This window comes from Homo sapiens, chromosome 10 (assembly GCF_000001405.40).
Source record: "Homo sapiens chromosome 10, GRCh38.p14 Primary Assembly".
NCBI classification, from domain to species: domain Eukaryota; kingdom Metazoa; phylum Chordata; class Mammalia; order Primates; family Hominidae; genus Homo; species Homo sapiens.
This window is the reverse complement of record NC_000010.11, coordinates 85184973-85257061: the sequence shown is the minus strand read 5'-3', so window position 1 is coordinate 85257061 and position 72089 is coordinate 85184973. Positions and strand designations below refer to the sequence as shown.

Sequence of the window (72089 nt, the reverse complement as noted above, 5' to 3'; positions counted from 1 at the left end):
AGGAATGAATCAGATGACAGGTATGAAAAGCACTTTGGAAATTGTAAAACATTTTTCAAATGTGAGGTGCTATTTTTATTACCTTCGGTTTCCCTGTATAGAATGTGACCCAATAACTGAATGACAGCATCTGGCTGCTCCGGAGGGACTGGCAAAGGAGGAGATGGAAGGCCCCGGAGATGCACCTGCCTGGGGCTCTGCAGAAGGCCTGAGTGAGCCTCCCAGGTGACCACCCTTTCCAACAATGCCCTTAATGTGTCTCTCATTTAGGATTATTTGCTAGGCAAAGCTGTGTACATCATCAGAGAAAAGGCAGACAGCCTCGGATGATTCAGTGGGAATAATCCCCATCCATTCTAATGGGAGCAAAGATGATGATGACATCATTACCATATATTCTACCATCATCCAGCCGCACAAGGCAGCTGTCTCCTGGTGCACACAGGCGCTCCCAGCAGGAGCGTTCCCTGTACAGAGCATTAACAAGAACTTAAGATAAATTCCTCTTCACTGGGCTTTGGAAATAGAAGCCTATTTAGGGCTAGGCTGGGCACCCTGCACCGTGGCAGTCATTTTACTTATAGCTGATTAACTCCTTCTTTCCTTACCTCATTTTAGGCCTCCCTCCCATTTCAGTTTCCCCTCCTCCTCTTATGCCTCAGGTTTTCCCATCTCTTACTGTGTAATCTGAAAGAAATTCCTCAGGCATGTACCCTGATACATTTGGGGCCCATCAATTTACCAGTGGGCGCCTTCCGAGGGAGAGTCACCCTAGAGTGGTTTTCTGCAGTGGGTGCTGTGACTGAGAGTGGTGGGAAGCCTGCAGTCACACTCCTACCTGCTTCTTCCCCTTGGAGTAGGATTGTGCAGGTTGATGGGTGGCTCCTCTTGCCCTTGGAAGAAAGGTGCATTTGTATGTGTGTGCATGTGTGTGCATGTGTGTGCACTGTGGCCCTGCAAGGTCTGCTGAGCTTTCACCCCAGCTAAGCTTCTGTAGAACTTGTTCCAGCTCCAACAACTCACTGTACTGTGAGTCCCCTGAGGTTCCTGAGGAGTCTGCAAACACTGGGAAACTCATTTGCCATGAAGAAATTTATATCAAGACTCCTACAAGGGCCACAGCAAAATAGCTCAATCTCAAATTGCATAAACCATGATGGGTGTGTGAAGTGTCTTCCTTTCATCCCCCCTACTGACGAGGCTGTCCTTGCCCAGCCCCTTGGAGCTCAGCTCTCACCTTCTCTTAGACTGAATCCTTGAACCCTTGAGGAAGTTCCAGATCTCCGGACGTCTACCCAGGACTGGCTCCTCTATTCTCAGAACTGCTTTGCCCTTCTCTCAGTCCTCGGTTAGTTTAGGTTATTGCCTTTCTCCTTGGTTCATGCCCTTTCCTGACTAAGAGGGTGTTCATTCTAGGCTGGCCTGTTTCCTGCAGTAGGGGCCACTGTCCTTGATTTAGCCTCCGTATACAGCTGACATCTGCATTCATTCAATGAATGTTTACTGATTACTGATTACTGGGTGTACAAATGAAGATAAGACACAGTTCCTGCCCATAAGAAACCCACAATCTAATGGAGAGAGAGATATGCAAACAAATAAGTATGGTAGATTGTTTTAATCATCCTTTAAACTTTGGGGATGTTTGTATTTACTGATATCCACTCATCTCTGGAGAAGCCAGTGTGGAACAGACAATCTGATACTTAATTCCTGGGATCTCATATTCTTACTGATAGTGGCAGTAATATCACAACCCTTACCACTATCTCACAATGTCTATAGGCACAAGCTCAGTTTTACAGCTGAGGAAACTGAGGCAGAAAGCCTTTAAGTGACTTGCCCAAGGCTAGATATTTAGAGAGTGTCAGAGCTATACATCACATTTTTGTCTATTTGGCTCTAAAAGTTTCATTCTTTACCTTGCCCCAGCCTGCCTGTCTCTGATACCCTCCCCTTTTGGATTGGGACTTGCCTCCTACATGCAAAAGGGTGGAGAACAGCCCTTTTTTAGGTCATCAACATGCAAAACTATTTCACCTTCTGACATCAGGCCAGCATCAGACATGTGACAATGCCAAGGGAACATGTCCCCATTCAGAAGGTCATTAAAGGAAATGAAAGCCAACAGATCATTGTTAAGCATGAGGAAATGACATAAACGGGAAAATCTATGAACGTCGCCTTCATAAGGCTCTGGGAAATTTGAAGCAGAAACAAATGGACCAGACCAGAGTGTGAGAAGGTAATGCATCAACAATGGGAACCTGGGAACCATGGGGCCAAACTCAGAGGAAAAATGACCCATTAGGTTTAGCATGATTTGAAGTCTCTGGTGAAATAGTAAAAGGCAGCTTAACCACCTCCTCCTCAACTATAAGATCTATGGATCTGGGTTTTAACTTCTGGAAGATGAAGGAATCCTTAAGTCTATTCCTCTGGGCATACAAACAAAGGCTTGGTGGAATCTTCTGCAGGTGGATGAAATGGCAATGTCCCCACCAACTCGGTAGTGCTTGGAAAGCAGAACTTCTTCCACACTCCAAGGGTCTTGCTAAAGGTGGGAACTGGGAAACAAGGGCACCCTGAGAACCTCAGACACGGCATCCTCCATGATGCCTCTTAGAGCAAGGACTGTTGGAGAAGTCCCCGCACTTTCTGACAAAAAGACAGTTCCTAGTAGACCAAGGAATGATTTGATCACTGGGGTATATTTCACCATCATGCCAGTGATTTCATTCTGTGCTTACTTGGACATATTCTGAATTTATCCCAAACCCCAGCTTTCTTGGAAACTTGCTCTGCTTCTCCTCAGAAAAGCATCTCTCTCACACATATTTGACTAATCCCTTAGTGGCAATACAACCACCTCTCCATTATGCATCCACTGGGAAGTGTGAATTGTATACAAAACCAGTCAAATCTGGTTTTCTGCATCCAGCATCCACCTTCACTTTGTACAATAGCACTGTGATGTTCTGAGAGAAAGCTTCAGAAGAGATGTTTGTCCTCTTCATAGAATTCCATAAATTTTGGAAGAGAGGCTCTGGGCAGCTTCCATGAAATAGTATGATGCCATTCCTTTTTTTTTTTTTAAAAAGATGATAATAAGTGAGAGAAATTTTATTGGATGTGTAAGTGCACATACTGTGGGAAGTACTTTTTGTATATTATCTCGTATAATCCTCATAAATAAATCTATGAAGGAATCACAATTATACACATTTTATATATGCAGAGGCTGAGAGTCAAGAGGAGAGTTAGTGCAGAACCAGATAGTTGCATCCAGATGTCTCTGACTTCGAAGTCTACATTCTTGGACACTTTGCTCCTTGCTGCTTCATAGCCACTTTTGTTTGAGACTTACAAGGCAAATTAAGGAACAAAAGGCACAGAGCAGTACTCAGAAACCTATTTAATGTTGTTTAACCCTTTATTAAGCTCTGTCGTGTATTATTACCACAATCAGAAGGTTTATCTCTTCCTGACCCACTTGCTCAGAATGGAATAATTATATGCAGTGGAATTAGTAGCATTGATGTTGGTGTTGATGGTGGTGATGAAAATGATGCCGATTATGAAACGATTATTTGCTAGCTGCTTTCCATGCATTATCTCATTTGATCCTTACAATTATCCTGAAGAGTGAGCTTTGTCTTTATCCCTATTGAGTAGATAGGGACACTGGGCATTGAGAACTATCCTGCCTAAGGTCACACCACTAGAAAATGATAGACCAAGGATTTGAACCCAATCTGGCCTGGATTTTCAGCCCTCTGGATGGGGTCTGCATTTCTCCTAAACATTTGCAGGTTGTCTTCCCTCTGGGGGTGGCTATCTTCCAACCTAACAAAGCCACACCTGCCCTAGTAGCTCATTTCTAAAAGAGCCTGATGATTTTCTTTCAACATCTTAAACATACGAGAAAGAGCAGATCCCCTAGCCTGTCCTTCTGTCTTTTAGAATATGGAACATTGGAGCTTGTTGGAGCCTCGACTGTCAGCCAGAGAGCTCTCCCGTAGAAGCCTGGCAAGGAGAAGGCTGCCCCACAAGCCTCATCGTAGCAGCATGGGCATTGCTGTGTGTGGAACCCTGTAGACCAGCAGTAGATTAAGGCTCCAAGATACACGGATTTCAAAATTGAAGCAATAAAGCACATTTTTTCCTCAGCTTGCAATTGCCCCTTAATTGGACCATGAATAGCAATTACACTATAAAGCCTAACAGGAATTTGTGAGTAATTAGAGTATGTCTTGGGCGGTGGGTTTTAATGGAGGAATCCAGCTAATCATTGAGTGACTTTCATCGTCCACCAAGTGATAAAATCATCATGAAATGCCTATCAATCACTAGGAGAAATTGCAAGTGTGATTTTAATTCCTGCTAGAGTAGGACTGAGAAGGCTGGGAAACCTCACCCTGTCCAGAAGTTTCTGTCTGTGTCCTTGAAGAAGGGGGAGAAGCAGAAGCACAGTTGCTCCTGTGGTCTGAGAACTCAGTGTCCTGTCTGTAGCTGCTTTAGGTACATTGCTTATTTTGATCCTCAGAACGGCCCATGTGGAGCATATCTTTATGCCAATAGCACAGGCAAAAACACTAAAACTGAGTAATTTACCCACATCTATAAAGCTAGGAAGTTACAGATCCAGAATTTAAATCCAGGTGTTTCAACCTCCAAAGTGCATGACCTTTCAACTCTACTATAATCATTCAACATTTGTTGAACAGCTACTATTGGACAAAAGCTTTTCATATATCATGCTATTTCACGCTTTCCTTTTTTTAAAAAAATTTCCTTTTAGAGACAGGGTCTCATTCCATTGCCCAAGCTGGAGTGCAGTGGCATGATCATGGCTCACTACAGCCTCAAACTCTGGGCTCAAGAAATGCTCCTTCCTCAGCCTTCCAAGCAGCTGGAACTATAGATGTGCCCCACCATGCCTAGCTAATTTTTAAATTTTTTGTAGACATACAGTCTCGCTATGTCTCCCAAGCTGATCTCAAACTCCTGGGCTCAAACAATCCTCCTGCCTTGGCCTCCCAAATTACTGGGATTACAGGTGTGAGTCACCATGCACAGTCCTACTCAATACTTTCAATGGCTATGTAAGGTAGGTACTTTTTTTAAATCACATTTATGAGTGAAAACACAGAACTAGGATAGAAGTGATAGTTCTCATGTTAGACTATCATCTTCTTTCACCTTTCTTATCATGCACGTGTACACGCACGTATGCACACACTTCTTCCATCCCTGAATACATTTTCCAGTAGTGGAGGCCACATGTCTTTGTGCTCTCTCAAGATCAGGCCATTAGATAAAGATAAGAGAGATGGTCTGAAAAGCACCACCACGTGAATGGAGAAATGACACAAGGAAGGATGTCAGTCAACAAAGGATGAGTTAGCAAACCAGCTACTAATATCAGAGTCAGGGGACTGGGGCCTCAGGAAAACTAAAAAAAATAGGAACCCTCATCAGCATTACCTCACAGAAGGACAACAGTGTGGGTATTCATCTACCAACTTCATCAGTCATAACTGAGGAGTCCTGGAGGTGGGCAAGTCAATTCTCCTGTGCTTGTGACAATGAGTTCCAGAGCAAGCAAAGGCCCTCAGCTAAAGAATTTAGGCACTGAGAAGTGGTAAGGATGGGGTGGAGTACCAGTCCACATGCAAAGAAACAAACTGACCTTCTACAAGTCAAGACGTAAAGAGGAGTCAACAGGAAGCACAGCTTTGGAATAAGACAGATCTGGCTAGACATGCTTGCTGGGCCATTTGCTGGCTCTGATGGACTTGGGCTAACTTGCTAACCTTCTTTAAGTGTAGGTGAACTCACCGGTGAGCCAGGGAAACTGACATCACATATCACAGGGGGATGTCAGGGGGACATCACACATCACAGGGGAATTAGAAGACTCTAGGGGATAACATCTGTCAGATCTCAACACTGCACTTACCTGTCATGCAGTTGCTGCTCAGGATATACTAATTCACCTGCCCCTCGAAAACTGCCTTAAAACCAATGATAAGAGGTGGTTTCTGTTCTAGTCAAAGCCTCAAGTAATTCTTCGTTTGTAGACCCTAAATCAGTAAATATAATTTGGGGATTCATGGATTCCTTTGAAAATCAATTGAAATCTACTAGCTCCCATTCCAGAAATACACACATAAGGCATTTCTTGCAGAAACAGAAGAGGTACTTCCACGATTATCTGGGGGAATCAATGTGTAATGTGTAATTAGAAGTATGTTTAGTGAATTTGCTCTATCTTGCCTGCTGTGAGAATTCTCCAAAGTTGTAATGCTGGCAGTGATGTAAGCCTGTGTGGACCTTGGAAAAGAACCATTCTGAATGGCAAATGAGAGTGGCTGAGGGCCAGTTAGGACCCTTTTCCTGTATCATGGTTCCCAGGAGCATGCGGACCACATGCTTCAACGGGACAAAAGTATTTGTAAATCATCTGCTCAGTTCAGCTTTGGGCCATTGGTTTCCCTTCATGACAGCATCCTTCCAGAAAATGATTTAGGTCACGCTCAAGGATAAATGCTGACTAGTTTATTTTCAGCTCTCTGGTATAAGAAAAGAAGTGATGGAAAATAGAAGCCAAGATTGGAATTTCTTAATACTATGGTCTGACTGTTTGTATACCCCTCAAATTTAGACGTTGAGATCTTCAGCTCCAAGGTGATGGTATTAGGAAGTGTGGCCCTTGGGTGGCGCTATGATTTGAATGTGTCCTTTCCAAAACTCATGTGTTGAAACTTAATCCTCATCGTGGTGGTATTAAGAGGTGGGGTCTATAAGAGGTGATTAGGCCATGAGGGCTATGCCCTCATGAATGGATAATTGTCTTATAAAAAGGGTTCAAGGGGGCAAGTTTGCTACTGCTGCTCTTCCACCATGTGAGGACGCTGTGTTCACTCCTTTTTGCCCTTCTGCTTTTTGCCATATGAGGCTTCTACCAAGAGAAGGACCTTACCAGACATCAAATCTTCCCACACCTTGATATTGGACTTCTTGGTCTCCAGAATTATGAGAAATAAATTTCTGTTCTTTATAAATTACCCAGTCTCTTTATAACTTAAACAGACTCACAGTGATTAGGTGATGGGGAAGAACCTTCAAGAATGGGATGAGTGCCCTTATAAAAGATTCCTGAGAAAGACTTCTCACCCCTTCCACTGTGTGAGGACACAGCAAGAAGGCACTTTCTGTAAGCCAAAAAGTGGACCATCTCCAGACACCAAATCTGCCTTGATCTCAGACTCCCCAGGCTGTAGAACTTTGAGGAATGAATGTCTATTGTTTATAAGATACCAGTCTGTTGTATTTTGTTATAGCAGCCCAAATGGGCTAGGACACTTAACCTAGCTAAGAGGTGTCAGTCTTCCATGACTAAGACACTTAACCTGGCTAAGAAATGTCCAATCATTCCAGCAATGAATGTCTGTTGTTTATAAGATACCAGTCTATTGTATTTTGTCACAGCAGCCCAAATGCACTAAGACACTTAACTTGGCTAAGAGGTGTCCGTCTTCCATGAAAAAGAAACTAATCTGCTAACATCTTGAATCTAAGTCTTGGCTTGTTCCTTTGTGGAAAATAAACCTCCACATAGGGGTGATATAATATGCACTACCTTTTTACAATTGAAGTCCTATATATTGCTTGCAGGGTTATATCTACACCAAGCAGCATAGGTTATAACTACACAGCACTGGGACTCATAACTTACTTTACATTGCCTTGTGTCCTCATTTTTCTTCTCCCTTTATTCCCTCCTACAATATTCCAAGACACAGAGACCTCCTCTGCACCTTCAGAAGAGTAGCCTTCTTATTTTTACTTTGTGCCATGTAACAATAGACTTTGTTCTGCTAGGACTCTGAGTGATCAAAGAGGGACCACTTAGCCATAAGTTTACCTCAGAGCAATCCCCCTGCTCGGCTCCCTTTCCATGGAAGAAGAACCTGCTGCCATCTGTATGGTGACAAGAGAAAGTGGCTAAGGGACTGTTTAAGTCACTATATAAGAACTTATTCTGCCTTCAGAGATTAAAAAAGAGCCACATTTCATGTCTTTTCTACATCTTCCCAGTTTCTCTCTTACTTTTCTTTGTCCTCAGTAAAGTATACAGTTATCAACAAGCTTCGCAAATGTCATGCAACAAGGGAACACACAAAAGGCACAAGAGTGACAGAAAAATAGCAAGAACTTCATGCCCCCCTTACAGCCCCCACTGTCCCCATCTGCTCCCTGGAGGTCAGCATGTTGTGGAGCTATAAGAACATAGTCTTGGGAACCAGAGAGATTTGGGTCAGAGAGCTGAGCCTCAACTTAAGTGCTGCGGAACCTGGACAAACCCTTTTCTAAGTGTATGTTTCTTCATTAGCAAAGTGACTACACTCACATCTGTCCAGATTGTTGTGAAAATTGCGTGAAATAATATATGTGAAATTTGGGATGTATTATTGGTGCCCAAGAGATGTGAGGTCTCTTGCCCTACCTCACAGCGTTCTGGGAAGTCTATATTATCTTTTTCATACCACATTCCTATGAATCCCCTAGAAGCAGAAAAACACATTTTGTTAAAGGATGTAGGACTATAGGAAACACACCTGGTCTCCTTACACCTTGGTGTGACCTTATGATAGGGTTGTCAGGTAAAACACAGGACATCCAGTTTAATATGTTTTTAGTTAAGTGTTTCCAAATATTGAATAGAATGGACTTGCATTATTAAAAGCTGTGTTGTTCATCTGAACTTCAAATTTAACTAAATGGTCTGTATTTTTATTTACTAAGTCAGGCAACCTATGTGTTCGTGTATCTCAGTGCTCCAAGTTTCTTTGCCAGGTTGAGGAATAGAAGAGCTCAAGGGCACCATCCAAATTAGGTTGACCTAATTTGGATCCCAAGGCCTGATGACTGTCCTGAGTAATCTTAATCATGTTTTAGGCAACTTTGGAAACATATTAACAAGCTTCAGGCAAGCAGGCACAAATATCCTTTTATGATATGTAGATTTGCCAAAAGCAATGCAATAGTAAAATAAAAACAGTGCAGCTAGAACCACATAAATAAACTATGCTAACTCTTCATTCAGAGACACCAATCTATAAAGGAAATTTATAGATTGTTATAAGAGTACAGAGATATACTTTTATGTCATGTAGATTAGCCAGCAGCAATATAAAAGCAAAATGAATACAGAGTGGCTAGAACCTATAGAAGGCTTCTTACTTCTATATACGAGAGCGTTAATCTCTGAAGGAAATTTTAATTTTTTTGTTTGTTTTAAGAGTCTTTGTCTCTGTTAACATAAGGGAGTGGAGAAGAAAACTTCCCAAAGGACAGATAAGAGCTGTCCAAATAGACAATCAAATGTGTCCCAAATGTTTGATTTGTGGCTGCTCTCCTTTTGGAGGAAGGTGGTTCTTTAGAGAGAGATAAAAACAAATAGACATTTAGAAGGATATCTAATGGGAAAATCTGAGAACATAGACCGGACACCACACTCTAGATTATTTTAAAGCATCTCCAAGTTTGCTCTTCCCTTGTTTCAGATCTACTGTGGTGTGACAACCCTCCCTCTGTGCCTCCCCGAATGGCTTAAAAACAATAATCACCATTTATTATCTCTCACAATTCTAAAGCACGCTTGGGTTTAACGTGGGGGGTGCTTCTGCTCCTCATTTTGGTTGGCTGTGACTGCAATCATCTGCAGGCTAGAATCACTCAAATGGCTGATTTTGGTAGCATTGTTTGCTGGGAGCTCAGCTGGGCTGTCAACTAGGGAGCATGGTTGTCATTGACCTGAACTCTCCATATTGCTTGAGTTTCTCTCTGTGTAGCAACTGGGCTCTGAGAGAGTGTTTTTAGTGCACAAAAACTGCATATTCCTGAAGGTCTAGATTTATAAGTTATGCAGGGTCTCTTCCACCATATTCTTTTAGTCAAAGTAGATCAAAAGGCCACCCCACATTCAAAAGGAGGGGAATATGGCTCACCTTTAGATGAGAAGAGTGGAGAAAACAAAGAAGTTAAGACCATCTTTAATTATTCACAGTTCCCCCTTTGGCCACAAATTACTTATGCTTCTTCCAAAGGAAAACATACTCCCCCACACCCTAAAAAAACACAAAAATTGTTTCCAATTATGACATCAGATTTAGGCTTGAAGGCCAGGATCTTTTCATTCATTCAGGTCCAAGAGCTTATGAGAAACTGACCCTGAGGTGTCTTTCCATGGGAGTAGATCCTTTAGTATGTTTTTTCTTTATCTGTTGGCCTTTGAATTAAAGAGACATAACCGAACATACAATGATGGGGCAAGTATATGACAACTGCGACAGCAACTCATGTTCAAAGGGAGGCACATAAACACCACTGCTCCACGGCCATTCTAGACTGCGGCTGCAACTGGGCATTTGTCTTTCCCTTCCTTCCCTCCCTCCGTCTCTGTTTCTTTCTTTCTTTCTTTCTTTCTTTCTTTCTTTCTTTCTTTCTTTCTTTCTTTCTTTCTTTCTTTCTTTCTTTCAGACAGGGCCTCCCTCTGTCGACCAGGCTGGAGTGCAGTAGTGCAATCTCAGCTCACCACAACCTCCACCTCCTGGGCTCAGGTGATCCTCTCACTTCAGCCACCCGAGTAGCTGGAACTACAGTCATGCACCACCATTCCCAGCTAATTTGTATATATTTTGTAGAGAGAGGGTTTCACCATGTTGCCCAGGCTGGTCTTGAACTCCTGAGGTCAAGTGATCCACCTGCCTTGGCCTCCAAAAATGCTGAGATTACAGGTGTGAGCCACTGTGCCCAGCCACTGGGCATGTGTCTTAAGTCCCCCTACTCTGGGGACGGGAGATGTGTAGTGATTAGAATTCAGTCTTGCTCCCTGGTGATGGTTCTCCTTAGATCTTAGCTTTGTTGACTTGGCCCTCCATTTCTCTGAATCATCTCTTCTGTATTGACTATGTTTTATTATTTACTGTATTCTTGAAAGTCTGGCATCTGGGGATTCAGTCCTGGAGAAACTGCTCCTCCCACAGCAAGGTAATTTCTAGCGACTGCAAATAACTTCCCTGGGAACATGCCTTTGATATACGAACCAACCAGCCATCTTTTTTATCAAACTCTCACACACCAGGCCAACATTCCCCCTGCCACAAATCATCCCAGAACTACATCACAGACAACAAGGAACCACCCATGCAGCCCAGAGTCTGCCTGAATTTATTCAAGCTATCAAATCTTGAGCTTATTTAATGTAACTACCCTGTCTCCTCTGTTCCTTCCTGCAAAAACCCCCCAAAAAGGTTATGGGCCATGTTCCCCATCCTGTCCTTCTCTAACCTCCTGACTGTCCCTGATGCTTCTCTACGTGGCCCTGCATGACATGCCATGCCTCCTGTCTCTAGGAATCTGTGAGTATAAACCTCTTCCTTCATGACGATCATTCCTGTGTCTGCTGTCTTACCATACCCGAGTAAAACAAATTCTGGGAACATTTGAATACATTTCCTTTTACCTAAGAAATAGTTCATGTTGGCCAGGCACAGTGGCTCACGCCTGTAATCCCAGCACTTTGGGGGGCCAAGGCAGGTGGATCACAAGGTCAGGAGTTCAAGGCCAGCCTGGCCAAGATGTTGAAACCCCATCTCTACTAAAAATACAAAAATTAGCTGGGCACGGTGGCAGGAGCCTGTAATCCCAGCTACTCAGGAGGCTGAGGCAGGAGAATCGCTTGAACCCGGGCAGCAGAGGTTGCAGTGAGTTGAGATCGCACCACTGCACCACAGCCTGTGTGACAGAGTGAGACTCCATCTCAAAAAAAAAAAAAGAAAAAGAAAAAGAAAAAGAAATATTTCATGTTTACAGTAGAAATAGCTTTCTCAGGCTGCTTCCTGTCTATAAAAGTTCGGGCATATAGAGGCCTCCTCATTTCCTACTAGTCAGGGTTCAATCAGGGAAGGAAATTCATAATGAGTACTGTGGAATAAAGGATTTATTATAGGATTTAGACTTGCCACAGCTGTAGGAGGTCTGGATGGTAAGTGAAGGTCTAGAAGAGGAAGCTGGTTGATCAGAGGAGAGTCACAAACTGGGTTTCCTGGAGAAATGAAGCAGGTGGACAGGATGGAGCTTGCTGAGAAAGCAACAAAGTAGACTGTGCAGAGAACCTGCGGGGGATGTCTATTTAAAGTTGTTGAATTTGTGTGGCTTCTGTCTTTTGAGGAACTGCAGGCAAGTGCCTGATGGGTGGCTGGGACCACTCTTGGTTAGCAGAGCTAGCACCTGGAAGAAGACCTGGACACAGAGCAGAGGGGCAGTTGTAAGTAAGTCACCAGGCACCTCTGCGATAGACTTTCACCAAATCTTTGGCCCATTTGCCTTTACTTTAAACATTCATATTTCCTCTCCTTTGCTGCAGACTGGGGGTTCCCATGCCTGTGACATGAGACTTTATTTCTTCTTTCCTTGCCTCTTTGTGGACAGAATTGATTCAAAGCCTCTCACTCTTACTCTCTTAGCTTTATCCTCCTGCACTTTTGCCCTGTGGTCCCAGAGATAAAATTTAGTTAATAGAACTGAATATAATTTAAAATCTGAGCTCTCTTGAATTCATTCATCCCTTTCCTTTCCCTCATCTCTCCCTTTCTTCTTGTCTTTCTGCCTTCTGTCCTTTCTTTATCCAATGCCTACGCATTGACTACATATGGTGTACCTAACCCTGTGCTAGGTACTGGAGAAGATCACAATATGACTAACAGTTGTGTCTTCACTTATGTGTGTCTGCCTACCTTGATCACCCGTCTAAAATTTTGAGGTATTTCTTGTGGGACTTTATGCTGGTGCTGAGGAGGCTCCCAGTTCATTTTCTTGAAAAGTACATAAGACAACAACACTTACTAACAAGCAAAGTAGATATTTCAAAGGCCATTTAAAAGGAACTGTAGTTGAAAGGATACATTAAATCCAGATGAAAGGAGTCCTTTAATGCTGTCTAAAGTCTTGGGCCTTTTGGGGGGCCTAATTTAAAGTCTTTAAAGATTTTTGAGCTGGGGAAGGCTAAGGTAAGAGTTGAAATTTAGGAAAATTTACCAGGCAACAGGAAATGGACATGACTGGAGTTAGGCTTATCGGTTACTAGCTGGGGGCTGAGGAAGGGAGAGCCATCATTGAATCATGTGTTAAATAAACCTTAGAGCTCTGGTGTGCATGACCCAGGGCTGCCCGCAGATATCTCTGAGCTTCCACAGCTGTGGGCATGAGAGGTCCTGGGGATTGTCATGCCATCTTGTTGATGTTAGGGCTTCAAGACTCTAGAGCCAGGGGTTTAAGGCCTGTTGAAAGGCAGTGGCTATGCAAGACTTAGGAGACAATGTCACACAAGACAAATGTACTTGGTCACACAAAGGCAGTAAACTGTTCTCTTGGCTGTGTTCCCTCTGACAAATGAACCATTTCTTGCCACCAGATCAATAGTCACTGAGTTAAAGAACTGTTGGAGATAATTTTTAACTCAGTGGAGCCTATTTTCTATTAATCATATTTATTTTTACATCCATTTATTCACAAGTATTGGACAAAATGTGTGCTGTGAACCCAGGATATGCAGCACATGGATGGTGGTGAAGGTCAGGGTGAGCTGAGAAAGAAGCCAGTGTCCATGCTGGGAAATCCTTCAGGGAGTAGGTCCTGGTAGTGCAGAGGGCCTACATATCAGGCTGAGTCTCCATGTGTCCATGGTAAAATAATAAAAATTAGGACCATTTTGTGAGCTTTTCAGAGAACAAAATATATGAGTCATGTAAAGACTTTTTTTATTTTAAGATGATATCTTTCCTGTTGTTGGTTAGTTTTTCTTTTATCCAATAAAATGATAGTGACTGTAGATGGTAGTCTTTTCTTTACTTTTCTTTCTTTCTTTCCTTCTTTCTTTCTTTTTTTTTCTTTCTCCCTCTCTCCCTCCCTCCTCTCCTCCTCCTCCCTCCCTCCTTCCCTCCCTCCCTTCCTTCCTTCCTTCTTTCCTTCTTCCTTTCCTTCTTTTTTCTTTATCTTTTTCTTTCTTTTAAAATAAAAAATTCCCTTACTTAACAAAATAAAATACTGATGACTTTATGCTAATGCCCTGCCTCCCTCCCTGGCCCATGGCACTAAGGTAGAAATCACTGCTTTGGAAAAGAAAAGGCTGTAAATGGTTTTATCATGTTCAGATGTTTACTGTAGACTTGTAAAAGCAATATCAGTATTCCCATCAAGTTTCTGCATGACAGGAATAAGGAAGGATGTCTAGTATGTTGTTATCAAACATGCTGAATTAGGATCCCAAATCTTCTGAAAAACATTGCCAGTGCCATCAAGAAATGGATTATGAAAATGGCTGACAACACAGAGGAAGGTGGTGGTTCAGGTCTAGGCAGTATGGTTCATATTATGGCTAGACACTAGGTCTAGACCAGGCCAATGTACTTCAGGAACAACACTGACAGATAGATAGAGTCCAGGGAAGAATGTCCAGGATGCTGGAGGCATCATTTTAGAACAGAAAACAGTGAAACACTCTGCTGTTTCACAAGGAATGAGGTGGCATGGGGCAACAAGGAGAGAGTAGCCTAAGGGTGCTCATAAACAATGGTATCCCATTGTACAATGAATACTTTTGAACTTTTTGTGGGACCCACCAGGGGGCAGAACTAAGGATAGTGGATGGAGACTAAAAAATTCCAGTTAGGTTTTATTAGAAAAAAAAATCATGCAGATATTATCATTTTCCCCAAGTGGAATATATTGCTGCTTTGTCCAACTCCTTATTTAATTTCTAGCTCCTCAATGACCAGACCTCATCTTGTCTGCATCTAGCACTGTGCCTGGCTCCTAGTGAGGGACGAGTAAGTGAGTTCACTGCTTTGCTGTTGGTTTGTGTCCAGCATGGCAGTTTCTCCTAAAATTCTTTTTGAGCTCACTCAGTATCATTGATCCACAGGTAAACACTGTCCAGCACTCCCAAATCTTAACCTGTATTTCCTGATGTACATACTTTCTAAAGCTAAAACAGCCCTGTGCCTCAGTTTCTCCATGTTTACCCAAATAAATCCCCATGATTTCATGAGCCTAAAAAAGGTGAGTATGTGGGCATGTAAAAAGGACAGGATGTTTTGTGGCACTGCCCTTTTTGCCACTTGTTGGCATTGACTGGTAAAGATCGAGGGTCAATGGAGTCGAGCAGAAACAGCAGAGAGGCCATAAGGCAGCCCATGAGGGGTCAGAAAAGATTCAGCAGAGGAGCTGTTATTTGTACTGAATTTGCTAAGTGGGTAGAGGGTTGGGGTGGGAGGTGAGAGTGAATAGCATTGGCAGAGCTTGCCTGAAGTGTTAGGAACAAGATGGTTTGTGGAAGCTGAAGAAAGAAGTCAATTTTGAGCACAGATTTTGAAGGAAAGAGGTTAAAGTGATGGAGTCAAGGCTATAGAAATAAACGAGGGATTGGGATGGTCTTCCAGGGCAGAATAAGGGGTGAGTGGCATCCTGGGGGGAACTGCGCTTCTTCTCAGGGTGGTCTCTTCTGTGGACCATGTAGACTTCTAATGCATAATTTTCACATCTTTAAAACCCACATCTACTTAGGTAATCTTAGATAATCCAAGTATGATGTATCCGAGGGGCTACCATACAACTGGTGTGCTGTCTGCCATCTAAGAGATGGAGCATGGCAAATCATGTCAGAAAAAGACCTTTATTTTTCTTTTTGAAACAAATGTTTTCCCTCTTCTCTTTTCTGCCTGTTTCTCTCATTTTCTTGGCAATAGAATCACAAATTTGACAAATGAGCAGGTGAACTGCCTTCAGCCTAACAACAAAGGCAGTTAAAAAAATGTTATTACAGAAGTGAGCTTAGCTTTAGCAAATCCTCCTGCTTTCTAAATCTGTGATATTTCAGGCGAGCTTCCATTGTGGACTGTAAACACTGCAAACCACTGTCTCTTCACCTTGCAAGCCTCTTAAAACTGAGAATCTGTCAGAATCATGTTTTGGTAATTTTTTTAAAGCAAGATTCTCCTCACATCACATGCTCATCAGCAGGTATTATAACTTTACTAGAAATTGACTTCAGAAATTGGGAAAAGGGTGTCCTAGGGCCATCAATGTAAAAGGCTTAAGGACTCCCAAATGGTTTTAATGACTAAATTAGAAGCTGCAGCCTAAGTCCAGTAATAGATTTCTCTCCTTGTCTTTTTCAGTAGAAAGAAACAGAAAAATAATTATTTTTAAAGTCATCAGAGCAAGAAAGGATTGTCCAGAAAGGATGGCAGTGTGGGGATAATGCCAAGCAGAAAATTTGCAGTTCATCTGCGTGATGAACACACCCAGGTAGCCTGGCCCTACCACATGTGCTGCAGTGGAGGACTGCCTGCTCAGACAGGGATGGCGTGGAATCATGAGAAAGCAGACATGAAGATGAGGTCCCTCATCTGTGCCACCCCCACCCATGCCTGAGCCGTGCCCCACACGGGGCTTGTAACACTTTTCATAAGAAAATGACCTCACAAATAAGATGACTCTTCCACTCCTTTACCCATCATGACCATCTAGGTGCTCTGGAGCTCACCCAAGGGGCTCTTCAGCCTTCTCTGAAGGTGATCCTCATGTACTAACACAGTTCCACCAGCTTCCTCAAGTTTTACTCACCAGCTTCCCTATTTTTTGCCTCCTGTCATTTTCTTTCCTTTTCATGTTTTCCCTCCAATAGTGACTCTAAATAATTCCAAATAAATATGACCCTGTAGAGCAAACTGCTCAAGGCAGTGACATGTCCATGGGCACAAGTATTAGTTATTCAACAAGTACTCCTGCTAGGAATTTATCCAATACACGACCAGTATGGCACCAAACGCATTAAAACAGTGCTTTGTTTTATTCTTATAAGAAACCTGGGAGGAAACAAGTTATCATCAATTCGTAGTTGAGGGAATGGAAAGGCTAGATAACATGCCCAAGGTTGCAGCACTGGTGAGTGGCACAGCCAGGTTTGGGAGCCGGTGTGCCTAAGCCATCTCAGTACATCGTCAGCCTTGAATCCTGACAGTGGGCAGGTTGTGATCCACCCCTTGCAGGGATCACAGGCCCAAGTGAGCAAGATGCCCAAGATGCCTCTCTGGTATCCTTTGACGTCAGTCATTCTGACAAGTCTGATTTTCTGGATTTAATTTTGGTGACTCTTGGTGAAAAGAATGAGAGAGTTGCCACCAGAGCTTGCCAGAACTAGAACTAGAGGGGCTTTTTCTAGGGCTCATGCTGCAGTGAACACAGGCTTCAGGTGCACCCAGGGCTGCACCTGCCTCCCAGAAAAGCCACTCATCGTCTGGGTAAACACTCTGAGCTTCAGTTTCCTCAGGGAAATAATGTCTTCCTAAAGCGGTGAGGATTAAATAAAATCATGTATATAAAAAGACTGAGCACAAAACTTGTCACAAACAGTGTATCCAGAAAATATGTCTCTCCCTCATTCCTTTTTCTCAGTAACCTGCAGGCCCCTATAGGGTGCGAAATGCTTTCCTGTGGCATGGCAGGGGAGCTCATGGCCCTCAGAGATGCTTGGCCAGTCATGGCTCACAGGGCAGTTTCCTTCCTGCCAGAGTCTGGCTCTGCGTAGTCATTGCTGGGCATTCACTCTCCCTCTGCCATCATGGAGAGAAACTTGGGGTTTCACTTTCACAAAGGAAAGTGTCCCTGTCATTAATTGGGGGAAGAAGGTGCAACCACAGTGATGCCTAAGCAGATGTGACTTTTTATTCAAAACAAAAGAGTCGGGCAGGCTGAATATCTCCTTCCTGGAGCCTCTACTGAAGACAGAGGATGAAATGGAGGGGATTGCGGTGTTGGGACCAGAAACTTAGGGTGGGGGTGACCTCGGGCAAGTCACTCAACTGTTTTCAGCTCCTTCATTTACTCATCTCCGAGACCCTGATTCGGTGAGAGCTTTGAGAGTTACAGGCGAGAAGTTTGGTACTGGCCTGATTGAAAGGAAAAGGTTAATGAGTGCGGCTCTCTTCTCCCCTTCATTTCCTGTTGGTGCTCTGATTCAGGCCTCTGCAAGGGATTGTGCTCTGGCCTGAAGGATTTGGAAGATTAACAAAGCGAGCCCTGAGTGCGGTTGGATCCCCGCTGTCCGGGTGAGAGATGCTCCTCGCCCGGGGTGCGCGCAGCCTCCTGCACAGAGGAAGCCGGTGAAGGATGAGGCAGCTGCACCTCAGCACCGCTCAGGGTGAGGGCAGGGAGGCAGAAAATAACACTCACCAGGAGCCATGCTTCATTTTCTGCGATACAACTTAGGGGCATCATCTTCAATCAGTGTCTCTCCCAGGAAGAGAAGGAGCCACTTTCTATGTTCACTCAGATTTCGCACAAAAGGAAAGCCTTGATGAGGCTGTCCCTGTGCCTCTACTGTTCCCATTCGCACCGCCCCCACCCACAGGGCCCCTCACCTCCTCCGGATGTGAACAAGGTGCAGCCCCTCGGCTGGGGGAGGCGAACTCTAACCCCAACCCTAGCCCCGTTTCCACCTTGTTTCAGAGGCGCTCGTTTTCTGTCTGGCACCCTGGGGTTTCGCGTGCCTGCCTCCTGCCCCTCATCTAGCCTCTAAGAGGCTCTACAAGTCCCGCCCACCACCGCCAGCACCACTGCAGGCCTTGCTGCTGAGCCCTGCCACTCTTGGGACCTCCGTGATAGCCACTACTCCCCCAGTCCCTCTTTGCCTCACTTTTAAGGCTGAGGAAATTATCTTCCCAGCCGCAGATTTGTAGCCCTGTCTATGATCCCAACGTGGCACCTTGCTAAACTGCCTCACCTTCCTTGACCTGAGAGCCTGTCCATGTTGCTCAGGTCTTTAGATTGCTGCTTACTTTACCCTAGTCCATTATGTGAAGCCCGAGCACAATCTGTGACGTTATCCCATAAGCTGGCTATTTCTCACTGTCCTTGGTCACCTACGTTGCCATAACGGGGCACTGGGTCTGTATGCTCATATCCCGCCCCCTCCCTGTGTACCTCCAGAGTCTGTCTCAGAGCAGCAGCAGCAGCAGCAGGGGGACGCTCCAAACACAAGTGACGGCTGCTCAGGAACTTCTGGTGGCGTGTCCTCTCTCTGGAAGGAGAGGCTTTTGGCACTCCAGCCCCCCAGCCCATGCCATCCCATCTTGCCTCTGCCCATTCTCTGACTTTTTTTTCCTACCCCTTCCCATCATTACTCTTTGCTGTCCTCACACAGGGAAGGCACACCTCTGGAACCCTCTTCTCCCAAAAACCCACATGGTTTTCTTCATTTCCTTTTTTTTTTTTTTTTTTTTTTTGAAGAAATCCTGCTCTGTTGCCCAGGCTGGAGTGCAGTGGGCTCAGTGCAACCTCCACCTCCCGAGTTTAAGCAATTCTCTTGCCTCAGCCTCCTGAGTAGCAGGGACATGCCACTATGCCCAGCTAATTTTTTGTGTTTTCAGTAGAGACAGGATTTCACCATATTGGCCAGGGTGGTCTCAAATTCCTGACCTCAAGAGATCTGCCTGGCCTGGCGCGGTGGCTCACGCCTGTAATCCCAGCACTTTGGAAGGCCGAGGCAGGTGGATCATGAGGTCAGGAGATCAATACCATCCTGGCTAACACAGAGAAACCCCATCTCTACTAAAAATACAAAAATTAGCCGGGTGTGGCGGCATGTGCCTGTAGTCCCAGCTGCTGGGGAGGCTGAGGCAGGAGAATGGCGTGAACCCGGGAGGCGGAGCTTGCAGTGAGCCGAGATTGCGCTCTGCCCTCCAGCCTGGGACACAGAGGGAGACTCCATCTCAAAAAAAAAAAAAAAAGAAAGAGCTCTGCCTGCCTTGGCCTCCCAAAGTGCTGGGATTAGAGGTGTGAGCCATCGCTCCTGGCCTCAAACATCATGTTTTTATTGAGGCCTTCAGAAGTGCTTTTTAAATTTTTCTTTTTGAGATGAAGTCTTATTCTGTGACCAGGATGGAGTGCAGTGGAGCAATCATAGCTCACTGCAACCTTGACCTCCCAGGGTCAAGCAATCCTCCAACATCAGCCTCCCAAGTCACTGGAACTGTAGGCTCATACCATCACGCTTGGCTAATTTTTAAATTTTTTGTAAAGACAGAGTCTGACTAAATTGTCCATGCTGGTCTTGAACTCCTGGCCTCCTGCTTCAGCCTCCCAAAGGGCTAGGATTATAGGCGTGAGCCACCATGCCCAGCCAGGAGTACCTGCTTTTTAGTTACAATCCTTATACCTCCTGCCCTCTGGCATCAATCATTCTTATTCTCCTTCCTTGCTTTATTGTTTTTTTTTTCACAGTACTTAAACCATTTTCCAACATACTATACTAGAAAATTTACTTATTTTTATCTGTATCCTCCTAATTGATTTTAAGCTCCACAAGAAAGAGGGTTTTTATAGGTATCCTAGCACCTTGAACACTTCCTAGCACCTAGTGGGCACTCAATAAATGCACATTGAATAAATGGACTCTAATAACCACAGCCAAGAATGGGTCTCCTTCCATTTTCTTGCAGTTTTATTCCTCATTACACCTTACATGGCCCTGTGACTGTCCCAATAGGCTGCATGTAGCAAGAAGACGATAAAGGCATGACCTCTTTCTTCAGGAGAAAAATCTGTCCAGACTTCTTTTAAAGTCATTATTTATGCCCTAACTCTAACTAGATTTTTTATTACCATAAGCCACTGGCTTTAAGGGACTCTACAGCATGTAGATGGCCTTGTACACACCTGGTTCCTGTACAGGGTGCATGCTCTACTTGCTGACAAGTGGCTATCATGGAGATGAATGATGTCCCTGGTATTATTACACATTGTCAAGAAACTTCATTGGCTTAATCAATCCAGGTAGCCTTTATTCAGAGGGAAGAGGAAAATCAGTCAAATTAGTTATTTGACAAGATGTCAAAGACATAATCAGTTATTTAAAATGAAATTCCCTAACAATTGGGTTGGTTTCATTTAGACACATGCCCTCCTTCTAACAGTCTATAAGGTATTCATATAACTAGTTCTTCAAGCCCTTAGAGAATGAGCCCAACTTACCTCATTTACCTACCCTAAAACCAGAAAGTAATATTTGCAGGCACTCATGGAGGAAAAACTCCTAAACACTTCTCTATGCCAGTATGTGTGAACTTCAACAGTCATAATCAGATAGCGACTTACTTGGGGTTGGGATCGAATGCACTATGCATGCTGTTATGTATTTCTCTTAATAGCCCTACCAGGTAGGTTTTATTAACACATTTTACTGACAAGAAAACTGGAGTGGAGAGGTTTGGCAATCCTCCAAAGTCACTTGATGGGTAGTGTCGGGGCTTAAATTTCAACCAAGTACTGTTTAATTCTAAGCCTATATTCCTTTATTGTTTCAATCTGTAATTCTGGTTCTCATTCGTCCTCTTCTAGGTTAGTTCTGTGGCCAGTTGGATAAGAGTGATTTTTAAAATAGCTAACAGCACAGAAGAAAAAGCAGATTAAACATTCAATTTCTTCCCCTTTGCTTGATGCTTGGAATGTGACTGCTCTCCAGCTATGTACACAAACATTGTGAGGAGGAGGGCCAGCCATGCTTCAGTTAATATTCAAGGTCACCATTACTTATTTAATTCTATATTAAGACTCATCCAATTACTAGAGAGAGAATTCTACTTTAAACTGTCTTAAAGAATAAAGGAAATGTATTTGTTCCCCCCGAAATCCCATGGTACAAAACAACTTCAGCACTAGTGGAATATAGGTGCTCAACTAGGACCTTAAGACTACATCTCTATCTCATGTCTCTATTTTCCTTAATGTCAGTTTTTTGTCACCAACTTCTTCCTCCCCTAGAGGTGGCAAGTTCATCACAATTAGCTATACTTATCTTGCCTGAGAAATCCCAAGAGAAACAGATAATTTCTTTCCCAACATTTCCAGGAAAATCCAGAAGCTTAATTTCACTTGCCTGAGAAATCCCAAGAGAAACAGGTAATTTCTTTCCCAATATTTCCAGGAAAATCCAGGAGGTTAATCTCACTTGCCTGGCTTAGGCCGTGTGTCCATCCCCAAACCCATAAGGCGGCCAAGACAATGAAACAATCTGATTATCCAGACCTAGGTAATGGAAATACATGTACTTAAAGTCCAGGAAAGGGATTCCCAAGACAAATCAGAGTGTCATGGCCAAAAGAATGGTAAATGGATGCTGGAGAGGAAAAACAACAAATGGCCACTAAACTATCTGTGGTTAGTGCATATCCTCTGTGTCTACCAGTTTCCTTATCTGTAAAACTTATTGTGCATCTCACAGCATTTTCGAAGGATCCCATGAGGTAATGTTTGAAATCACATAGCCCAGTGCTTGGTGCTTCGTAAATACATCAAATAGCATATTATTATTTTACATTATAATGGCACAGGCCTCTGGACTGTCTTCTTATCAATTCCTAGATGCAACTTATTTTGCTCATGCCTCTGGCTCCTTATTTAAATAATTCAGAATGTCTCAATCTTTGGAATTTTTGATGACCAGAAGATTCATGAAAAGCTGGAACTTTCAGAAAGGCTGCTACAAAAACTGTTGGCCTCCCTTATATTTCAACAAGGCATGTGCATATATGGTTTGTGTAGACACAGTATGAAGCAGAGGCATACATCTCATTATTATATTTATCTTCTAACATATTGCTATTTGGCCATAATCTCCTTTCCCTAAAGAAAAGGAGGGAGCAGGAGACAATAGTAACACAAAAAACATATTGTGCTTTGATACACATGAAAGATCTGGGGAAGGAAGGGAATAACTTCATCTGTAGAAAATATGTTTTTCTTAAAATCTGGTCCCTTTAGCAATTAACTGGTTGGGAAATATCTTTGGGGGAAAGTCGTATTAAATAAGTGAGGGAAATAAGCTTCTGGAAATAGCTTTTCCCTTCCATTCCTTCAAATCTGTTCTGTAAATATTTCAGGGTAAATGCTGAAAGATGACTTTGCCTCCCTGGTGGCAGATATCGTTGTTTTAGAAAACAGAGTTTATAAGCAAGATTCTTTGGAATGCTTAAAAAAGTCAGCTGATTTTTCACTGATGAAACATAAAAATAACAAAGGAAACAGAGGAACTTGGGGGAGCAGGTGACCATGACAAGGTCTGAATGGTCCTTGTCTTCATTTTAGTTTCAATATTCTTTGTCTGAACATAAACTGTTTTTTTTTCCATTTCAGAATGAGAAGGTGCGTGGCAATCCACATTCACTCCTTGAACCAGTGTTTGTTCTAGAGTCTGGATATATACCCATGAACAAAACAGACAAGGTCCCTGCTATCAAGATCGTATACTGTAGTCACAGAGACAGAAAATCAACAAATAATTAGCAAGAAAAATATTAAGCGAGGATAAATGTCAACCAAAAAGTTGAAATAGATTTATGGAATAGAGTCCATAGATGGAAAAATTGGGCCAGATGGTTGTGCAGGTGAGCAGATGCCCCACAAGATCCTCATTACAAGTTGGTGCACTCCTCCTCCAGCTACTGGAGGATAAGTCTATGGCCAGTGGCTTAAACTGACAGTCTTTTCAGGAGAATTATCCTCAGGTGATAGAAGATACCTGCAGGGCAGCCAATGACTGATTGATGCTGTTTATGAAAGCCTGACCCCTTCCTTCAAGGCAGGCCACCTGTGAGGTGTGATTTATGCTCCAGATCCGCTCACCACCCCCATCCACAGGTCTGTCCAAAGTTAGACATTACCTAAGACCACATCTAAGACCAAATCCTTGCTCTTTTTTCCTCTTCCCCTCCCTGCTTTCCTCATTCCTTTACAGATTTTTCCTAAGTGTACACTCTCAATAAATCATGTCTTCCCAAACCCATCCCTCAGGCAGTTTTTCTAGGAAGTGCAAACCAAGATAGCAGTCAAGGAAGGCCTCTTCTGAGTTGTGATATATAAGCTGGGACATGAGTGGTGACAAGTAACCAGGCACGCAAACATCTGGTGGAAAAAGTCTGACATGCTGAAATAACCAAGATATCATCTTGGATAAAGGGCACTAGAAAGGAGGAAAGTGTGAGAAGAGGAGGTCTGAGAGCTGTAAGACCTGATCCCAGATCTTACAGGCTAAGGATCCTGGATTTTAGTCAAAGTGTGGTGGGACACTGTTAGCAATTTTTGAGCAGTTGTGTGTTCTGACTTATGTTATAAAAGAATTTGCTGGAGAACAGCTGATCCTGGGGTCAAAATGGTAGCAAGGAGATCAGTTAAGAGGCTGTGCAAACACTGAGTTCAAGTTGCACTAGCATCTATTGTGTGTATTTTATCTGCTGGACAGTTTACATATATTTCCTAAGTTCTACTAATAACTTCAAAATGTATAACAGATATTGTCTCAGGAGTTTAGAGATAAAGAAAGAGACACAGTTTGCTTGAATAGTTAATATGAAGGCATACAGCTATTAAGTGGTATATCTGGAATTAAATCAGTCTATCTGGCTCTAAAACCTAAGCTTTTCCTACCATACTGACCTCCTCATCTGATTTCTTTGTGTGCCATTTTCTCTGCAAATAACTCCATCAGTCTGACTTGCCATATTTGGGTTATCAGAGGTGTCAAGGCATTTCTGCCCCACTGGGGATATGAGTCCCTGCCGAATCATCCGTCTGCTGGGCCCCTGAAAGACTGGTTGCTATTATCCAAACGCATCTGTTTGTAATTATGAGGTGCCCTTACAATTCCCCTTTTTGTCAACATAATTACTTTCAATTATATTAACACTCTTCCCTGACCAGCCCAGGGCCCCACTCCCCTGCCAACTGCAAGACATGATTTCCAAAGCCCTCGCCACTGCAGTCCAAGCATATGGACTCTCTTCTCAGCTCCAAGCACAGGAGGGTTCGGATCCAAAAACAGTGTAAATGGAAGCTACTTCTTGCTTTGTCCATGCCACTATGACAGTGCAAGAATTGACTATATTACCTGGAACCATGTTTGGAATGATAACAAAATCAATGACTTTGTCAACTTAGGGCATATTTTAAATGGACACTTAATTTGGAAGTGATTTTCCTGCCATGAAAAGTCATGATAATCTCAGAATTCCTCCTCCCCACATGAGCCAGATAGAAAAAGAGAAGCCAAATTTATTCCCAGTGATCAATTTAGAATTAGGGAAGAAGAGACTTCCTAAAGTTCAAGCAGTGCACCGGTCTAGAGAGTAGCAGATTAGAAACAGCAGTAGCTAGAGCTTTGTACATGGTTGATGAAGATTCTGGATTAAAGTCCAAACTTTCTGAAAGGGCAAGTTGAAAAGTTCTCTGTAGTTTGCATAAAACTGTGAAGTAAACATGAAATTAGTCCAATGTACACTAGAATATGGAAAGAGAAAAGAAAGAGAATTAACATTGGCTTTGTCTCACTCTTGCCAGTCATGGTGTAAAATGTTTTACCTCCATGAATTCATTTGATCCTTATACTAATCCTATGGGGGTGAGTATTATTATTCTGGCTCTCTGGTGGAGGAAATGAATTTAGAAAGTTTAACAATTTGCCTGAGGCTATACACTTAGTAAATGGCACACCCAGGATCTCAGCTCTGGTCTCTGTGCCCTCAAAGGCTACATCATCTTTCCAATCTGCAAAAATAAAAATTGAAAATTGAGTGAACAAGGGAGATATCTGACCAAAGACATCAAGCAGCTCTTTAATTTGGTGTTGAGGGAATGATTAGAGATAATACAAATCCTGAAGTATATTAATTACAGCTTGATGAGAGTATGTATGTATGCACCAAAAATAACCACATATAATTGCCTAGCATTCATTCTATAGTGTATGGTTCAGTTGCTCTAAAATATTCCTCTTTGACCCAGGTAATACTGAAGAACCATTGAAGTCTTTGTTAGCCACTGTGTCTGAGCTGGAGTAACATGTACCAGCAGCCTTGCAGAGCAGGTTACTATTCACCCACATAAGACAGAGGCTAAATAAGTTCCATTTCCAGTGGGGTAAGCCAGAACTTAAACATGTACTGCTATAATGAGAGTCATTAATTGTCCTAATTCTAATTCTAGACCTGTAGAGATCTCCTGAAGTTAAATCCACGTGGAGGGTAGGGCTATTGATAGGAGTCTTTCCAAGATATTTCCCATGACCCACAAGGCGTCTCCCTGCTCTATCCTATATTTCTGTTGGAGTTTCTTTAAGCATTTCTCCTTGTTCTGGCAGGATGTATAAGGATAAGATTCACTTGCAGGCTGACTCAGCAGACCCTCTGCTCAAGGATAAGAAGTTGCTTCCTGAATGGAGTCTTAGCCTCATCTTTGCAATATTCTACTTGAAAAAACTTCTTGGAAGCATGTTGATTTTCGCTGGGGTCCTCCCTAATTCCCCCTGGCCCTGTTAATGTCAACCTGCCTCTATTCAAGAAATCAGACACAGTCTGTGTTTGATGACAAAATGTCTTCATGTCTTTTCTTTTTTCTTTTTCTTTCTTTCTTTCTTTCTTTCTCTCTCTTTCTCTCTTTTTTCTCTTTCTTTCTTTCTTTTTCTTCCTTCCTTCTTTCCTTCCTTCCTTTCTCTCTCTCTCTCTTTCTTTCTTCTCTTCCTTTCTTTTCTTCCTTCCTTTCTTCCTTCCTTCTTTCTTTTTCTGTTTCTCTCTTTCTTGGCTTTTTTGGTTCATCTATTTGGCTCATCCTCTGCAGTTTCTTTTCCTGTCTACCTAGAGCTCAAGCTAGTCTCATACAAACTCTTTTGCAGTGATACACAGCCAGCTACAGTGGATAGAATTTTCCTTTATCCTTTAAGATGTCCTTTGAGAACTGAAAAATGGAACTGCCAATCTTAGCAGGATTCAACGAGAGCTGTATTCAGAAAGAATAAGTGGAAATATGATCAAGTGAGCATTTTCAAATTTCAGCAAAATGCATTTTGCTGAATTGACAAGGCTGAGAAGCCAACTTACAAAAGGAAACCCTCCAACCAAAATAGTGTAGTGATGCTCCCCTGGCTTTGCAGGACCTTTCCCCTGGTCAGCAGGATAGCCCTCTGGCTGGTTTAACTACACAGGATTCTAATAGAATATTTAGGATGTGGCAAACTCTGGGCCAGTCTTCATATATTCTTTTTTTCATGAACATCTAACTGGGTCCCTGTGATACAGACAAAAATAATAACAACAACTATTGATTCCTGAATATCACATCAGGTACTGTGCTAAGTACTTTTCAGTGTATTACCAATAACAACCTTATGAGCTATGCGTTATTAAAATCCTAACATTACTGGTGAGAAAAGAGAGGCTTAAGAGAGATAAGGTGCTCCATGGCCTCTCTGCATGTGGATTTGACATAAGGTCGATATTCTTAGCATTATGCATCTCTCTCCTGCAGGGCTAACTTCAGATTAAAGCCCTAGGCAGGGAGAGAGAGACCTTGCCACACTTGGGCACTGGGAAATAGAGAACAAAATAAATTGAAGGTAAGGGGTGACAGAACCTGTGCCAGACAACATGCAAGGCCATTTATAGATGCTGTATGATCCAATCTACCACAAAAACCCTGGCAGTTTACTTTCATTATTCCTATTCTGCATATAGGGAAATATAGGCTCAGCCTGGGGCTGTTAGTGTTTTCACCAAAGGCATTCATTTATTCATTCATTTACCATATATTCATTGGACATCTAGGAAGTATCATGTTCAGTGCTGAGTACCAAAGTAAATGAAATCAGAGAAGTTATAGCCCAGGAAAGGAGTTAGATACTAATCTAACAGCCACACAAATTGTTATATGAATATAGCTATCCAAAATGCATGCCATGGTACTCTGAGAATGAGCATTTGCCTAATCAAGAGGTCAGAGAAGGCTTCCTAAGGAATTGATAATAGAGTTTTTATCTAAAGGATGTGTAAGTGGTATCTAGCAAAGAGGAGAGGGAAGATTATTTCAGGCAGCAAGTGCCAAATCCCTGTAGGAAGAGGGTGTGTGACCCATGTGAGGAGCCAGAAGAAACTAGAGAGAGTGAAAGGGTGCCCTGTGACCATGGGACCAAGAGGAGCCAAAGAGCCTGAGCAGGACTAAGACTTGGCTGAGCCATGTGAAACCACAGTCAGCAAAAGGCTGTTGGCTCACTGTGCTCAGCCCTTGTTTTGTTTGCTCTGTCATTTTTCACAGGGCTGCAGGATTCTGCAAAGTTGTCTACAATCTACTCTAGAGGTTAAATGAAGGCTGAGGAGTGAGCGCAGTACAGGAAGAGGCTGGCTTAATGGAAGAAGGGAACAAGGTTGGCCTAACCATACTTGGAAGGAAACGTTAGCTGAGGCTAGGTAGAACAAGAGAAGGAAGTGTTCATAGAAGGGAAATGCATGCCAACTGTGGAACAGAAGTCATATTTCCAAGAGCATAAATGTGTATGTACATGGGGTGCAGTGGTGGGGTAGGTTCCTGATTTGATTCCTTTTATTGTTAAGTATGGCAAAATGAGAAGGCCAGAAAATTCCTTTAGGGGCCTGAAGGCTTGGATTGGTCATTTTCACATACCAGGATTTCTCAGAGCCCTACATTGGACAGAGTGCCTTGTGGCCTGAAACCATTAGGTGGGGCCTCTATAGGAGCCTGTTGGGCCTGGCGTATAATTACTTTTCAGCAGGCTGGGCTCATCCCTTGCTGTGTGGGGCCTCTTGTGGTATGGAGAGCAACTGGGCAGGGAACTAGGAGCTGAAATATCGACTCCAACCAGTGGATCAGGACATTACAGCCTGTTTGACCTGCCCTTAGGGCTGAGATCCTACAAGAAAAGGCCATGTAGCACTTAATTTGTGGCATTATATGTACTAGCCTGGCACCAAGGTTTTCTCCAGTCCTTCCAGCTTCAGGATAATCTACTCCATGGAGCCCCATCTCCATTAGACTGGCTTCCTGATACAAAAATCACTACCTCTACAATGCTTTCCAATACTCAAGTTTGGAAAAGTTTGGATTGTGGAGAATTTGGACAGCAAAGCATACCTGTACATGTTGGGATCCCACAGTACTATCTGAATGCCAGTCATCCTGTGATATGATGTTCTTCTAGTCACCTGTGCCTCTGCTGGTGTCTGACCTCATCAGCGAGTTGTCTAGACCTCAGGTGGACCATAGTCACCATTTCTCAGCTGTATTTCCATCTATACCTCTGGTTATCAACAGATACTATTCAACTGCCCACCTGCAGTACTCTGGACACCCGATGCCACCCATCTGTTAATTGTCTGCTCATCGTCTATTTGAATGGCTATTCTGGATACTGGATTCCATCTCAGCCTCTTGCTAGGACCACTTGCCTGCCACCTGTTTGCTCCTCCCTGGAACAGATGGTTAGCTGTTTTTTTTTTTTTTTTGAGATGAAATCTTGCTCTGTCACCCAGGCTGGAGTGCAGTGTCACGATCTTGGCTCACTGCAAGCTCCACCTCCTGGGTTCACACCATTCTCCTGCCTCAGCCTCCCAAGTAGCTGGGACTACGGTCACCCGCCACCATGCCTGGCTAATTTTTTTTGTATTTTTAGTAGAGACGGCATTTCACCATGTTAGCTAGGATGGTCTCAATCTCCTGACCTAGTGATCCGCCCACCTCAGCTTCCCAAAGTGCTGGGATTACAGGTGTTAGCCACTGCGCCCGGCCTAGATGGTTAGCTTTTGTGCCTACCTTTGCATACTTGTGTTGGCTTCTGACCTCAGCAATCATTCTCCGAGTCCTTAAGGCCTGGAACTTTCTCAGTCAGGCCATCCAGACCCTGAGAAAACCTGGCTACATTTCAGCAAGCCAGGCCATTTGCAGAAAGAGACTAGATTAGCCTTGCTACCCTAACCCTTAATCATAATTTATTATTGATAGATTGTAGACTTTCACTAATCCCCACCACATGTCCACAGTGCAATTTGTCCTCTTATCTCACTTACTGCTTTGTTCTCTTGCTCTCCTCAGTTTTCTGATGTCCTAACATCCTTCCTAGTCACTACCACATTGCTCTCACTAGGGGAAGTCCTTGTCTCCTCAAATACAGTCTCAGGCAGGGATTTTCTGCTAAACTGAATGAACCACCTTTGCCAAAAACCACCTCCTTTTACTAGTGACATCCATTGCCTGGGGATGATCATGTTCATTTTCTTCCTCAAGACCAGCTTTCATTTGATTATAGTATTTGGACTGCAGTTTTTATCACTGGGGTCAGTCCCACATCCTCCAGTTAATGGATTCTCAGGAGCTCATCCTGCCGGGAGAAGCAGAGCTTCACAGAAGTTAGGAATTCAGGCTTTGAGCCAAACCGCCTGGGTTCAACTCCTGGCTCTGCTCTTTACAAGCAGAATGTCTTTGAGCAAGTTATTTAATTTTTCTGAGCTTCATTTTTCTCATCTGTTAGTGGAATTAAAAATTGTGTCTCTATTATATTAATAGGATCATTGTGATGATTACAGGTTAGTACATGTATGCATTTGGAAATGCATCAGACAGACAGTGCACTCTGAACCAATGTTAGTTATTATCTCTGCTTTTTATTTCCCACTAGTTTGCTGTAAGTTAGTACTTGGCTGGGTGAGGCTGATATTTCAGACCTACTTTCAGCCCTGGAGTGATTACCCAGATAAATAAGATCACTTAGGATCCTCAGTTGGTCTCCAAATCATAGACCTTGCAGAAATCAGAATGTGGAAAGGGAATAAACTTATATCCATTCATCCATTTATCATTTTATTCATTTAAGAAATATATATTAAGCCTCTGCTCCATGCAGGGCATTGGGCTCAGTGCTTTGCATTTCTTGTTTCCTGTACACAGCTCCTCAGGTTGGGCATTTCCTAAAAGCAGATCTACTCATACATGGAAAACTGGATTCAAATATAATATGGTTTGGATATTATGCTGGAGGTGGGGCCAATGCTGGAGGTGGGGCCTGATGGAAGGTGTTTGAGTCATGGACATGGATCCCTCATAGCTTGGTGCTGTCTTCACTGCAGTGAGTGAGCTCTCATGAGGTCTAGTCATTTGAAAGTGTGTGGCACCTCCCCCTCCATGCTCTCTCTGCTCCTGCTTTTGCCATGTGATGTGCTTGCTCTCCCTTTGCCTTCCACCATGATTGGAAGCACCCTGAGGCCCCCTCAGAAGCAGATGCCATTTTGCTTCCTGGATCGCCTGCAGAATGGTAAGCCAATTAAACCTTTCTACTTATAAATTACCCAGTCTGAGGTATTACTTTATAGCAATGCAAGAATGGCCTAATACAGTATATTATGCCCCAATAAATTATGTTTTGTGAGCTAATAAATTCTCTGTTGCACAGTGTGGTCTAAGCAGGCAGAAGAAACTGAAATGTTCCTCAAATGCCACATGCTCTCTATTTCTGCTAATGTCACCACACTCAGAGATGGATTGGGAGGGATTGTTTAAAACAAATCCTCCACAGAGCCACCCCTACCTCTGGTTCCCAGCCTCCCTGAGGCTCAGGCTTATTTCCCATTCTTTCCTCCCTACAGAACGCTCAGCACCCCCACCCTGCTGTCCTCAGTCACTGCTTGTCTGAAGCCATGCCTTTGTCATTCTCTGCCTCCCCATCTGTCTGACTTATCCATGTCCTTCACCAATCCAGTGCTTGTGATTGTCATAATGCTAAGCAAGCGATCTGGGCAACTGAGGGTAGAATTTTTTTCTTCCTGGAATAAAACATAAAGCCACAGTCCAATATATCTTGGGTACTCTCATCAGATTTGGAAATATGTCCATAATTAAAACTGCCAAATTGAATGCTAGTTCTAAAAATTGGTTTCATTAGTAACGGGAAAGCTATTTTAATGCATCAGATTATAGATAGTTTTGCTGCTTTTAAAAAAGGAAATGAACTTTTTAAAAGAAAGAACAGAATAAGAGGCAAGAACATAACCTATCTCAGGCAATGAGTAAGAAAGTTTCTCAGAAGGTTCTAATGTCTTCCTCTTCAAGCTTTGCTTAAAAAAAAAATTACAAGCTGTCAGATGGTCCACGGTGATAGGAATGCTAAAATGAGTGATTGCGGGGGGGAAGCATGCATGCCTTTAGAAGTTTTCTTTTATTAATTGGCAAAAGTAGATCGATTGCTTGATTGACTGATTATTGAAGGATTAATGGTGCCTGACTTAGGAGGGGTGAGGAACTCTTCCGCATGATCTGCCCGCTGGTATGGGCTGGAAAATGTCCATCTGGTGCTTAAGTAAATATTAATTGAGACCATATCTAAGTGCAGCTCAAAGGCTCAGGGACATAGTGGCTGTCATGAACAGCTTGGGGAGGAGAAAGATGAGTTCTTTTCTAAATGTAGGCTCTGTTACAGGCTCACTGGGAATCAAAGTCCAATTGCTTCAACTCACTTCGTCTTGTTAACTCAGATGGAAAATTGGGTTAGAAGCAGATCACTTACATGGGGATGGCTATGGTTACCCAGGTCAGCTTTTACAGAGCCGTGGAGTCTCTGAGGAACAGATTGTTAAGGCAGATGGATAGACAGGAATGGGGAAGTGGGGCAGGCTCCCTGGGGAGATAGAATCTCTACAAACATCAGAAAGCATTTTGCTGAAAAATCTCTTCTATTTGCTACCATCTTTTCTTGCCAAAAGTCTCTGCCTCCTGCCGGACCCACAGTGAGAATTGCTACCTAAACTTGTGTTGGACCACCGTGGGCTGTAGGGAATGGAATGGGTGTTTTGGGAATGAGCAGAGCTCTTGGGATAAATGCCACTTAATATATGCCTGGCCAATGAAAGCAAAAGGAAGAACCATACTTCATCCTCCCTCTGTCTCACAACTCAGCTCCGGTTTGACGCTTTGGTCCCCTGGCTGTTGCTGAGTGCTCTGGGCGCTCACATTACCTTTTGCTGCACAGTGACTTTGCTCCACAGATCTCAGCCTGAGGAGCAATTGTGGGCTGTGGCTGTTACTCAGTAGCTTTCCTTCCCCCTCACCGTCCTTTCTGTCCAAATCTGTTCTGCCAGCCCAAGTCCTACAGGAGGGCCATCAAAACTTCTTGTAGGAAGCAAATGCACTGCTGGATATTTTCCTAAGGTAAATTTATTGAACCATTTCCAGGAAGATAGTGATGGAGGAGACCAAGTTAGGTGTGCTCACTCTCCGCACCCCCAGTCAACTGTAGCCTCTGAAAAGAAAGATAAATTGGTGTTCTCCACTCACCATAAAAAATGAAAATTTTCTGCTGGGTACCCAGAACTGGACAGGAAACCATTGATCTTCCTGAATAAACATCTTTCCATAAATCTTTATCTCTTCCAAAGATAATTGGGAGAACAGTGGCTTCTGAATTTACTCTCTTCCGGCAGTTACCTCCCTTTCATTCTTCTGGGTATATTTGTTTTCAAAGCCAGAATGTACTACTAGGCTCCATCCATCAAGGGAAAGAAAGCCTGAATGATTTCCTATTTCACCTCTAATGTGTCAAGCTTGAGAATTCTCTTAATTCACGAGTTTTGCAAGGTGCCTGGCATTTTCCATCACAGGTGGGCCTGTCATATTGCCTCACTCCTCCTGAAGGCTGTGTCCATACTGCTAATCCTATTGCTCTGCTTAGATTTAGGACATCCACTCTTTCTCCTCTTTTCTTCACTTACTCATTTATTTATTTCACATGTAATCCATCATATGTCCATCATCGTATGGGGAAATCCTATTGTTAAAATAGATCTGATGACCTGCGTGCCTGAAGATATCTCCCCAAATGAAAGTCCCTGGATCCTGGCTTCCTCGTCATTGCTCTCTGAGGTGTGCAGCTAAAGCAAAGGAAATCAGTTTGGTAGCCACATTAATAACCAAACATGTTATTTTTCAGTCTTAAAAATCATTTGAAACATTCAAATCTTAATCTTAGTATTTTTGATTTTCTGAATGTTTAATTAGCTGTGTAGCTAGAACATTAATGTATTAAAACCCATATTCGTTTTTCTTAAATCTGGGTTATTATAATGTATAACTTTTAATAAAACCTTCTAACTATAGTAATGCAAATCATAGAAGCTTTGAGAGGCCCATGAATCAAAGTTACTACCTCAAAGCTGTGAAAGTTACTTGGTGTTTGCCCAACACAACCCTTAAATAGAAGAGTATGTTTTTAAACACACTGAGCCTCTGCAAGGGGCCCACCCACATGATTAAGATGCCCAGCCTCTGTGTTGCACTGTTATATGCAGATATAATGAAAATTATTTTTAATGTGGCAGAAACAAATACAGACTCTCAAAAAAAGATTTCACCAAGACTGATTGAGTTTTAAGGTCACCAATATAATGCAAATGGTTCTTTTGTGTAAGTGTATAAAACGCAAAAGGTGATGGCTTCTATGAACAGAGGAACATGTCAGATATCACTATGAAGGTTGTTTGAAGAAATTTGGAAATAGTAAATTGAGAATGATGAACCAAGTTTTCTTTACAGTGGAGAAGCCTGGAAAATCCATGTTTGCCAAGTGACAGATGTAAACTTCACCAACAAGAAAATAAATAGGCACTATGTGCCTCCTGGTGGGATTTTCTGAGTAGGGCAGATAATCACTTCTACAGTAGTGCTACTAGAAATGCATTGCCTGGGTGTAATCATGAGACAAATACAAATTGAGGAATAGTCTATAAAAACAAAAACACATAGTTCGACTCTTCAAAAGTGTCAAAATCATGAAAGAGAAAGAAAAGAGGAGAAACTGTTCCCAATTAGAGGAGACTGCATGAAAGGCATGGCCCTGAGTTACAGCCTGGATTAGTAAAAGAAAAGATACAGATTCGATAAAGATATAGGTAAGATTATCTACCTACCAAGCTATCATACATGTATTAGTTTGTTCTCACACTGCTATAACTGCCCAAGACTGGGTAATTTATAAAGAAAAGAGGCGTAATTGACTCACAGTTCCACATGGCTGGGGGAAGCCTCAGGAAACTTACAATCAGGGCAGAAGAGGAAGCAAACATGTCATTCTTAACATGATGCAGGAAGGAGAAGTGCTGAACAAAGGGGGAAAACCCACTTATAAAACCATCAGACCTTGAGAATTCACTCACTATCACAAGAATAGCAGCATGGGGGTAACTGCCCCCATGATTCAATTACCTTTCACCAGGTCCTTACCATGACATGAGGGGATCATGGGAACTACAATTCAAGATGAGATTTGGATGGGGACATGGCCAAACCATATCAATCTACTTATCCATCTATTTATCTACATTTTTCCCTCTATACCTCTGTGTATATGTGTGCGTGTGTGTGTAATCTCTTAAGAAGGACATTTTCTGCATTATTATCATCATGCTGTTATCAATATTATGAAATTTGCTGATTTATTTAATATCAGCATTTATTTTAGACACAGGAGGTACATGTTTAGAATTGTCACATGGGTATATTGGACCTAGGTAGTGTGCCTAGTACCCAATAGGTAGTCTATCAACCCACACTCCTTGCGCAGTAGTCAGCAGTGTCTGTTGTTCCCATGTTTATGTCCATGGGTGCTCAATGATTAGCTCCCACTTATAAGTGAAACATGTGGTAATTGGTTTTCTGCTCCTTCATTAATTTATTTAGGGTTATGGCCTCCAGCTCCATCCATGTTACTGTAAAGGACATGATTTTATTCTTGCTTATGGCTGCATAGTATTCTATGGTATATATGTACCACATTTTTTTTATCTAATCCACCATTGATAGGCACCTAGGTTGATTCCATGTCTTTGCTATTGTGAATAGAGCTGTGATGAACATACGTGTGCATGTGACTTTTTGGTTTAATGATTTACTTTCTTTTGGATATATACCCAGTAATGGGATTGCTGGGTCCAATGGTAGCTCTGTTTAAGCTCTTTGAGAAATCTCCAAACGGGTTTCCACAGTGGTTGGACTGATTTACATTCCTACAGTGTATAAGAGTTCCCTTTTCTCTGCAACCTTGCCAGCATCTATTGTTTTGACTTTTTAATAATAGTTATTCTGATTGGTGTGAGATGGTATCTCATTTTGCATTTCTCTGATGATTAGTGAAGAGCATTTTTTTTTCAGATATTTGTTAGCAACTTGTCTGTCTTCTTTTGAAAAGTGTCTGTTCATGTCTTTTGCCCACTTTGTAATGAGGTCATTTTTCACTTGTTGATTTACTTCAGTTTCTCTTAGATTCTGGATATTAGACCTTTATCAGATGTATAGTTTGTGAATATATTCCCCCATTGTGTAGGCTGTCTGTTTATTCTGTTGATGGTTTCTTTTGCTGTGCAAAACTCTTGTCTCACTTGTCAATTTTTTTTTTTTTGTTTCAGTTGCTTTTGGGAGCTTGGTCATAAATTCTTTGCTAAGCCAATGTTGAGAAGTGAATTTCCTGAATTTTCTTCCAGGATTTTTATAGTTTGAGGTCTCATATTTAAATCTTTAATCCATCTTGCGTTAATTTTTGTATATGGTGAAAGGTTAGCATCTTGTTTCATTCTTCTGCATAATGGCTAGCCAGGTATCTTAACACCATTTATTGAATAGGGAGTATTTTCTCCATCTCTTGTTTTTATTGGCCTTGTCAAAGATCAGATTGTTGTTGGTGTACAGCTTTATTTCTGAATATTCTATGCTGTTCCATTGGTCTATTTGTCTGTTTTTGTACCAGTACTGTGCTGTTTGGTTACTATAGCCTTATAGTATAGTTTGAAATCAGGTAGTATGATGCCTCTGGCTTTGTTTTTTTCACTTAGGATTTATTTGGCTATTTGTCCTCTGTTTTGGTTCCACATGAATTTTAAAATAGTTTTTTTCTAATTATGTGAAGAATGTTGTCGGTAGTTTGACAGTGATAGCTTTGAATCTGTAAATTGCTTTGGCAGTAGGGCCATTTTAATATTGATTCTTCCAATTAATGAGCATTGGATGTTATTTTATTTATTTGTGTCATCTCAGATTTCTTTTAGCAGTGCTTTGTAACTCTCATTGTAGAGATCTTTCACCTCCATGGTTAGTTGTATTCCTAGATATTTCATTTTGTTTGTAGCTACTGTAAATGGGATTGTGTTCTTGATTTTGCTCTCAGCCTGAATGTTATTGGTGTATAGAAATGTTACTGATTTTTGTACATTGATTTTTTTTATCCTGCAACCTTACTATAATAAAATTGTTTAACAGTTCCCGTAGCCTTTTGACAGAGTCTTAAGAATTTTCTAAGTGTAGAATCACATTATCACCAAAGAGAGATAGTTTGACTCCTTCTTTTCCTAGTTGGATGCTGTATTAGTCCGTTTTCACGCTGCTGATAAAGACATACTGAAGACTGGGAAGAAAAAGAGGTTTAATTGGACTTACAGTTCCATATAGCTGGGGAGGCCTCAGAATCATAGGGGAAGATAAAAGGCACTTCTTACATGGTGGGAGCAAGCGAAAAATGAGGAAGAAGCAAAAGCAGAAACACCTGATAAACCCAGCAGATTTCATGAGACTTATTCACTGTCACGAGAAAAGGATGGGAAGGACTGCCCCCCACGATTCAATTATCTTCCCCTGGGTCCCTCCGACACCACGAGGGAATTCTTGGAAATACAAATCAAGTTGAGATTTGGGTGGGGACACAGCCAAACCATATCATTCCACCCCGCCCCCTCCAAGTCTCATGTCCTCACATTTCAAAACCAATCATGCCTTCCCAACAGTCCCCCAAAGTCTTAACTTATTTCAACATTAACCTAAGGTCCACAGACCAAATTCTCATCTGAGACAAGGCAAGTCCCGTCCACCTATGAGCCTGTAAAATCAAAAGCAAGCTAGTTACTTTCTAGATACAAGGAGGTACAGGTATTGAGTAAATACAGCCATTCCAAATGGGAGAAACTGGCCAAAGCAAAGGGGTTACAGGGCCCATGCAAGTCAAAAATCCCGCAGGGCAGTCAAAATTTAAAGCTCCAAAATGATCTCTTTTGACTCCAGGTCTCATATCCAGGTCATGCTGATGCAAGAGGTGGGTTCCCATGGTCTTGGGCAGCTCTGCCTCATGGCTTTGCAGGGTACAGCCTCCCTCCTGGCTGCTTCCATGGGCTGGCATTGAGTATCTGTGGCTTTTCCAGGTGCAGGTGCAAGCTGGAGTCTGGAGCACAGTGGCCCTCTTTTCACAGCTCCACTAGGCAGTGCTCCAGTAGGGACTCTGTGTGGGGGCTCTGACCCCACATTTTCCTTCCACACTGCCTGAGAAGAGGTTCTCCATGAGAGCATCGCGCCCGCAGCAAACTTCTGCCTGGGCATCCAAGCGTTTCCATACATCTTCTGAAATCTAGGCAGAGGTTCCCAAACCTCAATTCTTTTTTTTTTCCTTTCTTTTTTTTTAATTTTATGTGCAGCAAACCTCAATTCTTGACTTCTGTGCACCCACAGGCTCAACACCACGTGACAGCTGCCAAGGTTTGGGAATTACACCCCCTGAAGCCACAGCCTGAGCTCTATATTGGCCCCTTTCAGCCACAGCTGGAGTGGCTGCGACACAGGGCACCAAGTCCCTAGGTTTGCACACAGCACAGGGACCCTGGGCTCAGCCCACGAAACCACATTTTCCTCCTGGGTCTTTGGGACTGTGATGGGAGGGGCTGCCGTGAAGTTCTCTGACATGGCCTGGAGACATTTTTCCCATGATCTTGGGGATTAACATTAGTCTCCTTGCTACTTATGCAAATTTCTGTGGCTGGCTTGAATTTCTCCTCAAAACATGGGTTTTTCTTTTCTACTGCATCGTCAGGTTGCAAATTTTCTAAGCTTTTATGCTCTGTTTCTCTTTTAACATGGAATGCTTTTAACAGCACCCAAGTGATATTTTGAATGTTTTTCTGCTCAGAAATGTCTTCCGCCAGATACCTAAATCAACTCTCTCAAGTTTAAAGTTCCACAAATCTCTAAGCCAGGGCAAAATGCCGCTAGTCTCTTTGCTAAAACATAACAAGAGTCACCTTTGCTCCAGTTCTCAACAAGTTTCTCATCTCCATCTGAGACCACCTCAGCCTGGACTTTATTGTTCATATCACTATAAGCATTTTTGTCAAAGCCATTTAACAAGTCTCTAGGAGCTTCCAAATTTTCCCACATTTTTCTGTCTTCTTCTGAGCCCTCCAAATCGTTCCAACCTCTGCCTGCTACCCAGTTCCAAAGTAGCGTTCACATTTTTGGATATCTTTTCACCAATGCCCCACTCTACTGGTAGCAATTGACTGTATTAGTCAGTTTTCATGCTGCTGATAAAGACATACCTGAGACTGGGAAGAAAAAGATATTTAATTGGCCTTATAGTTCCACATGGCAGGGGAGGCCTCAGAATCATGGTGGGAGGTGAAAGGTACTTCTTACATGTCAGTGGCAAGAGAAATGAGGAAGAAGCAAAAGCAGAAACCCCTGATAAACCCATGAGGTCTTCTGAGACCTATTCACTATCACAAGAATAGCATAGGAAAGACCAGCCTCCATGATTCAATTACCTCCACCTGAGTCTCTCCCACAACATGTGGGAACTCTGGGAGATACAATTCAAGTTGAGATTTGGGTGAGGACACAGCCAAACTATATCAGATGCCTTTTATTTCTTTCTCTTTTATGATTGCTCTGGTTGGGATTTCCAGTACTATGTTGAAAAGGAGTGGTAAGAGTGGGCATCCATGCATTATTCTCATTCTCAAGGGGAGTGGTTTCAGCTTTTGCCCATTCAATATGATGTTGGCTGTGGACTTTTCACAGATGGCACTTATTATTTTGAGGTATGTTGGATTTTATCAAGAGCTTTTCCTGAATCTACTGAGATGAACGTATTGTTTTTGCTTTTAATTCTCTTTATGTAGTGAATCACATTTATTAATTTGTGTATGTTGAACCAATCTTGCACCCCAGGAATAAAGCCTGCTTGATCATGGTGAATTAACTTTTTGATGTGCTGCTGGGTTTGATTTGATAGCAGTTTGTTGAGGACTTTTGTGTGTATGTTCACTGGGGATATTAGCCTGAAGTTTTCTTTCTTTGTTATGTCTCTCTGCCTGATTTTGGTATTAGGTTGATACTGGCTTCATAGAATGAGTTAGGGAGGAGATCCTCCTTCTCATTTTTTTTTTTTTTTTTGGAATGGCTTCATCAGGAGCCATTCCAAAACTGACTAATACAGTCAATTGGTACCAGTAGAGTGGGAGATATCTGTGAATTGGTATCAATTCATCTTTGTATGACTGGTAAAATTTGGCTATGAATCCACCTGGTCCAAAGCTTTATTTGGTTGGTAGAATTTTTAAATTACTGATTCAACTTCAGAGCTTGATATTGGTTTTTTCAGAGTTTCAGTCTCTTCCTGATTCAATCTTGGGAGACTGTGTGTTTCCATTTCCTCTAGATTTACCAATTTGTGTGCATAGGGTTGTTCATAGAATTCTTGGAGGACCTTTTGTATTTCCGTGGGATCAGTTGTAATATTATCTTTGTCATTGCTAATTGTATTTATTTGGGTCTTCTCTTTTTTTTTCTTTGCTGATTTAGCTAGAGGGTCTATCAATCTTATTTATTTTTTTGAAGAATCAACTATTGGTTTCATTGATATTTATATAGATTTTTGCATCTCAATTTCATTAAGTTCTTCTCTAATTTTAGTTATTTCTCTTCTTCTGCTAGTTTTTGGAGTTGGCTTGTTCTTTTTTTCCTTTCCTAGTTACGTTGGGTAAAAAGTTAGATTGTTAATTTGAGATCTTCCTAACTTCTTGATGAAAGCATTTAGGGCTATAAACTTTCCACTTAACCGTACTTTGGCTGCATCTCAGAGATTTTGGTAAGTTGTGTCCCTATTTTTATTAATTTCAAATATTTTTTATTTTTGCCTTAATTTAATGTTCACTTTGGAGTTATTCAGGAGAAACTTGTGAATTTGCATGTATTTCTGTAGTTTTGAGGCATTGTCTTGACATTGATTTCTATTTTTATTGCACTGTGGTCCAAGAGCATGCTTGGTATAATTTTTTAAATTTATTGATACTTGCTTTATGACTGAATATGTAATTGAACCTAGAATACGTTCAGTGTGTAGATGAGAAGAGTGTATATTCTGTGAGTGTTGGGTGGAGTGTTCTCTGGATGTCTATTAGATCCAATTGGTGAAATGTCAGGTTTAAGTCCAGAGTTTGTTAGTTTTCTGCCTTTAACCATCTACCTAATTCTGTCAATGGGGTGCTTAAGTCTCCTACTCTTATTATGTGGTTATCTAAGTCTTTTCACAGGCCAAAAATAACTTGCTTTATGAATCTGGATGCTCCAATTTGGGTGCAATATATATTTAGGTTAGTTAAGGTTTCTTGTTGGATTGTACCCTTTATCATTATATAATGCCCTTCTTTGTCTTTCTTAATTTTTACTGGTTTAAAGTCTGTTTTATCTGACAAAAGAATAGCAACTCCTGTTCTTTAATGTTTTCTGTTTGCACAGTAGATCTCTCTCCATTCTTCCTTTTGAGTCTGTGGGTTTTATTACATGTGAGTTGGGTTTCTTTAAGACAATAAATGATTGGGTCTTGTATTTTTATTCAGCCTACCACTCTGTCTTTTAAGTGGGGCATTTCGTTCATTTACATTCAAAGTTAGTATGGATAAGTATGTTTTTGATTTTGTCTTCATGTTGTTAGCTGGTTGTTATATAGACTTGATTGCATAGTTGCTTTATAGTCCCTGTGGGCTATGAGCTTAGGTGTGACTTCATGATAGCAGGTGTCATTCTTTTGATTTCATGTTTAGCCACTTCCTTAAGGACCTCTTGTAAGGCTGGTCTAGTTGAAATGTACTCCCTCAACATTTGCTTGTCAAAAAAAGATTTTATTTCTCCTTCACTTATGAAGCTAAGTTTGGCAAAATATAAAATTCTTGGTTGGAATTTCTTTTCTTTAAGGACACTGAAAATAGGCTCCCAATCTCTTCTGGCTTATAAGATTTCTGCAGAGAGAGCTGCTGAGATATCTGCTGCTAGCCTGATTGTGTTCTCTCTGTACGTGACTTAACCCTTTTCTCTAGTTCTCTTTATGATTTTTTCTTTTGAATTGATCTTGGTGAATCTGATGACTGTGTGCCTTGGGGATGGTCATCTGGTATAGTATCTAGCTAGGATTTTCTGTATTTGTTGGATTTGCATGCCAACATCTCTAGAGAGATTAGAAAATTTTTTGTGTACTATATCTTCAAATATATTTTCCAAGTTGCTCATTATTTCTCTATCTCTCGCAGGAATGCCAATGAGTCATAGATTTGGTCTCTTTACATAAGTCTGCATTTCTTGGAGTTTTCTTTCATTGTTATTAATTCTTTTTTCTTTATTTTTGTCTGACTGAGTTGATGCAAAGAACAAGTACTCGAGCTCTGAGATTATTTCCTCCACTTGGTTTATTCTGTTACTAATACTTATGATTGTATTATGAAAATCTTGTAGGGATTTTTTCATCTCTACAAGTCCAATTTCGTTCTTTCTTAACATTTCTTCTTTCAGCTATTTCATCTTTCAGCTCCTGGATCATTTCACTGGATTCTTTTGATTCCTTGGATTGGGTTTCAATTTTCTCCTGAATCTCAATGAATTTTTTTGCAATTCACATTTTGAATTCTATGTCTGTCATTTCAGTCATTTCAGACTAATAAAGAACCATTGCTTTGGAGCTCGTGTGATCATTTAGAGGTAAGGGGACACGCTGGCTTTTTGAATTGCCAGAGTTCTCGTGCTGATTCTTTCGCATCTGGAAGGGTTGATATTCCTTTAATTATGATGTAATTTGAGTATAGTCAATTGGCTTCACTTCTGGATGCTTTCAAAGGGCTATGGCTCTGTACAGAATCTTTATGTGTAGGTGAATTGTTGCACTTGGTTTCATGGGTGTGTATTATTAATGGGATAAATTTTTGGTACTATAGTTTGGGCTCTGATAGAGTAAATGGTAATTAAGGGTACCATTTACTGGTATATTAACCTGTAGATAGGTTAATACACAGCCACGGGGCTATTTTGTACTTCCTTGTGTTTGCAGGCATGCTCTGCAGTGGATGGGGAAAGAGAGATGGCCCCTTCATCCAGGTCTGCTCCTCCTATCACTGCCACTGCACTCACATTTTTTTTGGTAAGGTGTTTTGGGCTGCAGGAACCCCTTGGGCAGAAGCTGTGGCAAGGAGATATACCACACCTTCTCTGAACAGGTCCTGTGGAGGGAGGCACATCCTGCTCCTGCCCTGGACTAGGGACCCATGCATTTCATCCCTCTAAGTGCTCTGAGAATGGAGGCTCCTCCCCCACTTGATTGACAGCCACAGATCTCAACTCTACACTTCCAAGCTGTACACTGCTGCCCTCAGGGCTCCCGGACATTCCATTGCTCAAGTTTAGGTTCTGGCTATGCTGGGGGATTTAATGTGCTCCTGGGTCACTGGGAAAATACCTAGATGCAACAACACACTCAGGCTTGACTGCAGGGGCTGTGCTGTGCACCCATTTCTACAGGGTGGCTTGGTATGGACCCTGGGAGGAGCCAGTGGGCAGGAGGGCTTGCAGAACAGATGCTCCTATGGGAAGCTGACCTTGCTCTTTCCTGGCTCAGAGGTCAGCTGAGGCCCACACCCCCTGGAGGGGAATGGGAATCCCTGGGGATTGGGTATCTATGGCCTCTTTCCTCTGGAGCTGTCCAGCACACAAAAGATATTGGTTTCCATGCCATTCAAAGGCCTGTCTCTGCCTGCTCCTTGGGGAGATCCTTTTACCAGGTCACACATCTATGGGAGATTCAGGGTCCTCTGTAGCTAGGGTCTCTTACGTCTGCAGTGAGAATGTGCCACCCCTCAATTCCCTCACTCTCCCCTTTCCCAGGAGCCCTTAGGGGCCAGGAACTAGCCCTGGCTTTCAGGCACCCTGCACAGGATTCTCGGCTTCTTCTCTCTTCATCCTGGGCTTCAGCTTTGCGTCTCTATCCACTCTCAGTGTTTTATCTCCAAACACCTGCCCAAATTATGATAGGTTACTTGATTATTTGGTCTCTCTTAGTGGAAGTGACACTTCCTGGCTGCATCTAATTGGCCATCTTATCCCCTCACTCCAATACTAGGAAATGTAACACTGATAAAGCAAAAACCATTATCTAATCCTCTGTCCATTTTGAATTTTGTCACTTGTGCCAATAATGCTCTTTAAAGCAAGGGTCTACAAACTATGGCTCACCCACCATCTGTTTTCAAATAAGGTTTTATTGGAACAAAACCAAACCCATTTGTTTACGTGCTGTCTATGGCTGCTTTCACACTATAATCACAGAGTTGAAAAGTTGCAACATAGACCATATGGTCCATACAGCCTAAAATATTTACTATCTGGCTCTTCACAGAACTGGTTTGCCAACCTCTGCCTTAGAGTTCTTTTATTCCATCTCCATTCAGAGTTATGCTTTGCACTTAATTGTCTGGTCCTTTAAATCTCCTTTAATCTGGATTAGTTTCTCATATTTTCTTTGTGTTTTTTATCCTTGACATATTTGAAGAGTATAGACCAATTATTTTGTAGAATTTCACTCAACTTGGTTTTTCTGATGTTTCCTCATGATTAGATTCAGGTTATGCATTTTTGGCAGGATATCATCAAAGTGATGTAGCATCTTTCATAGTATATCATATCAAGAGGCATGTGATACAGTTTTGTCCCAATAGTGATAATGCTAGCTTCAATCAGTTGGCTACGGTGGTGCCTATTAGAAAAAAAGATTTTATTTTTTGCTAAGAGACATTATTGGAAAAATTAGCAACATTCAGACATTGGCTGTATATTAGGTAAGAATAATTTATTAATATTGAATTTCCACTATTTGATAATTGCACTGTGGTTATATAAAATAACGTCTTTATTCTTGAGAAACTTGTGCAAATAATTTAGGAATTAAAGGTCATTATAATTATCTCTTATTATTAAATGATTCACACACACACACAGCAAATGTAAAAATACTATTTGGTCAATCGAAGAAAAGAGTATGTGTATGTCCATTTTACTATTCTTAAAGCTTTTGTATAGACTTAATTTTTTAAATATCAGGTTAAAATAATAATGCCATTGATATAGGAGTCAAGAAGAAATCACTTAGGCAGATAGCAAGGGAGTCCTCATTAAGGCTTTTCTTTTTAATGAAAAGCAGCCCCACATCATTTTCTAACAAAGCGCAGCCTGTGAAGTTCAGCTGCAGACATAGACAAGCAAGCTGGGAGCTTGCACGGGTGAATGCAGGCAGGAACTAAGGACTAGACATGTTCAAAATGGTGGTTCCATTATGTAAACCTCATAACTGATCCAACCAATCTATGAGCCCTATTTAAATTAGACACTGCCTCCTCAAAGTGGACTATAAAATTCGGCAAATTCGTCGCCAGCCGGTATTTTCCACTGGGAGACAGGCCCCTTCCTCTATAGAGGAAGCTGTTTTCTCCTTCTCTTCTCTTCTATCTGTTAAACCTCAGCTCCTAAACTCCTCACATATGTCCGTGTCCTAAATTTTTCTGGCGCACAACAACAAACCCCAGGGATATACCCTAGACAACATAGCTGCTTCAATATTGTATCATCTGGTACACAAGAGAAAATAGAGTGGGCAGAAGGAAGGTAAAATAAGTGAGGTTGAGCATGGAGACCATCATTCCCTTGGTGCTGCAAGGGGTATTTGTAGTGACTGTATTATATAACAAGGGAGTTTCTAAAGGGAAAAACCCAGGCCATTTTTACATTCCCAGACCATGACATTTACCCACATACTGGATCAAATTGATTTTTATTTAATTGGATGAAATAACTTAACAAAGTTATTAATTTACCTATGAAAGCTACTACTTCCAAAGCAGTTGAAAAAAAAATCAAGAATGAAAAGAAAAAGAAAAATACAAGGAATTACAAGAGAATTGAAGTAAATCAAAACATTTAAGCTATAAAAATAACGTAAATTATTAAAGGTGATGTCTCACACATGTTCAAAACACAAACGCAAATTAGAATAAAAGCTATTTGCAGACAGGCTTGAAACAGAAAATTCAGAGGGAAGAGCAGTAGTAGATCAGGCAAATGGAATGCAGAAAGCAGATGCAGCAGGATTAACCTCAGACAAACGAGAATGTATGGGCAAAGGTCTACACACATACTGAGTGTACTTCATATTTTAACGGAATAATTCACAACAGAGCTACAACATTTATGAACTGAATGATAAATCACTGAATAATATTTTAAAAACTGTTAGAAGATGAAAGGGAAATTGATAATAACATAATTATAGTGACAGTCCAAAACAAATTTCTGTCTTTGACACATTGAGAACAATTTCTTTAAATTATATGGAGGGCTTCCTTAATTAATGTTTCATTAATACATGTATATCAAATATACACTTATGGAAAAGACATTTTTGATGCCAACAGTATATTTACACAGGTAAATCATAACCAATACTAAAAAAGAATCTCACTAACTCAGGAGTAGAAATTCTGTCAAAATTGACAAATTATAATGCAAACAAACCAAATACTTAATACTAAATAACACATTTTGATAAAATAACCACTTAATAATTATAAGTATAAAGATGATTAACATATTTAAAACTAAATAAGAGAAAATTCACCAAAAGTCTCCAAACATTTTTTAACTCTTGATTAAAGCAGAGAACAAAGTTATCTTTAAATATTTTTTTCAAAGTTAGTGTCAAGCTAGCACTATAGCTAAAAAATTATCTCACACAAAGCTATATTCAAGAAATTCACATGCTTAATTATTTAGTATTATTAAATAAGAAGAAACTAATGAAACAAATTTTTAATTCTAGAAACAAGAATGTAACAACAAAAACTTCCTAGAAAAACGTAGGAAACATAACGAAAATAAGGACAAGACTTAGTGAATTAGAATAAGATGAAACAAAACTGAGCATTCTGATACCTGATTCTTAGAAAAGAACAATAATACGTATATGTCTCTAGTAGTAGTAAAAATGACAAAAATAAAAACCCCAAAATATATAACATTATATATGTAAAATAGGATATACCCACAGATGTAAGAATAAGTGAAACAATTCCAATGGAACTACAGAATTGAATATGTCATTTCAAGCTTGATAACATACAATTGTTGGTGCATGAAAAATTTTCTAAAAAAATACAAATTACCAAGATCTATTTTTAAAAAAACTTAGAAGAGCAAAAAGATTATTAGCTGTGATGGGAAATGATAAAAATTGTCAAAGAACCACCTCAAAAATAAGTGTTCAAGCTAGATTGTTCTTTGAAAGAATTTTATCCAATGCTATTTGAGCTATCAAAGAATAAGAGGCTAATGCAAACTTCAATGAACTATATGAAACTAGCATCAAACTGATGCAAAACTTTGGGACCATTAAGCTATAAAACATATAATAACCAATATAGAAAACTATAATAACAAGTAATAAAGGGAAGCCCAGATATTCAACAAGGTTTCTAGATAATATATATGATAGAAATCTTTTTTAATCACAAGATGAAAAGATTGCCTGTTTTTAAAATTAAGCAATTGGTAATCACTGGAGAAAAATGTAATTTAAGTGCTCACTCTACTATATACACAATAATTTTGGAATTACAGTTAAGTGATAAAAGCATGAACAAAATTAAATAATGGCAAATATATGTTAATTATTAGCTTCTGGAAACCTTCTAAGAATGGCATCAAAAGCAGTATCCATTAAGAAAAAAGTTAATAGATTTTACAAAACAAAATTGAAAAGTTATATAGGAAAAAATTTACTAGAAATTTATTGTAGAAGCAGAAAACTGAGGACAATACATAAGACATACAGAATCTGTCTTTGATATGGCTTAGGTTTGTGTCCCTCCCCATATCTCATGTTCAATTATAATCCCCAGTGTTGAAGGGGGGCCTGGTGGGAGGTGATTGCATCATAGGGACAATCCCCGTTGCTGTTCTGGGGATACTGAGTGAGTTCTCAGGAGATCTGGTTGTTTAAAAGTGTGTAGCACCTCTGCCTGCTCTCTCTTCCTCCTGCCTGGCCATGTAAGACGTGACTCCTTCCTCCTTCTGCCATGATTGAAAGTTTCCTGAGACTTCCCCAATCATGCTTCCTGTACAACCTGTGGAACCATGAGCCATTTAAATCTCTTTTCTTTATTAATTACCCAGTCTCTGGTAGTTCTTTATAGCAGTGCGAGAATGGACTAATGCGGTCTTTAATCTTAAAATTTAAAAAAACTCATAAGTTAATAAGTAAAAGAATAAAAAATAACCCAGCAAATCTACTTTTATGTATATATGACAGGTAAATAATTAGAAATAGGTGCTTAGATAAATTTGTTAAAATTTCTTCCATGAAATATTATTTATGAACTCCCAAATTGGGAAAGGGGAGATTAAACATCTGAAAATAAACTGTATTTAAATTATGGTACATGAATATGATATAATAAAAGGCAACCATTAAGCATATCATCACATTTTAAATATCATATATAATAATCAAATGTGATTCATATATTAATAGAAAAATATGATTACCATTATATGGTTACTAGTATACTAGTTCTTAAGGAGTGATGCTCACAATCTAATGCTACATTTTTTAAAATTATGAATCATCATATTTGGTATGTTTTCATCTTTTAAGAAAAGCAGCTTTGTTAAAAAAAAAGTTTCAGATGGATTTGCACAAAATTTTATCAGCAATTTATTTGGAGATAGGTGAATTTTCATTTTCTTTCTGTGCCTTGGCCTTTACAATTGCACTTTAACATGCCTCAGAATCCTCCACTCATCCTGTAGAGCATGGCAACCCTACTAGGTGCCAGGCCTTAGGGATGCTGATGATACAGCACTTAGCAAGACAAACATGCTCCTTTGTCCTAGTGGGCTTACATTATGGTGGGGTGGTAGCCAATGAACAAATAACTTAATAAGTCAGTAAGGCAATTACAAATAGGTATAGGTTCTATGAATGTACAGGTGGGAAGTAACCGGGTACTGCTTAAGATAAAGTAGTCAGGATAGGTGTGCTTCTCTGAAAAGGTAATAGCAGAGATGAAACCCAGAAGATGAGACTAAACCAATCACGGATGGTGTTGATGGAAAAGTTTGACGCCAAGAGAGTGGTAGGTGTCAGACCTTGGGAGAGCAATGGTTAGGTGTGTGACAAGAACAGAAAGGAGGCAAGAATGGCCAGGTAGTTCATAATGTAGTAGAGACTTAAGCTAGGACAGAACTGATGGGAAGCCTCTGGGAGTCACACAGGATGTGATTCACCCTGGAGTATATAAGAGGGCTCATGTTGGCTTGAAGGGTATGGAAGTGAGGATGTGTTATGATCGATCAAGACCATGCACAGGGTCAGGCAGCAATGTAGATAAGGTGTGATCCTTCTTTAAGAAATAAAAAAGTAAATATTCTAGAAAAAAAATAAATATTCTAGAATGAGAGGTGTCTTTCTAGAATTCTTTTTTCAATTCCACCTGGTAGTTTTTGTTCCTCCTGAATACCAGTTTTTTTTTTTTTTTTTTTTTTTTTTTTTTTTTTGAGACGGAGTCTCGCTCTGTCGCCCAGGCCGGACTGCGGACTGCAGTGGCGCAATCTCGGCTCACTGCAAGCTCCGCTTCCCGGGTTCACGCCATTCTCCTGCCTCAGCCTCCCGAGTAGCTGGGACTACAGGCGCCCGCCACCGCGCCCAGCTAATTTTTTGTATTTTTAGTAGAGACGGGGTTTCACCTTGTTAGCCAGGATGGTCTCGATCTCCTGACCTCATGATCCACCCGCCTCGGCCTCCCAAAGTGCTGGGATTACAGGCGTGAGCCACCGCGCCCAGCCCTGAATACCAGTTTTAATGGGAATATAGAAAAACTAGAAGTACTCAGAGGGAAGTGTCTGAGATGGACAAAGTATGAAAGGGAGTGACTAGGCTGAGGATGTCAGGCATGGCCTTCAGGGAAGTTCCACGAGGGACATCACCACTGACAATGGACCATGACTTAGATGAATTCTGTGCCTGGACTGGAATTGGGACCAGTGGGTGGAAGCTTCAGGAACCCAGAGTTGAGCTGCAGATAATGAACAACTTCTAGTTAGAGTAGCTCAGAGGGGTGGAAGTAGTGGAGATGGCAGGCAGGTAAGGAAGGGAATTGGATATTTGATAGCAGTGTGAAAAGATATGTATTTCCTCCCCCTTGCTATTCTCTGAGTATTTACCATTTAGGTTATTGGAATTATCCAGGCCAAGAATGTTAGAACAATTCTTCCTTGTTTCGTACTTCTTCTCTTTCTCTATACCACTCATCCAATCTACAAGCAAATCCAGTTAGATATACGCAGAATTCAGCTGCTTACCACCTATATCATAACCACTGTCACCCCATAGTCTCCCCGTTGTCCTTCCTTTTTCCACCATATCCCCTTCAGTCTACTTGCTCTCCATGTAGCAGCCTACACAATCCTTGGAAAACCCAAGCAATGTTACCTCTTTGTTTACAGTCCTCCAGTAATTGTTTGTTTTACTGCAAATAAAATTAAAACTCTTTATATTTGGCCACATGTCTTCTATACCTCTCTCTGACTTTATCACATTCCTCTCTCCCCACAACTGCCTCCTCCAGCCACGCTGGTCCCTTAAGACCCATGCCTTCCCCTTTTTCAGATCTCTGCTCAACAAGGAAGCCTTCTTGGCTGCCTTCCATGAAAACACCCCCGCCTCCTTGTCCAGGTGAGCTCCATGAGGGCAGTGGCTGCTCTGGTTCACGGCTGTGTCTTCAGAGCCTGCAGCATTACCTGACCTAAAGCAATTATTTATAAATGATGGTGACATAAATGAGCTAATTGAAAACATTTTAGGAGTAACAAAACACAGAGATGCTGAGGAAGCCAACACACATTAAGGAAAAAGTCATAGACGAGAGGAGGAGACAGACAAGTGAGAGGGGAGGCTGGGGAGCAGCGGGGCTTGGTGTCCCCTAACATGAATGCCTGCCTCGTGCTGAGTGGTGTCTCATCAACCTTCCCACCTCCATGATGGGGGAATGTGGTCTTCACCCCAAAGGGGGATATAGGGGACTATGGTAGGGTTTTTTAGGGGCTTGACACAGTCAGTTTTTTTTTTTTATAAGGATAGCGCCAAGCGTTTCGTGGAGTTGGTAGGGCAATGGGTGAGAGAGGAGGCTGCTGTAATATACCCTGTGAGAAAAGGCTTTTGCTTGAACTTAAACCATCTATCAGTGTGGATGGAGATAAAGAAATGGCTTTTAGAGAGAGGTAGGAGGAAGAACCCTAGAATTCAGTAATGCAAAACCATAAATCAAGCATAATCTTAAGAGGCAGATATTATTCCCAGAAGCCATCTCACCTTATCTGCTATAGTCGTTTCTGTTTATGGCTTTCAATGAAAGCAATTAGAAATACCTTCAGAATGTCTTCTTCATGAAAACTAAGGTTGTCAATCTGCACACTCTGGAGAATAGACGTGACTCTGACAACTCTCAACCCTGTATTCAGTTGCCAGCTCATACTGCACAATGAATAATGAAACACTACAAGTAAGGACCCAGCCTCTTATAGCTCAGTGCCCTGAGCCCCAGAGAAAGAAATAGATACTTTGAACATATTTTATCGTAGCACCCATTTGTGGGCATGGTATCAATTTTGTTAAAGCTTTATCCCAGCATACTTAAAATCTAAACCTGTTGTCAGACTGAATTGAAACTCCCCTTTCTCCTCCTCATTATCATTTTTTCACCCTGCTAGTACCACATGCAGCCAGATCCCTGGTTCCCAAGGATCCTGTTTAACTCCAAATTCAGAACTGCCTGCCTTGACTTCTCTGCCCAGAGAAACTGTCTAAGTCAGCGAGACCTTGACTTTTACATAGAGAATTCGAGTCTGGGCAAATCTAACATTGGAGCAACAACTACACGAAGGGGAAACATTGCAAAATGTAAGAGGGATTTTTTTTTTCGGGGGTTGGCAGTAGATCCTGGGGAATGTGATTTAAAACAAACAAACAAAAACAAAATATGTGTTAAGTTGAACTCGTGAGTGAAAAGGGAAAATAAACATCACAGGATCAGAGAAACACAAAGTCCACAGAGGACCAGGTTGAGCCTGTATACCCAATAGAAGCAATTCCACTTTTTTAGCCTCTAACTTGGCATTGAACAAGACTGGGTTAAGCTAAACAGGGGGTCTACTGCTTCAATATCTCTACATAGGATTGCATTGGAGGGAGATTGGGCCTCTGAAACCAGTGGCTTTTGATACCTCGGAGACTGGCAGAGCACAGTAGATACAAGAAAAGCAGCCAGTTTCAGTAGGATGGGTGCTCTATGATGGAACCCTCAACAGGAAGTCATCTGGTGGTAAGATGTCAGAAGCCAGAAATCTGTGAGCATCATGCAAACATTCTCTCCACATGCATTTATTCATGCAACAACCCCCTCATCTGCATTCACTACTGGGCTAGAAATATGGGAAATAGAGGGTCATCTTTCTGCTGCCTCTGTTTTCTGTCTAGAGGAGGATGTGACACAGTTATACAAGCAACCCCTTAGGAGATGCCATTATTCATACCAAAGACCAGAAAGAGCCCTTTACTGTCTTCTGCAGCCGTCCATTGAGGGTTGCTTTCTTTTTTGATGTGAAAAGCAATTAGCCACGACCAGCGACAGGGCACCATGATGCTGCTTTGATTTGATAGCAAGAGCTCAATGTACTGCTTATCTACACTTTATTTCCTTGCTTTTGAATTCACGGGTCATAATAAAGCATTGCATGTCCACAGACCTGCACAAAGAATTAATTAAGAGGAGCCTTTTAATGTAGAAAGCAGCTTACTGAGATAATGGAAAAGGCTTTGGTAAAACTTGGCTTAATTGGAATTTCAAGCAATTCCTGGCTTGTCGTACCAGGGATTTTTACTGTTATAGACCGGATGAGCAAGCTGTTTAAAGAGCTTATGGGCAGAACTGGACTCAGAGGTCTCGGCAGAGATGGATTTGGCTCAAACAATTGGGGCTGCCTCAGAAAACGGCAAGGAGGGAGCATAGACTTGCTCTCTTGTCACTGCATGGACTTGCAAGGCTTATAAATCTCTATTATCCCAAATAACTCAGAAACTAGGAGATAAACTGGAGGGTCAAGTTCCAGGACAGCAAACTTGCTGCTTATTTCTAGATACAAATAGGGAATGAGATAAAGAGGGAACAAATGAAGAATATGGACTTTGATGTTTGAGAGGCATGGATTCATGCCCCAGTTCTACTATGTACTTCCTGAAAAATTGTAGATAATAATACTGTCCTCACAGGAGCAGTGTGAATATTAACTGTTAATAGAGCATGTTAAGTGCATAGTGCTCTGCTGCAATGTGCAGGATTCTCTGTGTAGGACACATCAGTGGACAAGACACAGACACATCCTTAGAGAAGTTTATAATGGGACATAGATGGCAGACAAATTATACTGGCTGGGATGAAGCCTTTTCCATTTGAATCACGGTACATTAACTGAGCAACTGGAAGACAAAGCCAATTGAAATGAATGCCTTTCAAGGGCATAAAAGAGCTTCAGGGAAGAAGAAAATGGCTCTGTCTCTTCGTGGGCTGCCTAACGGTGGGAAGAGGCATAAAAAGATGACTGAGAGTTTAGCAATTTAGCCATGGCTTCCTTGTCTCACTGCCCCACCATACAGCTCTAGGGCTTTCTCCCTGGGTCCAAATGCTGCTGCTGCTCATCATAAGCACCTGTGCATGAAATTCAGTGGGGCCTTCTGAAGGGCTGTTTGTCTGAAAATTAGCTTGATTCACATCTGAATTACCAATGATTACTAATGATTAGTTGATTACAACTTGACATAAGCTTCAATTGCTATAAAGTGCTATATGTCACCCTAAAATATATTCTACTGGAGGCAAATTCTATCTACTTCTTGTTGTTGCATTGGAGCTGAGCTCAGATTGTCTTAGTATATATTGTGGACGGCTTTGGGGAACATGCACTTATTCTTCTCCTGTGATGTTTAGTCTACCCATTAGATTAAGGAGTGCAAAGAGCAATTTCTCCTCTCCAAGATAAGAGCAGGAGTCTTTTCAGGGGTGCCAATTTCTGTGGCAAAAATGCTGTTTCTTCTCTGGCAGTAACAAAGAGGATAGAACTGAATCGGGGCATTCTCCTAAAGCTTTCTTCAGCTTAGCAAATACGTATGTATATCTTGGAAAATAAGCAGCCTTAAGTAAGACCTGAGAGGTGAGAAAAGATCCAGAATAATATGGATTTGCTGGGGAAACAAAAAGTATTCTAAATAAAGTGGCAGAAAGCTTCCCCAGTACCACAGAAAACTCCAGAATGGGCTTCTCAGAAGAGGCAAAATCATGGCAGTTTATGTGAAGGAAAATAGACCCATATCTGTTATTCTCCTCACTATATGCTGTGTAAGTGCTCAATATGAGTCTATTACTGTTGGGAGCTTTCATGTTTGTCCCTAATTTTATCTGCACAATAAGCCTGAAAGGCATTTGTTTTTATTCGCATTACAGATTAGGCTACCTAGGCTAAGAGAAGGCAGCCTGGGAAAATTACTCTCATAAAGTAGCATTCCAGAAACAGTGGAGTAAAAATCTCTTAGTAATAGGAGAAATCTTGTATTCTACACTCTTAATTGTTTCTGGAATGCTATTTTGCCTTCACTTTGCAATGACCTGGAGCAGTTTTCTGGTGGTTCTATTCTAAAACTCCTACCAGTGTCCCTACCCTAGCAGCAGGGAACTCTGAAGACCTTCCCACTCCACACCAGGAGTTCCCAAAGATGAGTGTGCCTCAGAGTCACCTGGAAGGCTTGATAAACACATATTGATAGGCCTCACTCCCGATTTACTATGTCTGGGTGTGGCAAGAACATTTACATTATTTTTTATTGAGATAGACTTTACATATTAAAAAGTTCAACCATTTTAAGTGTACGATTCAGTAATTTTTAAAAATTTTACCTATTTGTACAACCATCAATGCAGTCTATTTTTGTAACATTTCCATCACACCAGGAAGAAACTTTGTACCTATGAAGTCACTCCCAGTTCCCACTCCTAGTCCCCAGCAACCATTAATTTACTTTCTGTGTCTATAGATTTGCCTGTTCTGGAATCACACAACATATGATCCTTTTCGTTGACCTTCTTTTTACTTAGCATAGTGTTTTTGAGATCTGTTCATGTTGTAGTATGTACCAGTATTTCACTCAATTTTATTGCTGAATAATATTTCAGTCATTGTGTAGGCCACAATTTGTGTATCTATTTACTGAGAATTTGTATTTCTGACAAGTTTCCAGTTGATGCTGAAGCTGCTATTCTGGTGATTACATTTTGGGAACACTTTGTGGTCCACGCCAACAGTTCTCAGCCTTGGCTATGTGTTGGAATTTCCAGAAGAGATTTTAAAAAATGCCATGCCTGGGCCTCATCCATAGTTTGATTTAAATGGTCTGAGACAGGGCTCAGGAATGGACCCTTTATCAAATTCCACAGGTAATTGAAATGTACAGCTGAGGTTGAGAACTGTGTCTCTATACCCTTGCTACTCAATGTGTGCTCTATGGACCAGCAGCAGCAGTGCTTAGCCTGGGAGCTTGTTGTAATCTCTGAATCTCAGACCCGTCCCCAAACTTCTTGAATCAGGTTCAGTATTTTAACTGAATCTGGTTGATTAATCCCTGGTTGATTCTCAGATGCATGTAGATTTGAGAAGGGCTGCCTCACAGCACCGTAAAATGCCAAGGAGAAGAAAACAGGAACAAAAGGAAAATTTCACTTTCAGAATGAACTGTGATGATAACCAAAAAAAGGGCTGCTGATGAACAGGTGGTTCCTTTCATTTGAGGTGCCGAGATTAGCTCTTGCATTGATTAAATCGTGGGATAATTTCTGACCTTCTTCTCAGTCCCTATGGCTATAGATGAATGTAGTGAAGGAAGCTGGATTAAACTGCCTGCTCTAAATAAATCTCACTCCCTTTCCAGGGAGTATGGATGGGACATACTAATGAGTTTCAACTGTGCTCATCCTAATAAGAACATGCTGGGAGTCCTCTAACAACAATTGCTTGAATTGCTAGAGCTGTTTGGATTCCATGGGACCTCAACATCTTGATCAGATTAATTAATCCACTTGAGTATGACCATTTTTGGGAGGGTGAACCTCCTTAGATCTCAGCATGAATAGGTAGGTATTAGGGAATAGAAATCAAGCCATAGAGTATGTCTGGAGGAACTTGGTGTACTAAGGAGGACAGAAGCTCAAAGAGGTACTTAATGCTCAGAGTGATGATAATGATAATGGAAGTCCCAGAAAGACAGACCCAAACCCACATTTGGATGGAAGAGTATAATCAGGGGAGGCTCCCTGGAGAAGGTGATTATTAGGATAATGTTGAAAAAATCCACAATAATTTACCAGGTTAGCGGGATGGGATGTGAAAGTACAAGAGAAAACTAAGCAGGCAGAGGGAATAAGTAGGACAAAGGCCCATAAACATTAAAATACTTGAAATCCTGATGCTTTTTTAGATCCAGGGTTTGTAAACAAAAATTGCTTTGCCTATAGAAGCTCAAATTATTATCTTTTGTGGAAGATCAGGAGAGGGATATATGATTAGTTTTGCGCATGAAGCCAGAAGTACTTTCAAAGCAGACAGAGACCCCAAACTCAGCTATGCTTTTAACAAAGAAATGACTGCACTTCTTTGAGCCTGTGGGTCCTGGCACATGAAGATATGTTTAGGGTCTTTCTCCATCTTCTCACCCAGGGTGGGAAATCTGACAGCTCCTCTCTGGAGCCTTGTGACATGGGGGTACCCAAGAACTTGTTGGGGAGGAAGCTGACAACCAGACAAGTGGACAGTCCATCGCTCAGGACACAAACAGACCCAATAGGCCAAAGGAGACTAGGAAAGTAACTTAGGTCTTGACCTCTGTGAAATCAGAGATGTAGATAGAAACTTGCGTTCAAATCAGAGCCTAGAAACTCACCAACTGTATGAAAAGAGTGTGGGTAAAATGTCAAACACAGGGTCAAATTTGATATAGATGATCAATCAATGCCAATTACCTTCCCTGCCATAATCTGGGAATCAAACCCAGGTTCCAATTATCACTTATACTATTCACCTCCCTTTTATTGCCCCTTAAATTTACAGTCTTTATCTGTACAGCCAGAGCCACTCCTGACTGTAGATCCATGAGACAGCCAACTAAAGAATTTAAATTTCCCATCTCTACCTCCCTTCCTCTCTCTTCCTCCTTTCCTTTATCCTTCCTCCTTCCCTCTCTCACTTTCTTCCTTCTTTTCTTCCTCTCTCCCTCCCTCCTCCTTCCTTCTTCCTCCCTTCCTTCTTTCTTCTTTTCTGATTTGTTTTCTTTCTTCCCTTCTTTCTCCCTCCCTCTCTTCCAAATTAAATGAACCCTGCTGCAACTGCCTGAATACTAAGGGCTTAAACACATCCAGAACAAGTGGAAGAAATTAACATTCAAGGGATTATCTCATTTCAATCCTCAAAATAACTCCATAAACTAGATAATAATATCCTATCCACATTTTACACTTTTAGAAATATTGAGGCAAGTAATCTTGCCCAAGACCACTCAGCCAGTCAGTGGTGGAGCTGGTGTGTCTAAATTTATTTACCCTGGATTCCGCTGCCTAACAATGGAACTGTTGCATGTACCAGTGGCTCAGCAGACACTGGAGGGACATACGTTCCCGGATGCCCCATAGCAATGGCATTGGGGTCACCACCTTCAGAAATAGACTGTGATGATCTGGGAGCAGTCCTGGGATTGTGAATGTTGCTGTGAATATGAGTGGATATGAATCACCCCAACTTATAAGGTCTGTGACCACAGGCCCAGGTAGCTGAGATGCTGCTCTGAGAGGGGGGCTCACCTGATGTTTCCATGTGTCTCAGTTAAAATCCGTACTGTATTGTGAGGTCACACAGGAATGAGATCCACAGAAGGGCATATGAATCACAGCTGCAGAACAATTCCATTTTGTTGGATACCAGTAGGCAAGTTAGCTTGAAAAAAACTACGCTTATGAAAGGGTTGGATGAGTCCATTTTGGGTAGCCTGCAGTGTAGCAGGATATTTCTTGTCCTTAATTACTCTGTCCTCTGGTGGGAACAGAAAATACAGTTAATCCATCCCATTCTGTCCTCAGAGCAGAAACTCCCCTTGATTATTTCAACTTTTAAAATACTCATTGTGTTTGAATGAATGTGATTGTTTGATTGTTGTTTTTAATTTGTAAATTAATATAATTAACAAAGAAATCCTAACTGAAGTGTAGGATTACATTTATTTGGCATCTACTCCATTAATGTCTAGCATCTAAAAAGCATTGTTAATCGTATGAACACTGTTAATTATCTCAACATGTTTAATTGCTGTTTTCTTAAATAACTAGTAGGCCATATGTAAATGATCTTTCATGCATTAACACTTCATTTTGTGAAAAAGTAAAACACAAAAGCAGGTTGCATGAAACATTAAACCAAACATGATCTCTGGGCCATTCGTGGAGTATTGGGAAAACGGGAAACCGAGATAATGTTTCCCCCTTACCATGCCAACCTCATACCTCAGTGTCCCAGAGGGGCAAACATAGCTACACTTGGAAATATTATAGAAATGTCAAAAGAACAGCAGATCTGCAGTGTAAATTGCGAAACATATGTTAAAATTCTATTTTTCCTGCGACTGTAAACTTTATAATTTTTTATCAAGCTAGGAAACAAAAGTCATAATATCTAACATTTAGGAACATTTGCTATATTCCAAGCACTGTGCAAGGGCTGGGTGGTTTTCTTTTTTCATTTCATTCTATAGTGGTCCTATTGTGTAGAAAATATGATTATCATCTCAATTTGTAAATTCAGGGAAAAAATTAGGTAGCTTGCCCAAGACCACACTCCTAGTGTGGTAGCCATTAAGGATGTTGGTCTAGTAATTTCCTATTTCCTCCTTCCAGGTGGGATTGAACAGCAGCCTCTTTTAGTGGGCTTTCTTTACAAAACCCAACGACTCTACCTCTCTGCTTGCTAAGCATGTGAACTTATCATCTAATGGGGAATGCAAGACTCACTCTCCAGTAAACCTAGAAAACTTAGATAACCTTGCTTCTCATCTAATGAGACAGATATATTCTTCTCTCCAGAAGACAGGTTTGATGCGGGAAAATACTTCTGATTTTTTTCCTCTATAAGTGGGGAGGCATAAGGGTGAATGTAGAGGGAGGGGGAAGAGGTGTGTGTTTCTGTGTGTGTGTGTGTGTGTGTAGAGAAAAAAAGTGAGGATGTGTGAGAAAGAGAGACAGAGAGAGAGAGATGCATAGAGGACATGAAAAGAGGACATCAGACCACTAAACATGGTCTAATCACTTAAAATTTTATATCAATTTAAAAATTTGTTAAACCTGAAAGGGCTGAAAAAGATAGAAATTGAGAGAGTGAAACAAAAGGTCGGGGCATGGGGTTAAGTGGGGTATGATTTATTGGGGCCAATGCACATGGCAAATCAAGGTGAGAGAATGATTTAGCCGCGGGCAGCACAAGCCACTGCCAAAGATGTGGTTCAGTGCACAAGTTACCCAAAATGTCACGAATGACAGTAGTTGTACATTCTTGAAGGGAAAACACTACACCAATTGAGTTCCTGGAGTTTTCCTTTTTTCTTTTTTAGCTTTCCCTAATTATTGACATATTTGGCCACATTTCCATTATTTTCTTGAGATACACACAAATTGCTCGTTGTTCATGTGTTCAAATGCATATATCTAGAGAGGAAAGGACAAAGAATACACTTGAGTCTAAAGGACCTCATTCTCTCTAGAGAGATTACACTCATAAGTCCAATGTAAATTGGCTTGCATGACATGCAAATATAGGCTTCATGAGTCCAGGAAAGACTGTAGCAGGCTCTAGGCTCTAGTCTGCCCTGTTTGAAACAATGAAGAGTATTATTTGTGAATAGTTTGTTCTTCTTGAAATTCCAGGTGTAACATGGATTCCATGCCACTGGGCAACTGTTCAACTGCCCTGAAGAAACGGTGTACGTATCACAAGTATCACAAAGGGCTGCTGGGTCCACTGAGTGATTGTTTTGCATTAGGTGAGACTGTTTCGAAGCCATGATGTTTCACAAGTCTCTGATTCTATATGTGCTGTTTGCTTTGGAGTGAAATTACTTCCTCATGCTTAGCACCACCATTGCCTGATTCCTGTCTGCCTGGAATGATTATCTCCATCTTCAATTTGCAAGTGAAGAAACTGAGCTATAGGGCCATGGCACTAACAGGTTCTCTGGAAAGCAGTGGCTAAGATGGAGTCAGAAATAGAAAAGCTTATTGTGGATTAATTCCTGGGGTGTGATGGCTCATACTTGTAGTCCCAGCACTTTGGGAGGCTGGGGCTGGGGCTTTGCTTGAGCCCAAGAGTTTGAGAACAGCCTGGGCAACACTGGGAGACCCTATCTTTACAAAATATACAAAAATTTAGCTGGTTGTGATAGCACACACCTGTAGTCCCAGCTACTTGGGAGGCTGAGAAGAAGGATCGTTTGAGCCTGGGAGCTCAAGGCTGCAGTGAGCCATGATCATGCCACTGCACTCCAGCCTGAGTGACAGAATATCAGGAGCCATCAGACCACCATGCAGACTTGACAAGGTCTCTGCACAGTCCCAGAAGAAACAAAGCAAAGACTGCCCACTAGAGGAGTCCCCTTTTGAAGGAAATGCCTGGACCCTTTTTTCTCTACCATGCTTAGTCATTGGCAAGGGCTGCCCTAAGAGCAGCATGACTTCAGCTTATAAGTGTGGATGAACTGTACGCCTAATAGCTAGAGGCCATCAGCTATCCACACTCTTCTCAACTGAGTAGCAACTCCATTCTTGAAAGGGAACCTGAGAAACCTATCTCTATGTCTGCCACAGGTGGTAAACTTTTCCACTGTCATGAATAGTAGCAAGTGGCAGGAACAGGATTTGAATCCAGGTGATATGATTCCAGCTCCAGTGTTCTCATCCACTGCTTACTCCAGTTGTGTCTAGCATAGAGATGCCGGAGAGAAATTACAGGTACATCCACCTCCCTTTTCTACAGAGTTCTCTGTGGCCCATCCACTCCCTGAACAGGACTTCCTACTCTCTTGGTGACCAGGACCGCTCTGCTGGTGTCTGCTGCTATAAAGCCCTGGTGTGGCCTTCTCACCACTTACCCTTTTACCAGCACAGGATGGGCCCTGTACTCCCTCTAAAGGTATCCTGTTTGCTGGCAGCTCTCCTCCCTTCCCTTCTGGGTCCTCATCAACCCATTTTTCAGTCTAGATTTCTCCAGGTTAAAAACAGGATAAACAACTTTATCCTTGTTTTTATGAATATCCCAACCCATAGCCCTTCTCTCTTCATTTTGCCCTGTGATAGAAGCAATCCTGTTGGGGTTGCTGATCTGCTTTTTCATCCTACCTCCTCTCTCAGTAAATTCAAGGGATATTGTCTATAGGATTGGTCTGAGGAAAACACCTGTGACTACAGAATCACATCAAATGTCAAACCTTCTAGGGGCCCCGGGTTCCCGCATCTTCCCTGTTAAGGTGGAAGGTTTACATCAGAGTCTTACCAACCATGAGTTTTAACTCCACAGTGACAGGGGCCATGGCCTTTCCCCAAAACACCTATTAAACTCTTTCACAAATAGAATCCTCAGTGGCTGAACATATCAGAGTCTTACATAGATCAACATATCAGAGTCTCTTCTTGGATAGATGTACAGAATAGCAATCACCCTGCAACCATGGCTACATTATAAATGAGCTTTCCAAAGGGCCATCAAACAGAGGAAGAGAGATGGAGAGAAATTTTGAGGAGATTTGCTTTTTTCCCCACCTTTATTGCATATTGAATCTTTCCTGGGTGAGGATGAGATTCTACTCAGCTGTTCTCCTAAGGAGTCAGCTGTCAGTGTATTAATGTGATCCCTGCTGCAACCCCAAGTGAATAATGATAACCTGGCAGACACGCAATTATGCATTGACAATTTTAGAGCTGCCTCTGCCAGCCCCATCCTCCCCAGCAACTCATAGCTTTCAAGCCTCAGCCCCACATGATTTCTAAATCAATCATAGCCCAGGCAGGGGACAGCCAGCCCACAGGTTTGTGAATCTTGCTTCTGTAAGGTCAGTGTGGACATGATGAGGTTGAACCTTGGATAGTCTGTCCCCTTCCCCAAATGGCCCCAACGTATCACTGAGGCTGTTTGCAATATGATACTGTTTTTCCCAAATGTTTTGACATTGAGGCTACATCTGCAGCAATAACCCAATGGAAAATGTAGCTAAAGAGATGATAACATGCCACCTGGGAAAGGAAGCAGCATCAAAAATCTAATTTCCATGAACAAATTCCCGCAACACTCATTGATGGGACAATCATATTCACCTAAATCTTTAACTGAGCATTTACAAACTATGATTCCATTAGATTTTAAACAAGACTATTCTTGCAAATATGTTTTTATGGAAAAACTAATAAGAACAACCTAATATTGTATCTAGTGTGAGAATTTTTTTAAAAGATAATTTTAAGCTACAGAACTAACATAAGCTATACCTCTATTTTTCCTGGTGAATATTATGAAACAAAAAGATTTTAAAGCCCTGGTAGACATTAGGATAAAACCCAAACTTAAAATTTGGGTTGTGTGCCAATTTAAATTTAATCTTCTAGTTATATTTAATTATTCTGTTCCTTTTATTCAGGGGTGTTGTCTCCATGTCTTCTGTGAAGAGCACTCTCTTAGCCTAATGCCTCCTCAGGGACCTCGAACTTTGATCTCTGAACTGCGTCCTCCCAGGGCCCAGAGGGAAGATCAATCACTCAGGCATCTCCCAGGACACCAGGTCAAGTGGCAGAAGTTCATCCTCTGGGATTCTTTGTCCTCTGTAACATCGATTGTCAACTTGGCAAAGCCAGCTTGACAATACCAGAGTCTTTGTGTACAATCCATAGACAGCACTGGGAAGAGCAAACCATGAGAGGCCAGCACTAAACCCTCAGGGTAGCTAAAGAGGAAGCATGGTAAGACCTCATTCTGCAGCAGAAAAAAACAAACAATCTGCTCTACATGTACCCAGCATCATGTGAACATGAACCAGTTGAGTATCGCCTGGGCCTCTGTTTGCTCATCTGTAAATGGGCTGGTTGCCCCTTCTTGCAATGGACAAGCCTGCATCCGCAGAGTTCGAGTCCTGTGTCTTGTGTCCTTGCCACATCCTCCTCTGGGAGCACTCCGCAAAAGCTGTTATTGTTAGCCCCCTTCTCTCAACCTCCCCAATCATTGCACACTCATAGACAAAGGACAATCTGATCTTTATGTGACCAAGATAAAATTTGATGGGAGATCAGCAAGACATAAAGGAAGGTTCTTAAATGACATATTTATCCCAACATTGTTCTGGGAAGAAAAGTATCCATTGTAAAAACTAAACATGTCTGATTAAATGATAAATGCAGGAAGCTGACAGTGGAACAGTCACTATGCCAAAGATTCTCAGATTATCAAAGCCCTGTCAGGCCACTTCAGAAAAGGGGATTCCCAATATGAGTTCACAATACTTTGACATCTGAAGAGGTCAGTTAGCCTAAGGCAAAGGAACTGCAATGTGCCAGCCTAAATGTTCTGCTTCTCACTCTCACAGAAAGAAGGAAAACTGGAAAATGGGAATCAGCAGTTGTGGAGAGCGCAGACTTTCCTAAGTATTCTGGGGATACTAGTAGGAGTTAGAGGAGAGAGTATGTATTTTGTAGCCAAATAGAAGTCTTTTTGGGACATGCTGGATTAAGAACATTGCTAGACTTTTGGTATATGACACATGATTTATTCCTTATCCCAACACTTCAAATTTTAGGTCAACATATCTCTCTTTCTCTGTAGTGGGAGATGAATTCAATGACTTACTCAAGGTCATACAGTTAGTTATGTCAGAACTTGAATTTTATCTCAAGTCAGCTTTATTCCCATACTGGCAGTTTTCTGTATGATTGTGTTCATTATACAAGAAAGGAGCAGGAAGTTCTTTGGAAGGATATTTTGAGATTTAAAAATAAAGCTTTCCAATAAAGACTATGGTCATCAGAATAAAACCTGCACATGTATGGGCAGTATGCAGTTGATCATGTTCTCCACCTTCAAGTCTATGCAAAATCAACATCCCAAGGACAGGCATAAGCCACATTCTCTTTCACTAGCTAGTACAGAGCCAGAGCAATTGATAAGAACCGTTGTCTTTGTTGAGCATAGAGGTATCATTAGACTAAAGAAATGTCATTGGAAATTCTTTCCAATGTGGCCAGTCTCAGTCCAAGCCCTTTCCTAGCTGGGTATAAGGATTAGTCAGGTGGCAGAGCTACTCCTTTCTGAAGCCAGAAGGAGCAAGTCCAACAAGGTCTCGGGCCTTCGCATCTGGAAGTGGGGTACCCAGGCTGATTTTTTTGAAACAGGAAAAGTTGTGTCCTGTCGTTCCCTTTCCCTGGGAAACTTACCCAACTTTCCAGCCAAGCTCCTCACTCTCACAGTCTGTGCTGTATCTCAAGTGTGCATCCCTGGACACAAACCTAGTTCTGCACATCTGCACTCTTAAATGTTAAACTCATACCCTGCTCCCTTAGAATTACACCCCTCACACCATCTCCACAGAAAATGGTGTGTGCCAAGAAATGGACTTAAACTTTTTCATAACCATCAGTCTTCTTTTGTTGTGATTTTGGTCTTCCTGAACTTGAAGGCCTGAAAATTCTCACTCCTCTTTCTGGCTTTGTGTTTCTCCTTTTCCACGGTTTGTGTAGCTGTTTTGCAACCCTCACCTGAATGCAGCTGCTTTTGGGGATTCTGAAACCACAAATAATCACTATCTTTTCTCTGGACATGACACCTCAGAACTAATACAGTTGAAAGCTCTCAAAACAAATTATAATATTGAGACAGGGCTTCTCTGAAAACAGTTTGAGCCATGTTCCTATAAGTGTATGTCTGTATGTAATCCATTGTGTCTTCAAGCCTCTGGAAGACAATGGCCTGCCACTCAGGAAAGATGCCAAAATGCAGAGGATTTCTGCAAATCCTTCCCTTCAGAGAGGGACCAAAGGCCCTAGGCTCTCAGGGATGAGAGAAGGAAGGAAGCAGGACTTCTGGGAGGTACCATTCCTGAGAGGTGGCTTGGCTGCAGGTCACAGAGGCCCCAGGGTCCTGTCTATGAGTGGCTAGAGGGAGCAGCTCCCTGTCTCAGCCTTTGCACAGAAAAGGGGTGTAAATGACAGTAGCATTAGGTGACAGGGGGCAAAGTCATCCTACAACTGCTTGTTATTTGGAAATTAGTGCTATTTTCTAATATGGAGAAATTACAGGTTGCTAATGTGATCCTGATGGAAACAAAATACAGTGGCTGATCCCTTCTGTCATTCAAACCCTGGTGTCAGTAGGGAATCCCCATGCTGAGGGTTAAATTATGATGGTTTGAAAGGGGAAACTTTAAAGCATAAATATCAGGTATTTGTGTTTTACTTTGTGGAAATTCTTGACCATTTAGCTATTTGGTAATTGCTGTGCACAGCTGAGTAAATATACAGTGAGTTTCAAATCATTCAATACTAAGAAAATGGAACTTTCTCTCTCTGTCAATATATATATGTATATGTGTGTCTTTGAGTGTGTATGTGTGTGTGTGTATGTATATAATTTTGACAACAAGGTTTTCTGTACTTTTGAGCTATAACTGGAGGTCAAATGGAATGTTGTGAAATGTCAGAACTGCCAAATATTCTATTTAATTTAAATTCATAAATGTTGGCCAAAGTGATGTGAAAGAAGAAACTCAATCTCTCTGAGCACTAGATTACTGCCCCCATACCCTGGCCCTTTCTTCCCTGAGAAGGTTAGTCATCTCTGTAAATAAATACTGCCATTTCCTTCCTTACTCCTTTCTACCAGCCATCTCCAGGGCAGGGATGTGGCTTGGCAGGGAATATGGGGGGAGAGTGACCCAGGACACACTGAACAAATTGCCTTGCCAGCCTGTGCCTCAAGACCTTTGCAGAGGCCATGCCTTCTTGTCAGAGGTATGTGAACCAGAACAACTCCATCTTGAATAGGAGCTGGGTAAAATGAGGCTGAAACCTACTGGGCTGGATTCCCAGACAGTTAAGGCATTCTAAGTCACAGGATGAGATAGGAGGTTGGCACAAGATACAGGTCATAAAGACCTTGCTGATAAAATGGGTTGCAGTAAAGAAGCCAGCTAAATCCTACCATAACCAAAATGGCCACGAGAATGACCTCTGGTCATCCTCACTACTACACTCCCATCAACACCATGACAGTTTACAAATGCCATGGCAACGTCGAGAAGTTACCCTGTATGGTCTAAAAATGGGAGGCATGAATAATCTACCTGTTTTTTAGCATATCCTCAAGAAATAACCATAAAAATGGGCAACCAGCAGCACTTAGGGCTGCTTTGTCTATGGAGTAGCCATTCTTTTATTCCTTTACTTTCTTAATAAACTTGCTTTCACTTAGCACTGAGGACTCGCCCTGAATTCTTTCTTGTGCAAGATCCAAGAACACTCTCTTGGGGTCTGGATCGGGACCCCTTTCCTGTAGCAGAGACCCTGACCCAGTGGCTACCTTTGGGTAAGTGTTGGGGTCTTGTAACATCTTTCTTGCGAACCACAAAAGGGACAATACTGAGGAGACCCCCCCAACCCAAAGGAAATACAGTGTACCACTGATGACATGACTTTGGGTAAATGGTGGGGTACCTGGGTAAAGAATGGGATTGGGTTAGAGGCCCTACTTAGGGAAGTTAGAATCTCTCCTAAGACAGAGTGGGTAGAGGCCCCTCTTAATAAAAGGCAAGGATGCTTGACTGACCTTGGGTTAGAGGCGCAAGTTAGGACAGTTAGAGTCCTTTCTAAGATTTAGGGGTTTAGAGGCCCCTCTCAGTAAAGTCCCTCTGGACTAAGCACAGGTTTGACACTATGAGATGTTAACTGCTATTCTCTTTGGATTCATCTGCCTTGTACTCTGTGTTGATGGCTGTGGGTGACAGGGTTAGGCATGTACAGGATCTTGGGACATGGGGAGTTTTTCCTCCCAAAAAGGGGAAACTTGAGAGCTAATAGGATTGCTGGAAAAGATCCCTTTGCTGCCAAGAAGCAGCTGCCTGAACTTTTTAGTGTCGCTGCAATGGGAGGGTCTTTCTCTGGCTTCTCTGATCATTTTTGCCTTCCCCACCCTGCCACAGGCAATGTTTTCCTCTCTCTCCTTTCCCTTTCTTATCTTTTCTTTTACTCAGGGTGACCATCTTGCCCAGAGACCACATGTTGAAACTCCAAGTCGGAGATTGGATTAAAGATGACAGGGCCCATCTGGGGGCAAATTTAAGCCTTGACAGTTTTTTTATTGGGTGCTAAGCAAAGTGACTAATGTCTATGTTTTATCACATGTATTTTGCTCTGGGCAGAATGAAGAAAAGAACAACAACAACAATTTTCCTTTATGATGTGGCTTGGTCCCCAGGATGATGGTGCTGCAAGTCAGATCACTAGGGCCACTCAGGGAAAGGGAACCCAGAACCCAGGCATGCCAGCCAAAGGGTAACAATTTCTTACCAATCAGATTTCTGGCTTCTCTCTCTGTGTGTAAACAGTTGAATGAATGGGGGGGGCGGCGGGGAAACAGTGTTTATTTCCTCTGTAAAGTTCTGATTAATGTGAAGAAGATATCTAAGTCTAGTCTAAAGTTGGTGTATTTTGTGCTATTAATTCGTTTTTCTGTGTTGAGGGGTACTTTAGGATAAAACATGGGCTTAGAACACCCCTATAAGCCTGATTTTCAAGATGACCCAGCAAGCTGGTCAGCAACAAACTTGGCTGCAGGTCCCTGAAACAAACAAAAAAACTGGATGAAGTCTCCACCTTGTTTGATGTCCTTGGGAGCTTGACCTTGTATCAACATGGCAGTACTTTTGGTCTCTGCATTCCAGGGAACAGGAATTTTAGGGTTCATGTCATAGTTAGCTCTATAAATCATATTAAATAGTTAAAAGCCTTTGCAAGCTCAAAATTAACTACTCTAAACTTCTTCTGGGGAAAAAAAACAAAAAACAAAACAGAGGCTGCCCTTTGATGTAGCTCAGTAGCTAACATTTTGTGCTTTCACAGTGGCGGTCTGGATTCCATTCCCCACCTAGAAAGTAAGTCGTTTCTGGTTTAATATCTGTGTGACCTTGTCTATTCTTTTCTCCATGGACTGTCTTAAATTTTCCTTTCTCTATGCACCTAGGAGGTTACCTTTGGTAGAGTTCAGAAGCTAGAAATATTGGCTGCTTGGCATGGCTAAAGTTGGGTAATAAGAGATCTGCAAGGATTTCCTTTTTAAAGAGCACTATGGTTAGAAGTCAGCTTAATTAAAATGGATAAACAAGCTATAGATATATTTAAAAGGTCTTTATGTTTTTCTCTTCTTGGAACATGTTTTTCCTGAGAAAGGTTTTTTTCTTCTCAGTTGACTGAATTATTCCTTTTTTTTTTTTTTTGTCTTGCCACTGTTAGTGCACACATGAGAGGCCCTAAGATAACTTCTGGTAGCATGAGACTCCTTGGGAAAAACAGAGGAGATGCCATAGACCACGTTTCAGGAAAAAAAGAAAAACAAACCTCTGTTTTCCTCATAAAACCCCAGGAATTAAAGGCAGACAGATCCCTCTCAAAATCAAAGGATCTGTTCTGTTTTGCATTGTGTTATCTGATGGTTTTGAGTTTTGGGGGTGTCAGAAATTACTTTGCATTATGAGAGAGCTTTGGGGTGTAATAAGTAGGTAGGAAATATACTTTAAGGGATGACTAATAGTAGTTAGGGAGGGTTACTTGACTCTTTGCACACTTGGATCAGAGAAGCATGCTCTTGGCCACCTGAAAGATAAGGGAACCTCCCCACCCTTCACTGGGAGATGAGACTTACATGAGGGATGGGCTGATTACAAAATGGGCTGATTGGCTTTGGGTTGCCTTGCGATGAAATGCACAGCTGGTAAAAGCACTGCACTCACTGTCTTCTCCCGAAGTATTTCCCTCCTTTTGGGGATCCAGGATCTAGTATAAAATGGCACCCTGAGTTTTGGGCATCTGTCTTTGCCTTCAGCTGCTTATTTCGCCCTAAAAACACGTGCTTTCCTGGCCCTGTTCCTCCAAGGGCTCCACCCTGAAGCCAGTAATCCAACTAAGAAACTGGCAAATGAAAAATCTTATACGTGCTGAATCTTCTGCCTGTCTGTGTATTTTTATGTGTTGTATGTTTATATACAAAAGAGTTTTAATTAATTAGCTTAGAAAAATAAGTGATTAAATCAAATATTTTGTCAGATAAATAGAAACTTTAATGCCTTTTTGTTCACATGACTTTAGTACTCTTTTGGAAATAAAGACAGTTTTAAAGATCATTGGCAAAATAAAATGTTTTGAAAATGTAAACATCTAGTCTAAATTAAGGTCAGACATCAGATTTTCTAAATGCCTTAAGGTCAAACTGTTTCTTTGACTTTTGAAAATTGTTCAATTTACCTACCTTGGAGACATTGGATTCTAGATAAGGCCTGGGGACATGTGGAGTTAGCCACGCCCCCTAGCTATGCTGCACTTATCTGCACTTCTGCCTGGTGTGTCCTAGGCTAGGCTCCACACCTAGTACACAATTAAAATTGCTTATTAACCAGGGTTTTTACCAAAAGTAAAAGTCGCTAAAAGTTAACATTGTAACATGTAATTAAGACTATTAAAAAAACAGTTTTACATATAGGCTGTGTATGGCAAGTAGAAAGTACTTTTGGTAAAAGATTATAAGAAAGCATGGGAATGTGGATTTTTTTGCCTAAAGGGTTACATAATTGTTTTAAATAAGAAAAAAATCTAAAGGCTTAAACAAGTTGTGGAAGGTTTATAAAAATTAATTGTAAGAGATTTTGTGTGTGAACATATTGGCTAAAGTTGAAAGGGTATTATTCAGTTTTTCCATAAACTAAACATTGGAATAGAAGCACAACAGGTTTTCCTTAGAGCACTGATCTGCTCTTTCACAAAAAAATGTAAATGGCTATAAAAAGTTTATGAGAATCTCACCTTATGGTTAAACATTAAAATTGGGTAAATATGTCTACAAGGTTTTATTAAAAATTGGGTTTGACATTAATAGTACATTAATGTAAAGGTGAAACTTGGCTTATTTGGTATAAAAATCATACAGGAAGCATTATCAAATGGGAAATGGTGTTTTACTTTCTTTGGACTATATTTGTGTAATTGTGTTATTGATATATGATCTAAAGTTATGGGAAACTCCTATAATTCTTATATGACTTTGTGTATGTTATTAATAATTATAATTGTTATGTAAAGTTTTGTGTACCACAGAAGTAACCAAATTTCCTTATCAATTGTGGCTTTAATAGTGGCTGTCCTAAAACTTTTTATTATCCATAGACAATTGTTGTTTTGTTTTATTCCTCTTTAGAAGGTGGTTTATAATCAACTGTAGAACTCTAGCAGGTATTCTTAATTGCAGGTTTTCTGATAACTTTGAAAATTGTAACAGAATAGAGGAAACAACTTTCAGAACTCTCATGAAGAGCTGGAATGTTCATGAATATCAAATAGAACAGGAGTTAACTGAATTAGCTGAACCAAAAGAAAACTGAAGTAATCTTTTTAACTTTTCTTAAAATGTTGCTGATCCTTTGTTCTGTTTTTCAGAGTCAAGGAAACTTTTCTTTTGAGCTATTTACAGCTTGTAGCAATTGAGTAAAGTATACTGCTGTGAACAAAATTTGGAACATATTTGTTTCTCTCTACCTGATTTCTCCAGGTTTTGGAAGCTAGTTGTGAGTATTCTTAACTTATAGCAATATAGTTATTTGCATAAGTGCAATAAGAATCTGTTTTCTTTTTTAACAGGACACAATTGGAGAAATTTGTTATTTTACCAAGGCTCTGACAGGAATCCTTTGTTTTCCTTTAAGGAATTAAACTTAACTTTTAGAGCCAATAAAAATCACTTGGGGAACTGGCCTCATACCTTGCCTACACAGTCCCTGTAAAGGGTTTCTGACCTGGGGTAAGTAAAGAATGTCACTTTCTATCAGGTCCGGAAGCCCCAGGCTATCTTGGGACCTCAAGAGCAAAGAAATTTACCCAACTCATAGGTATTTGAGGGTACAAAACCTTGGCTGGGCTCAGCTTTAAAAAAAAGTCTTATTTGAAATTCCTTCTATGGAACAGAATTCCATTAAAAGCCAATTTAAAAGGATCCTATGTGAAAAAATAATTATTCTTGCTGCACTTTATACAAATAATCAGGCCAAGTATAATAAAGCAAATCAGTCTTACCATAAATGGGAAACTGAAGAGAAAAATATTATGTTTCAAAAATGATGGTATACTTGTTATTACATTCTAGTTTCATCAGTTGTTTTTAAGTTTGTTTCTGCAATTTAGGCTAACTCTGCTTATTCCTGTGAACCAATCAGTGATCTCTGACTGTTGCTCAGAACAAACAAGAGGAATGGGTAATGTAAAAATCTGGATCAGTATTCTAATTCTGGGCACATTACAATCCACTATCAACCCCATATCAGCTTAGTTCCAACAGTTGCCCAGTTCATGAAAAACCTTTTAATTTAGTTTACTTGGAATAACTTTACTTATTTTGCTTTACTCTTATGGAATACATTGCTGTTATACTCTTTGTGTAGCAATACAGAACAACCTTACTGAATGTTTTCTTAAACTAAACACTTATTAATCTTCCAGATACCACCTCTTGTCAAAACTCAAGAGTCATGAATGGCCCTCACCATACTGATGCTTTCTGACTGAGCTCCTCTCTACGCTGAACACAAGAGACTCTAATAG

The 72089-nt window shown here is 41.3% G+C and overlaps 2 long non-coding RNA genes across 4 annotated transcripts, besides 1 other annotated feature; one reads left to right on the top strand and one right to left on the bottom strand.

The window, feature by feature from the left end:
• Positions 24750–24976: a silencer, noted in NCBI's record as "fragment chr10:86991842-86992068 (GRCh37/hg19 assembly coordinates)". NCBI's record gives its function as "represses an EF-1alpha promoter that drives an FKBP-Casp9 reporter gene in an ReSE screen in K562 erythroleukemia cells {active_cell/tissue: K562}" and the evidence as "EXISTENCE:reporter gene assay evidence [ECO:0000049][PMID:32094911]".
• LOC105378402 (uncharacterized) lies at positions 44260–58089 on the bottom strand. 2 transcript variants are annotated; one of them, XR_001747302.1, is made up of 2 exons: positions 58020–58089; positions 44260–44773 (listed from the first exon to the last, which is right to left on the bottom strand). It is a non-coding gene; the product is annotated as an uncharacterized LOC105378402 (long non-coding RNA). The 2 variants fall into 2 exon arrangements; XR_946152.2 differs by lacking the exon at positions 58020–58089 and adding an exon at positions 57762–57994.
• Positions 58090–58123: 34 nt separating this feature from the next.
• Positions 58124–63641, top strand: LINC01519 (long intergenic non-protein coding RNA 1519). Of its 2 annotated transcripts, none has more exons than NR_120667.1 (4): positions 58124–58143; positions 59106–59298; positions 60129–61208; positions 62888–63641. It is a non-coding gene; the product is annotated as a long intergenic non-protein coding RNA 1519 (long non-coding RNA). The 2 variants fall into 2 exon arrangements; NR_120668.1 differs by lacking the exon at positions 58124–58143 and adding an exon at positions 58157–58353 and having other exon boundaries at positions 60129–60184.
• Positions 63642–72089: the final 8448 nt, after the last annotated feature.